Source organism: Aquarana catesbeiana, linkage group LG02 (assembly GCF_042186555.1).
Source record: "Aquarana catesbeiana isolate 2022-GZ linkage group LG02, ASM4218655v1, whole genome shotgun sequence".
NCBI classification, from domain to species: Eukaryota; Metazoa; Chordata; class Amphibia; order Anura; family Ranidae; genus Aquarana; species Aquarana catesbeiana.
The window spans coordinates 767322997-767395085 of NC_133325.1; the positions used below are offsets into that span (position 1 = coordinate 767322997).

General features: G+C 42.3%; 1 protein-coding gene across 1 annotated transcript; it reads left to right on the forward strand.

Moving 5' to 3' along the window:
- Positions 1-12237: 12237 nt before the first annotated feature.
- On the forward strand, positions 12238-58209 carry LOC141127724 (uncharacterized). Its single transcript, XM_073614472.1, has 11 exons — positions 12238-24367; positions 25453-25707; positions 36966-37078; positions 39169-39388; positions 43327-43476; positions 46126-46257; positions 48012-48149; positions 50233-50313; positions 52618-52730; positions 55316-55514; positions 57576-58209. Exons 1-11 carry the CDS (start codon positions 12238-12240, stop codon positions 57782-57784), a joined length of 13740 nt encoding a protein of 4579 aa, XP_073470573.1. The 3' UTR covers positions 57785-58209.
- The last annotated feature ends 13880 nt before the right edge of the window (positions 58210-72089 follow it).

The following is a 72089-nucleotide window of genomic DNA, read 5'->3' on the forward strand; positions in this document are numbered from 1 at the left end:
CATTAGGAACCACTCTGGTTAATGCAAAATTTAGCTTTCTCATACTTAAAATATAGTTAGGCAACATCATCATTTCTATAACTAATTCCAAAGCCAATATTTATTCGTAGGAGATTTAAACTATTTAAACTATTTTATTGCTTAGAGCTGCCTATAGATGCCTATCCTGTTTGTGTGAGTATAGCACATGAGGTTTTATTTCTCTTGCCTTACTACTTGCATTACTTTTTAATGCTGCATAAAACCAGGGCCAGGACAAGGGGTGGGCAGGAGGGCTCGGTGAACTCACATAAGGGGGGGGGGCTTCTTGTTGAGTTCCCATCCTTGATCCTAGTAGCGTTTTAGGTCTGTAAGTTTCAGGGAGGGAGCATGGGAGGTTGTACTGGGGACTGGATTTGCAGTAGGTGGGAGGATTTGTGCTAGAAGGGGAAATTTGGAGAGGAGAGGATATATGCTAGAAGAGGACATTTGGAGAGGAGAGGATATATGCTAGAAGAGGACATTTGGAGGGGAGAGGATATATGCTAAAAGAGGACATTTGGAGGGGAGAGGATATATGCTAGAAGAGGACATTTGGAGGGGAGAGGCTATATCCTAGAAGGGGACATTTGGAGGGGAGATTGTGCTAGAAGAGGACATTTGGAGGGGAGAGGATATATGCTAGGAGTGGACATTTGGAGGGGAGAGGATATATGTTAGAAGAGGACATTTGGAGGGGAGAGGATATATCCTAGAAGGGGACATTTGGAGGGGAGAGGATATATGCTAGAAGAGGACATTTGGATGGGAGAGGATATATGCTAGAAGAGGACATTTGGAGGGGAGAGGTTATATGCTAGAAGGGGACATTTGGAGGGGAGAGGCTATATGCTAGAAGAGGACATTTGGAGGGGAGAGGTTATATGCTAGAAGGGGACATTTGGAGGGGAGAGGATATATGCTAGAAGAAGACATTTGGAGGGGAGAGGATATATGCTAGAAGAGGACACTTAGAGAGGAGAGGATATATGCTAGAAGGGGACATTTGGAGGGGAGAGGATATATGCTAGAAGAGGACATTTGGAGAGGAGAGGATATATGCTAGAAGAGGACATTTGGAGAGGAGAGGATATATGCTAGAAGAGGACATTTGGAGAGGAGAGGATATATGCTAGAAGAGGACATTTGGAGAGGAGAGGATATATGCTAGAAGAGGACATTTGGAGGGGAGAGGATATATGCTAGAAGAGGACATTTGAAGGGGAGAGGATATATGCTAGAAGAGAACATTTGGAGGGGAGAGGATATATGCTAGAAGAGGACATTTGGAGAGGAGAGAATATATGCTAGAAGAGGACATTTGGAGGGGAGAGGATATATGCTAGAAAAGGACATTTGGAGGGGAGAGGATATATGCTAGAAGAGGACATTTGGAGAGGAGAGAATATATGCTAGAAAAGGACATTTGGAGAGGAGAGGATATATGCTAGAAGAGGACATTTGAAGGGGAGAGGATATAATCTAGAAGGGAAAATTTTGAGGGGAGACTGTCTGGGGAGAATATTGACTTGAAAAGGGAAAGTATGCTTGATGGTGGGTTGGGGGGTTCAGATTTTTTTTTTGGGGGGGGGGGGGGATTTTTGCTGGGACATCATGCTCACACATTGCATGGGTGGTCTCACTTTGTCATCTTTGCACTGGGCATTAGTTGACCTTGTCCCCGACTTCATGATTTTTGTTAGCGATGCTTGTGAAACAGCATAAGGTTAGTGGGTAAGTTAGATACAGGACACAATGAAGCTGAAAATCAGTTTTCTGTCAGTGGCCTCATACTATTGATGGATTGATTATGATATTGATAGATTCGATTGATACTAATATGCTATGTTGCCACTGTAAACAATCTGACTTCTAACTGGCCAGTCTATGTACAATGGCACCAACCTACGACAATCAGATGCCTTTGCCTGAGCTATTTTTAGAAATACTACTGTACCTGTCATTTAGAATCCTCACTTTGTACAGAACGAGTTTGTCTACGAAAGTCAGGTCAATAGAATATAAAGAGCCTCGCCCACCTCCAGAGGCTTTAAAATCTCTCACAGCGGAGCTGAGACTCAGTTCAGGACCTGAGATAACACCTACTACTGCCAACTATGGGGCTCAGGATCCACTTATTGCTTATTGTAGCCAATTGCTTTATGCGTAAGTAAAAATTATATTAGTATTTACTCTGCTTTATGATAGTTTTTATCTTTTTAAAATTATTTACTTATTATTTTTTTTTTTTTTACAATCTACTTAAACATTTCAGGCTGATAATTTTTTCACCTGTCTCCATCCTAATTACAAGCTTAATGGAAATAAATTTAAAGATTAACACATGTTTTATTTAAACTGAACATGTGGCTCATAAAAAAGAATAAATTAAGATTCATGCTATGATAAATAAGAGAGAAGCTCTATGCTATTCTACAAGTCTTTAAGGATACACTTTAGTGAAAAATATTGGGTTTTTTTGGGTAACTGTGGTTGAAACATGTAATGGTAGTATTCAATTTAACATTCAATTTTATATATTTCACATGCCTTTATTTTTCATTTTTCTCTGCATTTACATTCATACTAAGCTGTCCAGCAGAAGTGAGGGTTGCCAGGGATGCGACTAACCATATACGCTGCTGGGTCAGCTTTTATACATATACGATAATAAGGGCAGACATAGTCAGGAAATGGCACGACATCCCATATATTAAAAATTTTATAAAATTTTTTTTTAATTTCTTTTTTTTTTTTTTTTACTTCTACTGTCTGCTCACTACTAGTTGTGGATATTGAGATACACATATTGTTTTAAGAAAAACTGTGTTATGTAATAATAAAACATTTTTAATTGTAGTTAACAATAAAAACTATTTTTCATGGATAAGTTGTACATGTTTCCCTACTCTACTTATCTTGAAATATAAGCACCTTTAAAGTCCCAGGGTTGTTCTCAACCCTTTTTTCCCTCCCTCCTCTTAAAAAAACTTTTATACTTATGGTTTAAAAAAAAATTCTACAAAAACAAAAACAGTTTTTTAAAAAAATTATTTAAAAAAAATAAATGCAAAAAAAAATATTTAAAAATAAATGCTGTAAATGCTTAACACGTGTTAGCAGGAGATTGGCTTTAATTTAATTGCTGCTTAGCTAAAGTACATTTAAAATGACTAAGACTACTCTGTCCACGTAGTGATAACGCTGCTGTGAGATTTTACTGCAGATAAGAGAAATGGAAAACAAGCAGATCTACCAGCAGAATCATTTAAAATGATTAAAACGATCTCATTAGGGGACTTTGTGTTAAATGCTCCTGGCACACAACATCATATATGTCATTTTTTATTTTTGCCCATAGTTGGTTGCCCATTAATGATTATTTTTTATGACCCGTATTTGAACTATTTTATAATTGCTTTACTCTAATATACTTGTATTCCCTAATGAACTTAATTGCCTTATAATTACCTAGTAATTGTAAGTCACATTCAGACATTAACAAGTCTAGTGGAAAGTGCTATTTGCTGGTATTTCACAACCTGAATATAGGAAAAGCTTCACCGGTGTATGAAAAGAGATGTCAGGTGTTGCTAGTACTACTAATAATAACTATTATTTTTCTTTTAGTAGTAGAACAAGTGTTACCTGACTTTATACTACATTAGGATCCAGTCTTATCAATATAGATTTCAGCTTTCTCATATACTTTCAGCCTATTAAAATAAAGTTAGGCAACACAATTTCTTTAGTTCATTTCAAGGCCTATATTTTATTACCAGGAGCTATGTAAACTGTTTAAACATTTTTTTATTGCTCAAAGTTTCCTATAGATACCCTTTATGGTTGAATGAGTAAAGCACAGGAGGTGACACGTTTTATTTATTTTGCATTGCTACACTTTTTTATTGCTGCTTAGGACATTCTTTCTGACTTTTCTTAACGGTTCTTGTGCAACAGCAGAAGGACGGTGAGAAGGTGAGATCCAGGACAGAATGTCAATGAAGCTCGAAAATCAGTTAATCTTTCTGTTAGTGGACGTAATATGTTTAAGCATCATCTTTGTTTGAACAGTCAAATGTTTATTGAGCCTGAGTCAAAGTATTGGAGCTGGAGCATCCTTCTTCATTGAAGTAGCAGTTTTAATGCAAACATGTTCACAGTATGCAAATACCGCATGTTGGTGTACGCAGAAACAAATGTGTCACCTGCGGGTCATTCTAAGCCCGAGTAATTTGCTTAGATTTAATGTAACTGGGTGCAGCCGCCTCCTCTTTGGTTTTATGTTATGTTTTCTAGCCAAGCACAATGCAATGTACAGTATATGGCCAAGAATTTGTGGGTCCCCGGGCCATCACACCTTTATGAGCTGACTGGATATCCTACTGCAAAGCCATTGCCCATTAATCCGTTAATACGGAGTTGGTTCCCCCTAGGCAGCTATAACAGAGCCCAGTTGGCGTTCCACAAGATTTTAGAGTATCTTTGTGAATTTGTGCCTGTTTAGCCAAAAGAGCATTTGTGGTGGCAGGTATTGATGTTGGAAGACTTGGTTTGCAGTAGACATTCAAATTCCTCAAAGGTGTTCAGTAGGGTTGAGGTCGGGGCTTTGTACAGGACACTCTAGTTCCTCCACACCCAACTCATCAAACCATGTCCTTATAGAGCTGACTTTGCACACAGGGGTACAGTCATGTTGGAATAGAAAAGTAACAAAAATGTAACTATAATGTTGGAAGTGTATCATTGTCTTATATGTCCTTGTATGCTGTAGCATTAACAGTATCCTGAACTTAATCCCTTGGAGGAGTGCTAACATACCTTTGACCATATAGTGTAGGTGTGACGGTCAGGCATTCACAGACTTTTGGCCATGCACTGTATTTTCAGAATTAAAAGAGAAGGAAACCTATTGTAAGAAATATGTGAAGACTGAATTCCTGTGTTTCCTTCTGAAAATGTTAGTTGATGGTTGTCATGCTGATCCTCTTGTTTTATTAACCCGATTCACTAACCCAGAATGAATCTTGCTGATCCTTTTGCTTTAATACCCTGAGTCATTGACCTAAAATGGCTGCCATGTTAATCCCCTTGTGTCAAGGTCAGGGAGTTAAACTAATAACGCCAGTGGATCCCTACAAAGGCCAGGAAATTATCGTTATGAAAATTTGATCAGTAATGGCTATCCCATGTGTTTGTCTTAAATCAAGGTTTACATTAAAAACAAATCTAAACTTTACCTGTAGTATGCAAAGTAACAGATTTGCTTATTAAGATGGCTGCTGGGAGGCAGATTGCACCTTCCCCGGAATCCTTTGAAAATAACTTTTGATTGTGAAATTTATGATACCATTGTTGAGTAATCACCAGTTGAATGTAGTATTTTAGCATTCCTTAAATCTTTGACTCAGGGGCAAACTACTGGATGGAGCCACTATTTTGTGACACTAGGTAGTTGATTTACTAAAACTGAAGAGTGCAAAATTGGGTGCAGCTCTGTATAGAAACCAATCAGCTTTCAATTATTTTGTCAAAGCCTAATTGAGCAAGTTGAAGTTAGAAGCTAATTGGGTATCACGCCCAGCTGCACCAGATTTTGCACTCTCCATTTTTAGTGAATCAACCCCTATGGATGATAAAAGTTAATGTCTAAAGTAAAATGATTTATGATATTGTACATTAATCTGTAGCCTGACATGCGTGTTACATACCAAGAACATGTTGCTTTATTAATTTGATGATTTTTTTATGTCTTGGTTAGCGATGATCCTTCTGAAAAACCCTATTCACACCTGTCTGTTTTGTAGCTTGAAGCTCAGAGTTCCAAAACGCTCAACAAGCCAAATCCCATGCACTTTAATTGTCCATGTTCAAATTTAAGAGGTCAAGGCCTGTAACTCAAAGCCTGAAGCTAAACAAATTACATGAGCTACATTTACTGTAGAATTTGGCATTGTTAGCCCCATTGACTTCATTGGAAGTTGAAAATTGTGCAAAAATTAGTGTTATGTTAAAATTAGTATTAGTGTTATGTGTGTTATGTGTGTTTTCCACATACTCACAAAAAAAAAAAGTGATTTTGCTCCAAAGTAGCTCTTCTATGGAACCTCGCTCTTTATAATGTGTGAAAAAACACCAAAAAAAGCCTCAAAATTGCCTATATATGCTCTGCTCAAATGTGAACGGGGAATAGATGTTACATTTTCTGGTTCATAATTTAAATCCGTAACTGTAGACTTATTAAACTTTCAACTTTGCGGCTTAAATTGCTTTCCATCTTTGGTTTGTTGTCTAAATTGGTTTTGGAATTGTTGGCCTTTAGAGCTAAAGTACAAGTGTAGGCTTGTAGAAAAAAGGTACTTTACAAAAGATGGCATACAATGATTTGTAAGGTCTCACTGGGGCTCAGCAGGTGTAGCTAACCACAGAGCACCTGCTGAGTGTGTAGACGGCCATTCATGCATTCCAATCTCTTCATGGCTATGGGCTTCATTATGTTGCAAAATGATTTTGCTTTGTTCTATTAGTTCTTCTTAGCTGAATGTTACTTTAAAAAGAATGAGGAAATGTACATTTTAATCAGGTGTCTTGCTTTTCTGCTTATCAAAAAAGATTAAAATTAAGAGATGTGTATGTAGGCAGTCATGCAATAGATTTGATAAATTAGATAAATAGCTAGATGCAGGTATAGTAAAGGAGATTGTGCAAATCTTTTAATTTATGAATATTTAAGACCATAAATTGCGCTTGATATTTTTGAGCAGATAAAAAGCTGTTGCTCTTTGGACCATGTATGTGGAATTGGCTGGCGGTGCACATGTGTTGATGTCAAAGGGGCCTTACCAGATCTCAAATTTTGTGCGACGGAAATTCCGATGGAAACTGTCCGACACACGGTCGGACTTTCCGACATAAAATGTTCGATGGGAGCTTGTCGTCGGAAATTCCGACCGTGTGTAGGCTCCATCGGACAGTTTCCATCGGAATTTCCGTCGCACAAAATTTGAGATCTGGTTCTCAAATTTTCCGACAACAAAATCCGTTCGCGTAAATTCCAATCGTGTGTACACAATTCCGACGCACAGAGTTCCACGCATGCTCGGAATCAAGCAGAAGAGCCGCACTGGCTAGTGAACTTCACTTTTCTTGGCTCGTCATACGCGTTGTACGTCACCGCGTTCTTGACGTTCGGAATTACCAACCAACTTTGTGTGACCGTGTGTATGCAAGACAAGTTTGAGCCAACATCCGTCGGAAAAAATCCTAGGATTTTGTTGTCGGAATGTCCAATCAATGTCCGATCATGTGTTCGGGGCATTAGAGTTTTTCTTTCAGGACATTTAGGTGTTTTTAAATGCACCTTTATATATGTGTGTGTTATTCTTTTTTTATATAGATTTATATCATAAAAGAGTTTTGTCTATGATTTAATTAGTTAAGTTGTGTATGTGGGATCCGTACAGGAAAAAAAAAAAAAAAACACTTTATGAGGCATTCCTGATTATAGATCTCTTTCAGAACGCATCCAATTGCAGCTCAAAGGTGTGAGCCACGCAGGAAAGAACAATACATGCTTGAAATACTTTATGCATTAAAATGCACAAGTTTTGTTGCATGAAGATAGACAAATAGATAGATAGATAGATAGATAGATAGATAGATAGATAGATAGATAGATAGATAGATAGATAGATAGATAGATAGATAGATAGATAGGCACCATACAGATAACGCTTTGCATTCTCTAAATGGGTGCAATACGTTTTCTGGTTGGACAAGATGGAGATTGTACCATCACTGCCCCGCTTTGCATTTTTTGAGAAAATGCATAGTGCTCCCTGAGTAGCACCCGTGCCAAGAGAGCGTTCTCCTGTGTTCGAATGCAGCAGAGCAGCCGCTTGGCTTGGCACCTCGAAGATAGCGGCAATAACTGTAGTATTGCCCACCAAGCATGACATGAGGTCAAATTTTACTGTGGCTGCAAAGCAAAGTATCGAGGCCGTGCCATGTGTACAACCTCAGCCAGCCACCCTTGCAGCTTTAGGAAGGTGATACAAATAGGTATTTGAGCCACCCATGTGAATGAGCCCAAAAAGAATCAAGCCATTTTTTTTAATGTTTGTGTATGATTTTAAAAATACTATTGCAATTTTGTTGTAATCATTGTAGCATCTGAAAAGTCTCTTTTTTAAGAGTCCTTTTAGAGCCAATTAAAGTTTTTGATAACAAAAGTTACTAACAGGGTAGATTTATGAACTTACTAGTGTAAGTAGTATTACGGTGAGTTGGTGATACCTTATCTATGATTTATTGTCAATCCCCGAAACCTTATGAACTGGATGATGACATAAAGAGAGATTCATCGGTAAAGACAATGTATGCTCTATCTGTATTTTCCCAGCATTTATGTCGTTTTTATGACATTTCGGTATAAGTTATCTCTTACTGATCAAACACAAAACAAACACATAGGGCAGGTAGTTCCACAAGTGTAGATGAAGATTGCAATAAAATGGGAGTGTACTACAACGGTATCTAAAAAACAGGCTTTTATCTTTTGTCTCTAAGGCAGTTCGGGTGCAAAAATAGAAATAAATATTTTTACTGCGTAGTTTATCTGGAATTCCTCTGTGTGCTACCTAGAGGGAAGATACAGAGGAGAGCGATTACTTATGTCACCATGTCAGATATTACAGCCGGTCATGAACCTACCTCAGCACTGGCCAGATCTGGCCCAGCAATGCCGGCTTTTTTGCTTCCCTTGCTGGCTTGTGATGTAAACATGAACAGAGTGTCACTAATCGACAGTTGGCAGCAGGAGTGGCAAGGTCATTCTATGCCTGTCCCATCCCTTCAGCCTAGTGTTGGGTAGCGGTGGCGAAGACTCAGATTGATTTTGGCCTTCAGCCATTCACCACTTCCTAATGAATAACTCATTCAGGGCCAAAGGAGAGACACAAACAAAAACATAGTCACTAGGCAGCAGTGGCCGCACATATGGAACTTTTAGAGGTACTGGAGGACGATATCGTGGGGGGGGGGGGTTGGGGGTTTGGAGGGTTATTTGGGGACCTGCTGATTTCCGGCTCAGCTATTTCAAAAGTTCCCAGGTATGATCATTAATCATGTGTCTGTGGAACTAAATTCACTAAACAATGTCGTCCAACACTTAGGTCCCTGCTCCCCGCTTAATCAACCATTTCTCCCAATGTGGCCCTTCGCTGGTTACATTTTATGCTCTTTCTGTTTTAATACATACCTTTCTCAAAGTCATCAGGTTGGTAATGTAACACCACAGGGTTCTCTTCATCTTTGCTGCTTCTCTGGGTTAAGTGGTCCTTGCTGATGCAGAAAGCCAGATTAACGTGATGACGTCAGCACCACACTCTCTGCGCTGTTACATTGTAAATGAAGGGCAATGCAGTCTTGCCCTTCAGGGGTGGGGCCTGCCTGAAATGACAGTAACAAGAAACCCTCAATGTTCCAGGTCGGGAGTCATTTAATTTTAGGTCATCATATGGCTAAGAAGAGGGCCTGCAGGGGACATCACAAGATACATCATATGTATGTGAAACTAGTTTCAGAGAAGCACATAGAGGAGACTATTCTGATTACCAAAAGCAGTATGTGTGCTGTCAGATCTTAAAGTGGTACTAAGCATTTGTTTTTTTTTACTTCCTTGCATGCTAAGCAGAGGGGTATGTGTGCAATGAATAATCTAAACCTATTTAGCACCGAAGTATTATAACAATCAGGATTATATGATTGTGCCTGCAGGGTAACTCTGAAGTAGAACTTCAATCCACCTCCAGGGTGACCCTGGGTGGCTCTGCATGTGTGGGAAATCCTGCACACGTGCAGAAGGTCAGGGTCCAGGACACCAGCTTATGCACAGATCTGCCGCAGGGCTCGCTCAAGACCCAAGCCCTGCTGCACATCTGCGCCCACGCAGGGGGCAGGGAGAAAGTCTCACCTAGACGATAAATGCATAAGTTCTGTTTTGCAGCACAAAGAAAGTACTTTGTTCTTCCCTGGGCCCCCTTTCCTCCAGGCCCCATTGCAGACACATGCTTTGAAACTGCTATAATCTCCCCTTTTGTGTAGTCACAAAAAAAAAAATGTTTGACAAGGATGTTGTGGGACTAATTCTATGCTATTTGTACTTGATTCTTTTTTTCACCGCAGTTCAAAGCCTGTCTGCGTACCTTCCTGAGTAATAAATGCTTTGTTACTATTAGAGGATACATGCAATTCTACCGAGTGTCTTGTGCAAGAAACCGTCATTCAGAAATGCCAGAGAATAAGAAGGAAATAAATAACTGCTTCTTTTTGATAATTCTGTTAAGAATTCTCTAAACCCAAAAACAACATTGTAATATAGTGCAGTGCAGAGTATTTTTTATTTTTTTTTACCTGCCAGTAAACACTTTCTGTCCTAGGGTGACAATGCCCAATGGAGGGGCAGTGTTGACGCCCTAGGCTTCCTTGTAAACTTTTGCAGTCTGTTAATTTTCTTTGTTAGCACTTAACACATGTCACATCTAGATTAGATATTAATTCTTATATAAAGTAGATGAAGTGATAATCTATATTGGTCTTTTCTAAATACTGGGCCTATTCTGGCACTTCTCTCCTACATGTCAAAATCATCATTTTTTTATTAGAAAATTACTCAGAACCCCCAAACATTATATATGTTTGTTTTTTAGCAGAGACCCTAGGGAATAAAATGGCAGTCATTGCAATTTTTTATGTCACATAGTATTTGCGCAGTATTTTTTGGAAAATGATTAAAAAAAACAAAAAAACACTAAAGTTAGCCCAATTTTTTAATATAATGTGAAAGATGATGTTACGCTGAGTAAATAGATACCTAACATATTACGCTTTAAAATTGCGCACACTCGTGGAATGGTGCCAAACAATGATACTTAAAAATCTCCATAGGCTTTAAACTTTTTTTATAGGTTACCAGTTTAGAGTCACAGAGGAGGTCTAGAATTATTGCTCCCACTCTAATGTTCGTGGTGATACCTCACATGTGTGGGTTGAATGACATTTACATATGTGGGCACGATGTACGTATGCGTTCGCTTCTGCATGCAAGCACACGGGGACGGGGACGCTTTCATATTATTTCGTTTTTTTTATTCTTTATTTTATTTTTATTTTATTTTTTTTACACTTTCGGTTAATTTTTTTTTTTATCACTTTTATTCCTATTACAAGGCATGTAAACATCCCTTGTAATAGGAATATGGCATGACAGAAAAGAAAAAAAAAGCGATCTCAGCCTTTCTAGGCAAGTATACGGCAGCGGTTACATCTGCCGGGCTTGACATGACGTCATAAAGTCGCGTTTGGCCTCCGAAGGTCATAGAGACACCAGGGGATCATCTGGTCCACGGTATTTTCTATGGTATACTTCCGCCGCTGGCAGATTCCTTCTCTGGCTCGGTAGAAGCACCGGAGGGTGGCAGGAGGGGTTGTCCCCCTCCCCTGTAAAAACAATCAAGCAGCTGAAAAGCCCAGGGCCCGCTTAGTGTTGACTCTCGCAGCATTCTTCCAGCATACTATATATTCCACTTTTGCAGCCAAATTGGAAGAACACCTATATTAGATTTGTTACATGTTACCAATAACATAGCATAACTGAATTTTTTTTTTTTTAAATTACTAGTTACCTTTTTACTTCACTTGTTAAAATCGTTATTTGCTCTCCCTGCTTTGTAACATGTAAGAGGCGGCTGAATTGAGAACTGTTTAATGTTATTAACCCTATCTGTACAGTGTTGGCAGTTCTTCATTATCAGCAGTAAACCAAATCTGAACAAAGTCTGTCCTAAGTAAGGGTTACTAATTAATAAACCACCCACTGTACAGTACGTTAATGAGCCATAGCTTAATCTGTGTGGGGAAAAAGACACTGCGAGCCAGTCCAAAAATTCCAGAATCAGGCATGATACCTTCTCTTTACAAACATCTAAAAAGGTAAGAAATGTTTTTACATTTTTTTTGTGCTTTGGGAACAAATTACAAACATAATGTGAGGTTTTCTTCAACATAAAATATAAATTTGCAGCGTTATAACGTTACTAAAAATATTGTTGTACATGAATGTATTTTGGATCTAAAATGCATCTTCTGTTATAAACTTTATTGATTTGCATTCTAGATGTTTCAGTGCAAGCAGACAGCACTACCTTAAGTGACGACACCATGAATACAAGTCTGACTTCAAACAGTAGTACAAATAATACAGGAGAGACAAGCACTTCATTAGACAGCACTTTAGAATCATCATCCACTACACTGGGATCAACCACAGATACTGTGACTAACACCCAAAGCACTTCCCCAGAAAAGTCCACTACTGGTGCAAGTGCATCTACGGAAAATACATCATCCAGTACTGACAGCACTACCAGCCAGCCTGGTACAGCAGAAACTATTAGTACACAACCAACTAATTCACAATCTAGCACAGAAATTGCTAGTTTGTCGCAATCTTCTACCCCTTTCTCTGCGACAGTCCAAGAAACCCTTACAAGTGCAGATATTTTAACATCTTCAAATGTAGATACTTCAGCTACCACTGGAAGTTTGTCAACAGCCTCCTCTACAGAGTCATCTACCGTAGCTTCATCAACGGAGAGTATCTCTACTTCTCAGACTCAAAGCTCTTCAGTAACTTCAGCTTCTGCAGAATCCACATCATATTCAACATCTGTAAGCCTTACTGACACATCCATTACAACAGCAGAAAGTACCACTCTACTGGTGACAACCTTAACAGCTGTTTCTACAGGATCTGTCTCAGAATCACTCACCACAAGTGCGGCTACGACATTGTCACTTGCCGATACTTCAATAACAACAGCCAATTTGACAACATCACAGTCAGCCATTTCAGAAACTCTGTCTACAGGAATAACAGACACAACCACAAGTGCTTTCCTAAGCTCTTTAATGACCTCAACTATAGCTGAATCTACATCATTGTTGTCATCTGTAAATCCTACAGACACATCCACGGTACCAGTGGAGAGCTCGACCCCAGGTGTGACAACATTGTCTTCAGTTTCCACTTGGACAGTTCCAGAATCCCTAACAACAAGTGCTGACACTTTAACATCTTCAAATTCAGATACTTCAGCTACTACTGGTAGTTTGTCAACAGCCTTCTCTACAGAGTCATCTACTATATCTTCATCGACAGAGGCTATCTCCACTTCTCAACCTCAAAGTTCTTCAGGAACCTCAGCTGCTGTAGAATCCACATCATTTTCATCATCTGTCAGCCTTCCTGATACATCCATCACAACAGCAGAAAGTACAACTCCACTGGTGACAACATCATCTGTTGTTTCTTCAGGATCTGTCTCAGAATCATTGACCACAAGTGCGGCTACAACATTCTCACTTGCCGATACTTCAGTAACAACAGGTAGTTTATCAACATCACAGTCAACCTTTTCAGAAACTCTATCTACAGGTACAACAGACACAACCACAAGTGCTTTCCTAAGCTCTTTCATGACCTCAACTATAGCTGAATCTACATCATTGTTGTCATCTGTAAATCCTACAGACATATCCACGGTATCATTGGAGAGCTCGACCCCAGGTGCGACAACATTGTCTTCAGTTTCCACTGGGACAGTTCCAGAATCCCTAACAACAAGTGCTGATACTTTAACATCTTCAAATGCAGATACTTCAGCTACTACTGGTAGTTTATCAACAGCCTTCTCTACAGAGTCATCTACTGTATCCTCATCAACAGAGGCTATCTCCACTTCTCAACCTCAAAGTTCTTCAGGAACTTCAGCTGCTGTAGAACCCACATCATTTTCATCATCTGTCAGCCTTACTGATACATCCACCTCAACAGCAGAAAGTACTACTCCACTGGTGACACCATCATCTGTTGTTTCTTCAGGATCCGTCTCAGAATCATTGACCACAAGTGCGGCTACAACATTCTCACTTGCCGATACTTCAGTGACAACAGGTAGTTTGTCAACATCACAGTCAACCTTTTCAGAAACTCTATCTACGGGAACAACCGACACAACCACAAGTGCTTTCCTAAGCTCTTTAATGACCTCAACTATAGCTGAATCTACATCATTGTTGTCGTCTGTAAATCCTACAGACACATCCACGGTACCAGTGGAGAGCTCAACCCCAGGTGCGACAACATTGTCTTCAGTTTCCACTGGGACAGTTCCAGAATCCCTAACAACAAGTGCTGATACTTTAACATCTTCAAATGCAGATACTTCAGCTACTACTGGTAGTTTGTCAACAGCCTTATCTACAGAGTCATCTACTGTATCCTCATCAACAGAGGCTATCTCTACTTCTCAACCTCAAAGTTCTTCAGGAACTTCAGCTGCTGTAGAATCCACATCATTTTCATCATCTGTCAGCCTTACTGATACATCCATCTCAACAGCAGAAAGTACTACTCCACTGGTGACAACATCATCTGTTGTTTCTTCAGGATCTGTCTCAGAATCATTGACCACAAGTGCGGCTACAACATTCTCACTTGCCGATACTTCAGTGACAACAGGTAGTTTGTCAACATCACAATCAACCTTTTCAGAAACTCTATCTACGGGAACAACCGACACAACCACAAGTGCTTTCCTAAGCTCTTTAATGACCTCAACTATAGCTGAATCTACATCATTGTTGTCATCTGTAAATCCTACAGACACATCCACGGTACCAGTGGAGAGCTCGACCCCAGGTGCGACAACATTGTCTTCAGTTTCCACTGGGACAGTTCCAGAATCCCTAACAACAAGTGCTGATACTTTAACATCTTCAAATGCAGATACTTCAGCTACTACTGGTAGTTTGTCAACAGCCTTATCTACAGAGTCATCTACTGTATCCTCATCAACAGAGGCTATCTCCACTTCTCAACCTCAAAGTTCTTCAGGAACTTCAGCTGCTGTAGAATCCACATCATTTTCATCATCTGTCAGCCTTACTGATACATCCATCTCAACAGCAGAAAGTACTACTCCACTGGTGACAACATCATCTGTTGTTTCTTCAGGATCTGTCTCAGAATCATTGACCACAAGTGCGGCTACAACATTCTCACTTGCCGATACTTCAGTGACAACAGGTAGTTTGTCAACATCACAGTCAACCTTTTCAGAAACTCTATCTACGGGAACAACCGACACAACCACAAGTGCTTTCCTAAGCTCTTTAATGACCTCAACTATAGCTGAATCTACATCATTGTTGTCATCTGTAAATCCTACAGACACATCCACGGTACCAGTGGAGAGCTCGACCCCAGGTGCGACAACATTGTCTTCAGTTTCCACTGGGACAGTTCCAGAATCCCTAACAACAAGTGCTGATACTTTAACATCTTCAAATGCAGATACTTCAGCTACTACTGGTAGTTTGTCAACAGCCTTATCTACAGAGTCATCTACTATATCCTCATCAACAGAGGCTATCTCCACTTCTCAACCTCAAAGTTCTTCAGGAACTTCAGCTGCTGTAGAATCTACATCATTTTCATCATCTGTAAGCCTTACTGATACATCCATCTCAACAGCAGAAAGTACTACTCCACTGGTGACAACATCATCTGTTGTTTCTTCAGGATCTGTCTCAGAATCATTGACCACAAGTGCGGCTACAACATTCTCACTTGCCGATACTTCAGTGACAACAGGTAGTTTGTCAACATCACAGTCAACCTTTTCAGAAACTCTATCTACGGGAACAACCGACACAACCACAAGTGCTTTCCTAAGCTCTTTAATGACCTCAACTATAGCTGAATCTACATCATTGTTGTCATCTGTAAATCCTACAGACACATCCACGGTACCAGTGGAGAGCTCGACCCCAGGTGCGACAACATTGTCTTCAGTTTCCACTGGGACAGTTCCAGAATCCCTAACAACAAGTGCTGATACTTTAACATCTTCAAATGCAGATACTTCAGCTACTACTGGTAGTTTGTCAACAGCCTTATCTACAGAGTCATCTACTGTATCCTCATCAACAGAGGCTATCTCCACTTCTCAACCTCAAAGTTCTTCAGGAACTTCAGCTGCTGTAGAATCTACATCATTTTCATCATCTGTCAGCCTTACTGATACATCCATCTCAACAGCAGAAAGTACTACTCCACTGGTGACAACATCATCTGTTGTTTCTTCAGGATCTGTCTCAGAATCATTGACCACAAGTGCGGCTACAACATTCTCACTTGCCGATACTTCAGTGACAACAGGTAGTTTGTCAACATCACAGTCAACCTTTTCAGAAACTCTATCTACGGGAACAACCGACACAACCACAAGTGCTTTCCTAAGCTCTTTAATGACCTCAACTATAGCTGAATCTACATCATTGTTGTCATCTGTAAATCCTACAGACACATCCACGGTACCAGTGGAGAGCTCGACCCCAGGTGCGACAACATTGTCTTCAGTTTCCACTGGGACAGTTCCAGAATCCCTAACAACAAGTGCTGATACTTTAACATCTTCAAATGCAGATACTTCAGCTACTACTGGTAGTTTGTCAACAGCCTTATCTACAGAATCTTCTACTGTATCCTCATCAACAGAGGCTATCTCCACTTCTCAACCTCAAAGTTCTTCAGGAACTTCAGCTGCTGTAGAATCCACATCATTTTCATCATCTGTCAGCCTTACTGATACATCCATCTCAACAGCAGAAAGTACTACTCCACTGGTGACAACATCATCTGTTGTTTCTTCAGGATCTGTCTCAGAATCATTGACCACAAGTGCGGCTACAACATTCTCACTTGCCGATACTTCAGTGACAACAGGTAGTTTGTCAACATCACAGTCAACCTTTTCAGAAACTCTATCTACGGGAACAACCGAAACAACCACAAGTGCTTTCCTAAGCTCTTTAATGACCTCAACTATAGCTGAATCTACATCATTGTTGTCATCTGTAAATCCTACAGACACATCCACGGTACCAGTGGAGAGCTCGACCCCAGGTGCGACAACATTGTCTTCAGTTTCCACTGGGACAGTTCCAGAATCCCTAACAACAAGTGCTGATACTTTAACATCTTCAAATGCAGATACTTCAGCTACTACTGGTAGTTTGTCAACAGCCTTCTCTACAGAGTCATCTACTGTATCCTCATCAACAGAGGCTATCTCCACTTCTCAACCTCAAAGTTCTTCAGGAACTTCAGCTGCTGTAGAATCCACATCATTTTCATCATCTGTCAGCCTTACTGATACATCCATCTCAACAGCAGAAAGTACTACTCCACTGGTGACAACATCATCTGTTGTTTCTTCAGGATCTGTCTCAGAATCATTGACCACAAGTGCGGCTACAACATTCTCACTTGCCGATACTTCAGTGACAACAGGTAGTTTGTCAACATCACAGTCAACCTTTTCAGAAACTCTATCTACGGGAACAACCGAAACAACCACAAGTGCTTTCCTAAGCTCTTTAATGACCTCAAATATAGCTGAATCTACATCATTGTTGTCATCTGTAAATCCTACAGACACATCCACGGTACCAGTGGAGAGCTCGACCCCAGGTGCGACAACATTGTCTTCAGTTTCCACTGGGACAGTTCCAGAATCCCTAACAACAAGTGCTGATACTTTAACATCTTCAAATGCAGATACTTCAGCTACTACTGGTAGTTTGTCAACAGCCTTATCTACAGAGTCATCTACTGTATCTTCATCAACAGAGGCTATCTCCAGTTCTCAACCTCAAAGTTCTTCAGGAACTTCAGCTGCTGTAGAATCCACATCATTTTCATCATCTGTCAGCCTTACTGATACATCCATCTCAACAGCAGAAAGTACAACTCCACTGGTGACAACATCATCTGTTGTTTCTTCAGGATCTGTCTCAGAATCATTGACCACAAGTGCGGCTACAACATTCTCACTTGCCGATACTTCAGTAACAACAGGTAGTTTGTCAACATCACAGTCAACCTTTTCAGAAACTCTATCTACAGGAACAACAGACACAACCACAAGTGCTTTCCTAAGCTCTTTCATGACCTCAACTATAGCTGAATCTACATCATTGTTGTCATCTGTAAATCCTACAGACACATCCACTGTACCAGTGGAGAGCTCGACCCCAGGTGCGACAACATTGTCTTCAGTTTCCACTGGGACAGTTCCAGAATCCCTAACAACAAGTGCTGATACTTTAACATCTTCAATTGCAGATACTTCATCTACCACTGGTAGTTTGTCAACAGCCTTATCTACAGAGTCATCTACTATATCTTCATCAACAGAGGCTATCTCCACTTCTCAACCTCAAAGTTCTTCAGGAACTTCAGCTGCTGTAGAATCCACATCATTTTCATCATCTGTAAGCCTTACTGATACATCTATCTCAACAGCAGAAAGTACTACTCCACTGGTGACAACATCATCTGTTGTTTCTTCAGGATCTGTCTCAGAATCATTGACCACAAGTGCGGCTACAACATTCTCACTTGCCGATAATTCAGTAACAACAGGTAGTTTGTCAACATCACAGTCAACCTTTTCAGAAACTCTATCCACAGGAACAACAGACACAACCACAAGTGCTTTCCTAAGCTCTTTCATGACCTCAACTATAGCTGAATCTACATCATGGTTGTCATCTGTAAATCCTACAGACACATCCACTGTACCAGTGGAGAGCTCGACCCCAGGTGCGACAACATTGTCTTCAGTTTCCACTGGGACAGTTCCAGAATCCCTAACAACAAGTGCTGATACTTTAACATCTTCAAATGCAGATACTTCAGCTACCACTGGTAGTTTGTCAACAGCCTTCTCTACAGAGTCATCTACTGTATCTTCATCAACAGAGGCTATCTCCAGTTCTCAACCTCAAAGTTCTTCAGGAACTTCAGCTGCTGTAGAATCCACATCATTTTCATCATCTGTCAGCCTTACTGATACATCCATCTCAACAGCAGAAAGTACAACTCCACTGGTGACAACATCATCTGTTGTTTCTTCAGGATCTGTCTCAGAATCATTGACCACAAGTGCGGCTACAACATTCTCACTTGCTGATACTTCAGTAACAACAGGTAGTTTGTCAACATCACAGTCAACCTTTTCAGAAACTCTATCTACAGGAACAACAGACACAACAACAAGTGCTTTCCTAACCTCTTTCTTGACATCAACTATAGCTGAATCTACATTATGGTTGTCATCTGTAAATCCTACAGACACATCCACTGTACCAGTGGAGAGCTCGACCCCAGGTGCAACAACATTTTCTTCAGTTTCCACTGGGACAGTTCCAGAATCCCTAACGACAACTGCCGATACTTTAACATCTTCAAATGCAGATACTTCAGCTACCACTGGTAGTTTGTCAACAGCCTTCTCTACAGAGTCATCTACTGTATCTTCAACAACAGAGGCTATCTCCACTTCTCAACCTCAAAGTTCTTCAGGAACCTCAGCTGCTGTAGAATCCACATCATTTTCATCATCTGTCAGCCTTACTGATACATCCATCTCAACAGCAGAAAGTACAACTCCACTGGTGACAACATCATCTGTTGTTTCTTCAGGATCTGTCTCAGAATCATTGACCACAAGTGCGGCTACAACATTCTCACTTGCCGATACTTCAGTAATAACAGGTAGTTTGTCAACATCACAGTCAACCTTTTCAGAAACTCTATCTACAGGAACAACAGACACAACCACAAGTGCTTTCCTAAGCTCTTTAATGACCTCAACTATAGCTGAATCTACATCATTGTTGTCATCTGTAAATCCTACAGACACATCCACTGTACCAGTGGAGAGCTCGACCCCAGGTGCGACAACATTGTCTTCAGTTTCCACTGGGACAGTTCCAGAATCCCTAACAACAACTGCTGATACTTTAACATCTTCAAATTCAGATACTTCAGCTACCACTGGCAGTTTGTCAACAGCCTTCTCTACAGAGTCATCTACTGTATTTTCATCAACAGAGCCTATCTCCACTTCTCAACCTCAAAGTTCTTCAGGAACTTCAGCTGCTGTAGAATCCACATCATTTTCATCAACTATCAGCCTTACTGATACATCCATCTCAACAGCAGAAAGTACAACTCCACTGGTGACAACATCATCTGTTGTTTCTTCAGGATCTGTCTCAGAATCATTGACCACAAGTGTGGCTACAACATTCTCACTTGCCGATACTTCAGTAACAACAGGTAGTTTGTCAACATCACAGTCAACCTTTTCAGAAACTCTGTCTACAGGAACAACAGACACAACCACAAGCGCTTTCCTAAGCTCTTTAATGACCTCAACTATAGCTGAATCTACATCATTGTTGTCATCTGTAAATCCTACAGACACATCCACTGTACCAGTGGAGAGCTCGACCCCAGGTACGACAACATTGTCTTCAGTTTCCACTGGGACAGTTCCAGAATCCCTAACAACAAGTGCTGATACTTTAACATCTTCAAGTGCAGATACTTCAGCTACCACTGACAGTTTGTCAACAGCCTTCTCTACAGAGTCATCTACTGTATTTTCATCAACAGAGGCTATCTCCACTTCTCAACCTCAAAGTTCTTCAGGAACTTCAGCTGCTGTAGAATCCACATCATTTTCATCAACTGTCAGCCTTACTGATACATCCATCTCAACAGCAGAAAGTACAACTCCACTGGTGACAACATCATCTGTTGTTTCTTCAGGATCTGTCTCAGAATCATTGACCACAAGTGTGGCTACAACATTCTCACTTGCCGATACTTCAGTAACAACAGGTAGTTTGTCAACATCACAGTCAACCTTTTCAGAAACTCTATCTACAGGAACAACAGACACAACCACAAGTGCTTTCCTAAGCTCTTTCATGACCTCAACTATAGCTGAATCTACATCATTGTTGTCATCTGTAAATCCTACAGACACATCCACTGTACCAGTGGAGAGCTCGACCCCAGGTGCGACAACATTGTCTTCAGTTTCCACTGGGACAGTTCCAGAATCCCTAACAACAAGTGCTAATACTTTTACATCTTCAAATGCTAATTTCTCAGCTATCACTGGTAGTTTGTCAACAGCCTTCTCTACACAGTCATCTACATTACCTTTATCAACAGAGGCTACCTTCACATCTCAAACGCAAAGCTCTTCAGTAACCTCATCATCTGTAATAGTAGAAAGTACCACACCACTGGTGACAACATCCTCTTCTACTAGATCTGTCCCAGAATCATTGACCACAAGTGCAGCAACAACATTGTCACTTGCTAAGACTTCAATACCTACAGAGATTTTGTCAACACCATTGTCAACCCTGTCAGATACTCTCTCTACAGGTACAACCTTCACAACAAGTGTTCTTCTAAGTTCTTCAACTAAAGCGGAATCTACATCATTATTGTCATCAGTAAATCCTAGTACAGCTAGCTCAAGCTCTGCTGATCAATTGTCTTCAAGCATAGCTACCACAGCATTCATAGAAACAGGGTCTACTGGAAGCAGCAGTACAATAAGACCTGCTGTTGAAACAACTGCAAATACAATAACAACATTTGCTCAAACAGAGTCTACTGCAACCAGTACAACAAACGGTTCTGAGGAATCGACTTCAACCACAACTGCATCGACACCAACAGGGTCTTCGACAATAAGTTCGAATACCACTCCTGAACAAACAACATTGACCACAACAACAGCATCAACACATACAGGGCCTGCAACAATCCCTTCTGAGCAGTCAACCTTAGCCACAACAGCATCCTCCCAAACAGGTCTTATTGTGACCAGCACGACAATCACTTCTGAGCAATCAGCCTCAACCACAACAATATTATCTGAGCAATCAACGCAAACCATAAAAACTGCATATGCACAAACAGGCTCAGCTACAACTACCACATCTCCCCTTGGATTGACCAGTACAGCTAATCCAAACACTGCTGATCAGTTAGGTTCAAGCATAGGTACAACAACATCCATACAGACAGGTTTTACCACAAGCAGCACTACAACAAGACCTGGGGTAGAAACAACCTTAAACACAACAACATTTGCACAAACAGGGTCTACAACAATCAGTACAACAACACCTTCTGTGCAGTCAATGTCAACCATAATTACAGCATCCATATCAACAGGGTCCATGGAAACCAGTACAGCAAACCCTTCTGAGCAGTTAACGTTGACCACAACAACAGCTGCCACACAAACTGGGTCTGCCACTAACAGTGCAACAACCACTTCCAAACAATCAACCTTGACCACAGCAGCATCCACACCAACAGGGTCTATGGCAGACAGTACAGCAAACACTTCTGAGCAGTCAACATTGACTACAACAGCAACATCCTCACATGCAGGGTCTGCCGCAACCAGTACAACAACCACTTCCAGTCAATCAACCTCGGACACAACAACAGCATCTACACAAACTGGGTCTACCACTAACAGTGCAACAACCGCTTCCAAACAATCAACCTCGTCCACAGCGACCACATCCACACCAACAGGGTCTACAGCAACCAGTACAGCAAACCCTTCTGAACAGTCAACGTTGACCACAACAACAGCATCCACACCAACAGGGTCCACGGCAACAAGTACAGCAAATCCTTCTGAGCAGTCTTCGTTGACCACAACAGCATCCACACATACAGGGTCTACCGCAACCAGTACACCAATCACTACCAATCAACCAACCTCGACCACAACAAAAGCATTCACACAAGCTGGGTCTGCAACTAACAGTACAACAACCACTTCCAAACAATCAACCTCGTCTACAGGGACCACATCCACACCAACAGCAACCAGTACAGCAAACCCTTCTGAACAGTCAACATTGACCACAACAACAGCATCCACACCAACAGGGTCCAGGGCAACAAGTACAGCAAATCCTTCTGAGCAGTCTTCGTTGACCACAACAACAGCATCCACACATACAGGGTCTGCCGCAACCAGTACAACAACCACTTCCAGTCAATCAACCTCGGACACAACAACAGCATCTACACAAACTGGGTCTTCAACTAACAGTGCAACAACCACTTCCAAACAATCAACCTCGTCCACAGCGACCACATCCACACCAACAGGGTCTACAGCAACCAGTACAGCAAACCCTTCTGAACAGTCAACGTTGACCACAACAACAGCATCCACACCAACAGGGTCCACGGCAACGAGTACAGCAAATCCTTCTGAGCAGTCTTCATTGACCACAACAACAGCATCCACACATACAGGGTCTACCGCAACCAGTACACCAACCACTACCAATCAACCAACCTCGACCACAACAACAGCATCCACACAAGCTGGGTCTGCCACTAACAGTACAACAACCACTTCCAAACAATCAACCTTGTCTACAGCGACCACATCTACACCAACAGCAACCAGTACAGCAAACCCTTCTGAACAGTCAACATTGACCACAACAACAGCATCCACACCAACAGGGTCCACGCCAACAAGTACAGCAAATCCTTCTGAGCAGTCTTCATTGACTACAACAACAGCATCCACACATACAGGGTCTACCGCAGCCAGTACACCAACCACTACCAATCAACCAACCTCGACCACAACAACAGCATCCACACAAGCTGGGTCTGCCACTAACAGTGCAACAACCACTTCCAAACAATTAACCTCGTCCACAGCGACCACATCCACACCAACAGGGTCCACAGCAACCAGTACAGCAAACCCTTCTGAACGGTCAACTTTGAACACAACAACAGAATCCACACCAACAGGGTCCACGGCAACAAGTACAGCAAATCCTTCTGAGCAGTCTTCGTTGACCACAACAACAGCATCCACACATACAGGGTCTACCGCAACCAGTACACCAACCATTACCAATCAATCAACATCAACCACAACAACAGCATCCACACATACAGGGCCTACCGCAACCAGTACAACAACCACTTCCAATCAATCAACATCAACCACAACAACAGCATCCACACAAACAGGCTCTAGCACAACCAGTTCAACTACCCCTTCTGAGCAATCAGTGTCAACCTCAGCCAGTACAACATCCACTTCTGGAGGGTCTTCAACAACAAGCTCAATGCGTGCCACCACACCAAATACTATCCCTGTAACTACTAATACCTCTACAGCAACTACCAGCACTACTACAACACCAACTATTCCTACTTCTACTACAACCACCACCACTACTACAACACCAACTACTACTAATTCTACTACAACCACTACCACTACTACAACACCAACTACTACTACTTCTACTACAACCACCACCACTACTACAACATCTTCAGCTTGCGGTAAGTTATCAAGGTATTATAGATGGTAGAGATAATATAGTAATAGAAAGAGGCAAGTGCTTTATTTGTATTATTTAAAATTGTTTGCTGCCTACAAATTTTATTCATATGCTGATCTGAACTTTCAGAATAAATCATCCAAATACCTTCTAGGTGCAAAGTGTTACAGTTTGTTTTACACCTTACAGAGAAGGACCCTCAATTTGGATAGATTAGGGGAAGGTTATGGCCCCTAACAGTTTTTGTTTTGCTATCTGTGCTCCATTTAGGGAGATTCCCCTGCTCTTCTTGCACCATTATTACAACAGGAAGTAAGAAAATTCTCTCCAAAAAGAGAACTAGTACACCAAAACTAGTGCCCTCTTTGGAAGACTTCCCATTTATTCTTCTCTGGGGATAACTCAAAATTTGGGATTTCCTCTCACTTTTGCTCTTCGTGACAATGTTTACCAGGACAAAAAGAGAGAGAAAATCTCCCTAATGAGGATACAATCAGCTATAAAAACCTGACAGGTGTCCCTCTCCACTTTATCCAAAATTAACAGAAATACAACAACTTTAGCTTTGCTCTATGAAAGGCAAACAATGTGAGAACCATGCTTACTTGGTGAGCATCTAAGTGACCATGAAGACAGTTCCACCTTGATATAAGCTAGGTTCCATTAAATTTATTTGTGATACATATAGGCAAATAGGCTGTTCACTCTGCACTTTGCAAGGGATTTTTCCCAGAGCTTAATATATGAGGTGAAGCTCTACTGACATCATCCAATCATGTCCAAAACAAATTTTTTTTTTCCTTGCACAAAAAGGGTATTCTTTGAAAAGTGAAAATTTGCTGCATTTACTAAGCTTCGGAGAATATTCCCTTGCACAGTGAAACTTCCCTTGCAAAGTGAACAGCCTGTTTGCCTTTAGTAAATTAACCCCATAGTGTCAGAAGCTTTTGAAGCTACATTTGTAATCAGTTTAGATTCTGAGATTCAGAGATTAGATATGTACTATACTGAAACATCAGTTTATATGTTTCCAAACTGCACAAAAGAGATCAGGGTAAGATTATTATTTTGTGTGTTTTTTTGCAGCAAAAGCATCGGTTTCTATACAATTCACGAGCGTCACCAGTGATACAATTGTAATCAGACTAATTAAAGAAGGGGCATCGGCAGACGCTCAGTACAGTGTAACCTTGTCCACTGAGGGCGTCACTAAGCAAGTAATTAATACGAATGCATCCAGTGTCACCTTCTCAGACCTTCTTCCATCAGTACAGTATGCCATCTATACCCAACAAAATTCCTGTCCACAGAAAGCAAAATTCAACACCACCATCTGGACAAGTAAGTAAATGTGTTTATGGACGAACTAAGCTTGTTTTCCAAGACAGTTTTTAAAAGCTGAGAACGAATCTATTGCATGCATATACAGCATAAAAGTAACTGCTTGAGGCTAAGTGTAGGATACATACGTGGGTCCAAGTGGTTTTATCAATTTCCGTCATGAATTCATTATGTACACGCATTCATCCTGACCCCATTTCCCACCAAAAGACACATGCATTGTGTGACATGGATTTAAACCAGCTACAGGAGCTTTTTTACCATTTTAAAATTTTACCATCATATATGCCAAAACACCCATATAGAACAGTAAATCATTCTGAACAACCAGCTGAAAAAACAACCATGGCCTAATTTCTAATTGTTAAATTAAAAGAGGAGGGGGTCATAGAAGGCAAATGTACATAAACCACAACTTTACCCATCTAGCCAGTCTACACTACTACATGGGCACTTTTTGGGAATAGCACATAACACTGCTCCATGAGATTTAGCCCAAATGGATACCGTCAATGTCAACCACACCATGAGGAATCACAGTAACATCAGATGGGGACCCCAACTTCTGATGTAAAAATTAGTCACTTTCCTTTCAAGACCAATTTCCCACCAATTTACCCTATCAATTTATTCCACCCAGTCATACAAACTAATGGACATGTGGATGAGAAAGCTACTCTATCCAGCTCCCAAGACCGCCTTACAGCTTCTCCCACTCAATCATTTGACCAAACAATCGGTATCTTCCTTCCCAGTAGGGATGAGCCGAACACCCCCCGGTTCGGTTCGCACCAGAACCCGCGAACGGACCGAAAGTTCGCACGAACGTTAGAACCCCATTGACGTCTATGGGACTCGAACGTTCGAAATCAAAAGTGCTCATTTTAAAGGCTAATTTGCATGGTATTGTCCTAAAAAGGGTTTGGGGACCCGGGTCCTACCCCAGGGGACATGTATCAATGCAAAAAAAACTTTTAAAAACGGCCGTTTTTTCGGGAGCAGTGATTTTAATGATGCTTAAAGTAAAAAAAAAAAAGTGAAATATTCCTTTAAATATCGTACCTGGGGGGTGTCTATAGTATGCCTGTAAAGTGACGCGTGTTTCCCATGTTTAGAACAGTCCCTGCACCAAATGTCATTTTTAAAGGAAAAAATCTCATTTAAAACTGCTTGCGGGTTTAATGTCATGTCGGGTCATGGCAATATGGATGAAAATCAGTGAGACAAACGGCATGGGTACCCCCCAGTCCATTACCAGTCCCTTTGGGTCTTGTATGGATATTAAGGGGAACCCCGCACCCAAATTAAAATAAGGAAAGGTGTGGGGCCACCAGGCCCTATATACTCTGAACAGCAGTATACAGGCGGTGCAAACAAGACAGGGACTGTAGGTTTGTTGTTAAGTAGAATCTGTTTGTAATTTTGAACATTTTTAACGTGTTTAGCTCCAGCCAAAAAATCTTTTCTAAGCTTTTTGGAAAACATAGGGAAGGGTTATCACCCCTGTGACATTTGTTTTGCTGTCTTTCCTCCTCTTCAGAAGATTTCACCTCACTTTTTTGTCCCAATGAAAAATGTTTTTTGAAAATTTGGGTTTTTTTGTGGAACAAGGATTGGAAAGCATCAGTGGAAAGGAGAACTTGTTTTCCCATATTAACTCTTACAGGAGAGAATTTCCCTTCCTAGGGGTAGATTTCATCTCACTTCCTGTTGTCTCCTTCCGTTTGCAAGTAGGAGTCGTTTGTAAGTTAGATGTTTGAAAGTAGGGTCCTGCCCTATATACTCAGCAGAAATTTGGGCCTTAGGTGTTGCTGTGGCCACAACACTGTAAGCCCTCACAGGGCCCTGCTGTGAAATATTAGATCAAGAATTGTAATTACATGCCCCTGTTGAACAGCAGCTGAAAAATTAGGCCTTAGGCACTGGTGCTGGTGCCACAACACTGCAACCCCTCACAGACACTCTAGTTGGAACGCAGGAACGAGCCCTGCTGCAAATTATTGCTTCAAAAATTGTAATTACACGCCCCTGTTAGACAGGGGCAGAAAAATTGGGCCTTAGGCACTGGTGCTGGTGCCACAACACTGCAACCCCTCACAGACACTCTAGTTGGAACGCAGGAACGAGCCCTGCTGCAAATGATTGCTTCAAAAATTGTAATTACACGCCCCTGTTAGACAGGGGCAGAAAAATTGGGCCTTAGGCACTGGTGCTGGTGCCACAACACTGCAACCCCTCACAGACACTCTAGTTGGAACGCAGGAACGAGCCCTACTGCAAAGTATTGCATCAAAAATTGTAATTACACGCCCCTGTTAGACAGGGGCAGAAAAATTGGGCCTTAGGCACTGGTGCTGGTGCCACAACACTGCAACCCCTCACAGACACTCTAGTTGGAACGCAGGAACGAGCCCTGCTGCAAAGTATTGCATCAAAAATTGTAATTACACGCCCCTGTTAGACAGGGGCAGAAAAATTGGGCCCTAGGCACTGGTGCTGGTGCCACAACACTGCAACCCCTCACAGACACTCTAGTTGGAATGCAGGAACGAGCCCTGCTGCAAAGTATTACATCAAAAATTGTAATTACACGCCCCTGTTAAACAGGGGCTGAAAAATTGTGCCTTAGGCACTGGTGGTGGCGCCCAGAACCAAAAATGTTCTTACAAGCTATCAGCGTGATGATTGAGGAGGAAGAGGATAATTACTCAGGGATAGTCACTCAGCATCAGCATAGGCAGTCTTTGAAGGGATCTGAGATTTCAAAAAAAATTATTCGGTTACATCAGCATCAGGTGCTTGGTAGCTGGTTGTGATCCAAGACTCATTCATTTTTATGAAGGTCAGCCGATCGACCGAGTCGGTGGACAGACGCACCCTGTGATCGGTTACCACGCCTCCAGCAGCACTGAATGTGCGTTCCGAAAGAACGCTGGATGCAGGACAGGCCAGTAGCTCAATTGCATACTGTGCAAGCTCTGGCCAGTGATCCATCCTCAAGACCCAGTAACCCAGAGGATTTTCGGTGGGAAAGGTGTCCAAGTCTGATCTTGCCCCTAGGTATTCCTGCACCATGTAAAACAGACGCTGGCGATGGTTGCTGGAACCGATCATACCTTGGGGCTGCGGACCAAAAAATTGTCTGAACGCATCGGTCAGACGGCCACCTTCTCCACCGCTCCTTCTTTGACTGACCGAAGCCTCAGCAACACGTTGTCCAGAAACAGGAGTTTGTAACCTCCCAGTCTCTGGGAACGCGTTGCACAGACCTTTCTGCAAGGCCTCCCGAAGATGTTTCATCCTCTGCTCCCTCTGCGATGGCAAGATAAGGTCCGCAACCTTACCCTTGTAACGTGGATCAAGGAGGGTTGCCAGCCAGTATTGGTCCTTCTCCTTGATACCACGAATACGAGGATCCTTACGCAGGCTTTGCAGGATCAGGGAGGCCATGCAGCGTAGGTTTGCTGAGGCATTCGGTCCGGAGTCCTCTGGGTCACTAAGAACGACATGGTCCGCAGCCACCTCCTCCCAGCCACGTACAAGTCCATGTGTTTCTTGGGACTGATCCCTTAAAGACTGCTGCTGATGCTGAGTGCCAGGCTCCACCTCCATACTGACACAATCTTCCTCCTCCTCCTCTTCCTCCTCGTCCTCTTCCTGTGTGATCGGCGGGCACGCAGGAACACTGTCTGGATAAAGGGGGCCTTGAGAGCTAAGGAAGTCCTCCTCTTCCTGCCTCTGTTCTGCCTCAAGTGCCCTGTCCATTATTCCACGCAGCGTGTGCTCCAACAGGTGGACAAGGGGGACAGTGTCACTGATGCATGCACTGTCACTGCTCACCATCCTCGTGGCCTCCTCGAATGGTGACAGGACAGTGCATGCATCCCTGATCATGGCCCACTGGCGTGGGGAAAAAAAACCAAGCTCCCCTGACCCTGTCCTGGTGCCATAGTCGCACAGGTACTCATTGATGGCCCTCTGCTGCGTGTGCAGCCGCTGCAGCATGGCCAACGTTGAGTTCCACCTGGTGGGCATGTCACAGATTAGGCGGTTCTTGGGCAGGTTAAACTCCTTTTGGAGGTCCGTCAGCCGAGCACTGGCATTATATGACCGGCGGAAATGCACACAGACTTTCCTGGCCTGCCTCAGGACATCCTGTAAGCCCGGGTACCTGCCCAAGAACCGCTGCACCACCAAGTTAAGGACGTGAGCCAAACAGGGCACATGGGTCATTTGTCCCTGTCGGAGGGCAGAGAGGAGGTTGGTGCCATTGTCGCAAACCACCATTCCTGCCTTAAGTTGGCGTGGCGTCAACCACCTCTGAACCTGCCCCTGCAGAGCTGACAGAACCTCTGCCCCAGTGTGGCTCCTGTCCCCCAAGCACACCAGCTCAAGCACCGCATGGCATCTTTTGGCCTGCGTACTTGCGTAGCCCCTTGAACGCCTACGGAGCACCGCTGGTTCCGAGGAAGAGGCCATGGAGGAAGAAGAAGAGGAGGGGGTGGAGGAGAGAGGTGTGTCACAATCAGCATTTTGGAGGCGTGGTGGCGGAACAACCTCCAACACTACTGCACCTTGTCCTGCATCCTTCCCAGCTGCCAGCAGAGTCACCCAATGCGCCGTGAAACTTAGGTAACGTCCCTGTCCATGCCTGCTGGACCATGAGTCAGCGGTAATATGCACCTTACCGCTGACCGCCCTGTCCAGCGAGGCATGGACATTGCCTTCCACATGCCGGTAGAGAGCCGGAATCGCCTTCCGTGAGAAAAAGTGGCGTTTGGGTACCTGCCACTGAGGAACCGCACATTCCACAAACTCACGGAAGGGGGCAGAGTCTACCAACTGAAAAGGCAGCAGTTGAAGTGCTAGCAATTTTGCCAAGCTAGCATTCAACCGCTGGGCATGTGGATGGCTGGGAGCAAACTTCTTTCGGCGGTGCAGCAGCTGGGGCAGGGAAATTTGCCTGGTACAATCTGACGTCGGTGTACCAAAAGCAGATTGCCCACAAGTACTTGGCTGTGACACACCTAATTCTACACCTTCATTCCTCTCACTGTAGGTCTCAGAGAGGACTGAAGGTCTAGTGGGGTTGGAAATCTCAGCTGATGAGGAGCAAGGAGAGATCCTCTTTGTTCTTTGGTGTGGGTCTTTTAGATACGCTTGCCAACGAACTGCATGGCAGGTCAACATATGTCTGGTCAAGCATGTGGTACCCAAGCGGGAGATATTTTGGCCACGCGAGATACGCTTGAGACATATGTTGCAAATAGCAGCGGTGCGATCTGATGCACTCGTCTCAAAAAAGGCCCACACCAAAGAACTTTTTGAATAACGCGCAGAGACTGCAGCGCCCTGCACATGTGGAGCTTTGGGGTGTGATGCAGTCAATGTGCTGCCCTTAGGCTGGCCCCTGGAGGGCATCCTGCCTCGTTGGTGATGTGCTGCCGCCTCCTCCTCCTCCTCCTCCTCCTCCTCCTCCTCCTCCTCCTCCTCCTCTCTCCTATCAGGCACCCACGTTGAGTCAGTGACCTCATCATCCCCTCCCTCCTCATCACTGGAGCAAACCTGGCAGTATGCTGCAGCAGGGGGAGCATGACTGCCAGATTGCTGTCCTTCTTGGGCACCCCCTCTGTCCGCGCTCATGTTACTGCCTTCATCGAGCTCAGTATCGTCATCAGAGCCTTCCAAACGCTGGGCATCCTCCTGGAGCATGTACCCAACACTGTGGTCAAACAGTTCGAGGGAATCCTCATGAGGACATGGTGGAGCTAGGGAAGGAGTCACTGATGACATTGAGCTGAGGGAAGAGGCCGCTGCTTTGCCAGACAAAGCACCCTGGGCATGGGTGAGAGAGGATGAGGAGGATGAGGACGGCTTGGTCATCCACTCGACCAAGTCTTCCGCATGTTGCGGCTCAACATGGCCAGCTGCCGAAAAAAAGGCCAAGCGTGTCCCATGGCCACGTGCTGATGAGGATGCACCGTCTCCACGACCAGCACTAGACACAGAGCCTGCTTGCCCTCTCTTATTGGCTTGTGACTGTCTGCCTCTCCTTCTTGGCCTTCCAGACATACTAATGGCCTGTAGCTGCACTAAGCTGGGATAGAACACCTGTAATTTTCTTCAAGTAGCTTTATATACTGTAACCAGACAAGCCTGCCTGTCAGTAGGAAGATAACAGGAACGGATCTAGCTGAACACTGTGAGCAGGACGCACTGTACTAAATGTAAATAGTCTAGCTGCCTGACCGTGGTACTAATAGGATCAAATAGAACACCTGTAATTTTCTTCAGGTAGCTTTATATACTGTAACCAGACAAGCCTGCCTGTCAGTAGGAAGATAACAGGAACGGATCTAGCTGTACACTGTGAGCAGGACGCACTGTACTAAATGTAAATAGTCTAGCTGCCTGACCGTGGTACTAATAGGATCAAATAGAACACCTGTAATTTTCTTCAGGTAGCTTTATATACTGTAACCAGACAAGCCTGCCTGTCAGTAGGAAGATAACAGGAACGGATCTAGCTGAACACTGTGAGCAGGACACACTGTACTAAATGTAAATAGTCTAGCTGCCTGACCGTGGTACTAATAGGATCAAATAGAACACCTGTAATTTTCTTCAGGTAGCTTTATATACTGTAACCAGACAAGCCTGCCGGTCAGTAGGAATTTAACAGGAACGGATCTAGCTGAACACTGTGAGCAGGACGCACTGCACTAAATGTAAATAGCAGGAACGGATCTAGCTGAACACTGTGAGCAGGACGCACTGCACTAAATGTAAATAGTCTAGAAGATAACAGGAACGGATCTAGCTGAACACTGTGAGCAGGACGCACTGCATTAAATGTAAATAGTCTAGATAGAAGATAACAGGAACGGATCTAGCTAAACTGAATACAGTGTATATATATATATGCAACACCTGGGATGCATATATATACACAATACACTGTAAGTGCAGCTAACTGACTGACTGTTCTGCCTAATCTATCTAACTCAAATCAAATGACACTGTCTCTCTCTCTCTCTATCTCTCAGCACACCGGAACACACACTACACAGGGCCGCCGTGCAGGCGGCCTTATATAGTGTGGGGTGTGTACTAAATGCCCTGAGCCGTAATTGGCCAAAGCCACCCTGGCTTTGGCCAATTACAGCTCTCTCTACTGACAGCGCTGTGATTGGCCAAGCATGCGGGTCATAGTGCATGCTTGGCCAATCATCAGCCAGCAATGCACTGCGATGCCGCAGTGAATTATGGGCCGTGACGCGCCACACGAATTTAGCGCGAACGGCCCATAACGTTCGCAATTCGGCGAACGATCGAACAGCCGATGTTCGAGTCGAACATGGGTTCGACTCGAACACGAAGCTCATCCCTACTTCCCAGACTTCTTTCTTGGCATTGTAGGCAGGAACCAGATAACACATCTAGACATCTGTTTTTTCGCTGGTAATTTTTTAATTGAACAATTCAGATTAAACAAGTTTTAAGAAAGTTGGGCTGCTAATGGAAAGAGAAATGTGATGGGTAGTTCTGGGTTGTGTACTTTACTTAGCATCCTTATCCTTCTTTAATTCCCTTTCAGCACTTTCGTGACTCAGTATTTGTTGAGCACCTAATCCGCTTGAACAGGGCTCAATATATTCACTGTTTTGTTTAGAAAGTACGTACGGAAATATCATTAATCAAATCAGCAAAGCTACAGTACAGGCTATGCATGTGCACTTCCTTCATTTTATGAAGTTTAATCCTCCAGCTAGGAGCACAAAGAGTTTTAGTTAAAACAAAAAAGCCATGTTCTAAGAACATATCAATGCTGTTATATTGTATTAAGGGCATTTAGGACGTCTTGTCCCTTTGGCCTTTTTTAAACTACCTTTCAAAAGCATGGCACAAATTTAATGCCCCCTTGCAACCATGAAACTGGATATTATTTTCATGACCTGTGCAGATGATGCTTTCTTATGCAATCAGGAAAATTATTAGCAAAGTAAGCACAAGTATGCAGTTCCAATCATAGAGTTCAAGGAGCCTTAAGAGCAAAGGGTCCACTGCTTTTGGGGCAGCTGGAACTCAGGCAGGCAATCTCTTGCCACCCAAGGCCTCCTACCCTAAGCCCCATAATGCATTTCTTTAGTAACTGTGTAGAACTCATGGTCAATGGCAGTCACAAGACCAACCTTATGTAGCGTCAGTGATAACAGACGAAATGTAGTCTGTGCTTCTATCAAATCACTCAATAAATAAATAAATCAAATATACAGAAAATGGATAATAATATATGTAAAAAAAAGAAATTTACACTCTTGACCCTTCGCTCAATCTCAAGCTGCTGTATGACTACCCACCAAGGTAAATAAAAATCATAAACATATGTATAAATAATAAAAATAATAATAATAGTAATATAATAATATATGCAAATAACATATACATATTCGTTTTTTGCATGTATCAATATTATTATTATTTAAATTTTGTATTGATATACTGTATTTTTTACAAAACCAACCTTGTTATATCCGTCTAAAGAAGGAAAAGAGAGGTCAGAGAGAAATGGTCACCTGTTTTTAGGAACATGGACAGACATTGCATAAAAGACAGACTCAAAATAACTAAATATGTTTTTGTTCTTGTCGTCTGTGTTTCTATTAAAGAGATTTGTCATAATTTTCTGTCCTGATGGGAAATTAGGATAAATCTCCCAAAAAAGGAACAGGGACTGCAATCAAAATCTGATAAAGAAATCAGTCCAAAATTAAATAAAAAGCTTTCATTGGGTTGTGGGCTTTAGAATACAATTTTGAACAATTTAGTAATGCTACTTGCGTATAAGTAAAGTACAGCTTCCTGACAGTTTACATAGATCTAATTTGCAGAAGGTGCCATAGGCACTTAATGATTGTTTCCTCAATACACATTGAGTCACATCAGTGAGGACAATGGCAAAATTATGACGCCTACAGCTAGGAGTCGCAGTCAGACTGCTGTCATGTCACAGTAGCTGACCTTTCATGATATATCCTGATTGATGACAATCGCTCACTTTACCACTTGTACCTGCGGTAGCTCCCCTGGCTCTCCTCACACACTCTATTTACATTTCCCACTGACAATTCATGAACTCCCTCACTTCTAACGATCCCACGCACCTCAGGACGGAAACTTCGGCTGGGGTGTGAGACACAGTGTCAATTTTTGCTACAATGTTTGAAAATAAAATGTTATTATTGATACATGGCTGGGAGAAGAAAGTTCCGGGGAACTGGATTAGCATCTGTAAAAGAAAAAGCCCAAACTAAAAGTAGATTTAAATCCTATTTGGGTGGCATCCATAGTTTGCTAAAGCACTTTGTATCATAAAACAATTTTCATGATTTTCTCTCGATAAAATAGTTTAACATTTGCCCATCCTTTTTTCTTTATCCTTTTCTCAGTGATGCTGATCCGCTTTAGCCTCATTCAGCTACCTGTCTACATGAGTTTGCTCCAGCATCTACTGCACATCTGTGCACTGGACCTGTGTTTGATAGTGACAATGGTCAACGATGGGGACCATTGATGGATAGTGTTGGTGATCATTGATGGTCATTGATGGTGAGCATTGATGGTCAATGATTGTGACCATTTGTGGTCATTGATGGTGACCATTGATCGTGATTGATGGTGACCATTGATTGTCAATGATGGTGACCATTGATGGTCAATGATGGTGCCATTGGTGGTCAAGGATGGTAACCATTGATGGTCAATGATGGTGACAAATGATGGTCAATGATGGTGACCATTTGTGGTCATTGATGGTGACCATTGATCGTGATTGATGGTGACCATTGATGGTCAATGATGGTGATCGTTTGTGGTCAATGATGGTGACCATTGATGGTCAATAATGGTGCCATTGGTGGTCAATGATGGTGCCATTGGTGGTTAATGATAGTGACCATTGATGGTCAGTGATGGTGACCATTGATCGTCATTGATGGTAACCATTGATGGTCAATGATGGTGACCATTTGTGGTCATTGATGGTGTCATTGGTGGTCAAGGATGGTGACCATTGATGGTCATAAAGGCCATTGATGGTCAATAATAGTGGCCATTGGTGGTCAATGATGATGGCCATTGGTGGTCAATGATAGTGACCATTGATAGTCAATGCTGGTGGCTATTGTTGGTCAATGACTATGCAGTCAGTGACAATGGTTAACGATGGTGACCATTGATGATCAATGATGGTGGCCACTGGTGGTCAATGATGGTGACCATTGGTGGCCAATTATGGTGACCATTGATGCTCGATGATAGTGCCTTTGATAGCCAATAATGGTGCCATTGATGGTATTTGAGGCCATTGATGGTCAATGTTTGTGATCATTGATGGTCACAGTAGCCGCTGATAGTCAATGATGGTGGCTATTGGTGATCAATGATGGTGACCATTGATAGTCAGCTGGTGGCTATCGGTGGTCATTGATAGTGACCATTGATGGTCAATGACTAAGCAGGTACAATGTGTGTCGGCATGACCACTTCATGTCCACCAAGGTAAACATGTGACAGGGTGACAATGCAAGAGCACATTTGGGAGGCAGCTTTCACCCTATGATGGGAAATGCTGAACAAGAATCTTTATAGAGGGATCACCAGATATTCTTTGATCGAAGGCTGAAGATTTGAAATACATTAACATGTTAAAGCTTATGTGAGAAAAAAAAAGAAAAAAAGGAGTTGTTGAAAAGCCTCAACATACTGTATTTAGTTAAAAATTAAACGCAAGTAAGGTAATGATCATAGATTTAAAACCCTATAAACCATAGACAACTGCCATTTTTTGCGTTATCTATAAAATACAGTTTTCATCTTTTTTTTTTTTTTTAATCCTTTGTTGCATCTGAGTGCTGCAGATCTCCTGCAGCCTCTTTGCAGCTACTGTCTGTCTACATGCACTTCAGTGATGACTGCTTGTCATTTTTTTATGATGGTGACAACAGTAGACCATGCCTGTGCAATGTCGGTAACCGCGGCTGATTGTACAGGGTGACAGGGTGACAACGCAGGATAAAATTGACACACAGGAATTGCCACCCTAGAACAGGAAGTGCCTGAACAAGGACCTTTGTAGCGGGATCGCCAGATTTTTAGTGATTGGGTTCACATATTCTTCATGGCTTGGTTTTAATTTGCTGCAATTGCTAATATTAGGCTTGGTTCTAATTTGATCTGTTTTCAAATCTCTCCCACAGCTGCAAGAGTTTATGCTTCACAAATAAGAGTGACTGGTCAGGACTACAAGGATGCTTACAACGATTCAAACAATAGCGCATTCAAAGAATTTGAGAAAAGTTTTATAGATGAGGTGAGAAGAGTCTGTCACTACTTTCTGGTTTGGGGGAAGTTCATTTGAGGCATTGGTGCTGATGTACTGATAATTTTACCCTCTGGTTAAATCCATGACCCACCATTAACCTACCGCTTTTCTGTTGCCTGAAACCCTTGGTGCCCATGAGATTCTGGACCTTTGGTTTGAATTCTGACCTTTTCCTAGCACTCAATAGCTGATACGTGGGGTCTATTTATAACAGAATTCACAAAGCTACTTGTCACATGAATGTTATTGGGCTGTCTTCTTCCCAAGTTGAACGTTCTTCATACAAAATAGACCGAATCAGGAAAATAGCACATCATGGCCGCTAGATGGAGCTGAGGCAATAAATACCTAATTACTGTGATCGTCAGCTCCATCTAGTGGCCATGGTTCAATATTTTCATTCTGTTTTGTATGAAAAAAGTCAAGTAACATTTGATTTGCCCACAACGAATTTATACAGAACGAATGTGCATGCAGCTTCACAGGGCAAATAGCTCTATGATTTTTTTTTTCTTTTTATGAATACACCCCTTGGTATTGGTTATATACTGTATATCTGTATTACTTCTACTGACTGCCATGCCAAAAGTTTTTGTGTCTGAGTTGTAATAAAAGTTGCATTTTTCCCACCGACCCCCAATGTAAGGAGCATTCTTCCTACTGATCATTAACATAAGGAGCATTCCTCATATTAACCACCAATGTAAGGAGCATTCCTCCAAATGACCACCCTTGTAAGGAACATTCTTCCCACTGACCACCAATGTAAGGTCCATTCTTCCCACTGACCCCAATGTAAGGAACATTTTTTAGACTGACCATCAATGTAATGGTCATTCTTTCTACTGACCAACAATATAATGGACATTTTCCCTACTGGCCACCAGTGTAAGAGACATTCTCCCCAATGGCCACCACTGTAAGGAGCATTCTTCCCACTGGCCATCAATATAAGGAGCATTCTTCCCACTGACCGCCAATGTAAAGAGCATTCTTCCCACTGACCACCAATGTAAGGAAAACATTTTTGACTGATCGTCAATGTAAGGGACATTCTTTCTATTGATCACCAATTTAATGGGCATTTTCCCTACTGATCACCAATTTAATGGGCCCACTGACCACCAGTGTAAGGAGCATTCTTTCCACTGACCATCAATGTAAGGGTATTCTTCCCACTGATCACCAATGTAAGGAGCATTTTTTCTACTGATCACCAATGTAAGGAACATTCTTCCCACTGACCAACATTGTGAGAAGCATTCTTCTCAATGATCACCAATGGAAGGAACATTCTTCCCACTGACCACCACAATGTAAGGGACATTCTTCCCACTGATCACCAATGTAAGGAGCATTCTTCCCACCGACCACCAATGTAAGGATCATTCTTCCCACCGACCACCAATGTAAGGATCATTCTTCCCACCGACCACCAATGTAAGGAGCATTCTTCTCATTGATCATCATGCTGGTGTACCATGAGCTGTGGATATAGTAATGCATTAGCAGGTGTTCCTTCAGAATGGAAAGTTATGAAGGGTCCTTTGGTGTTAAAAAGGTTGAAAAAGGCAGCTGAGATTTAATTGTTTTTTAGAAATATCAAATAATTATTGAAACCATAGAAATAGATATGCAGTCAGATAGACATTGTAGTAACTACCTTTATTTTCCCAGTCTCACCTCCACTTTACTGTTACAGCAGTTGTGTGGAATGTCTAAATATGACTGTGCAGTTTAATAGGCGCCAGCGTTGCACTTAGTACAGTACAACAGAGCTTATCCAGCACGCCCTCCCCCCGTCTCTGCAATACAAGTCTTGGGTTGGGGGGTGTGGCTGTTACTCAGCTCTGCCAGGACAGAGCTCTGTAATGTGTGTCAGGGCTGAAAGAAGCATTTTCATGTAAGAATTATTCAAAAATCATAAGCTGCTGGGAGTGAGAGCTGAATTGGGCTTTACCTCCAAGTTGAATATTTAATTAATGGAAGTTATTTTTTTTAATTTTGATATAATGGCCCATAGGGAGTAATTGTTTTAGGACACACATTCTCATCTATTCTTTTTGTCTTTCCTCCAGCTGCTAAAGTATCTGACCGCCGTGATACGAGATTATATCAATTCCGGCAAAATGCGCGTTGTGTTGAAGGCTCTGAAAGCCGGTAGCGTTATCGTGGAGTATGACATCATCACAAACGTTGCCGTTAACATCACAATGGTGAACATTAGCCAAGATTTCTACGAAGCGCTGAACCAGAGCTCGGTTCTGCTAATCGATCCAAGATCATACAACTTCAGTGGTAAATCAGACACTCTCTTTGTTGTTCTATTACAAGAACCTGTCTGTCTTTCTAATGTCTTTATGTCTGTAACAATCCTTTACCATAGCATAGATAAACTCTAGGTAGATACAAAAAAAAAAAAATCAGTGAATACAGTTATAAGGTCAGGTGTTCTGCAATGTACATGTATTAACCAGAAACATGCTGACAGCAGAAGAGAACAGAGTGAGCAGAAGGATGAACACAACACAGTGTGCTGCTGCTCATTCACCGTCCAATCATGGGCTGAGGGAGGGGAGGTGACCAAGATGTATCTTTTTAACTGCAGTAAAAAAAAAAGGTTAGGTCGACAACCAGGACTGATTGGACGGGTAAAACAACTTTTATACCATATGTGTGCATTAGCTGTGTATATAGCATGTTCCCTGAAATCCGGGTAACGTTGGGTATACATTATCTCTATCCTACACAAAGAAGCAAAAACACCAGATCGTCACACACTGGAAGTGTGTCCTCCTAGAAGCCAGCTGCTGTAGTGACTCAACCAATAAAATGCAAGGTGGTTTTAATGACCTTTTTATCAGAGGGCCAGAAACGATAGATCAATATTTACTGACATGGGGGGTTATTTAAGAAAAGGCAAATCCACTTTGCACTACAAGTGCACTTGGAAGTGCAGTCGCTGTAAATCTGAGGGGAAGCTCTGAAATGAGCGGAAGCTCTGCTGATTTTCTCATCCAATCATGTGCAAGATAAAATGCTGTTTTTTATTTTCCTTGTATGTCCCCCTCGGATCTACAGCGACTTTACTTCCAAGTGGACTTGCAGTGCAAAGTGGATTTGCCTCTAGTAAATAACACCCATGATGTCACATTGTGATAAAGCTATCTATCTATCTATCTATCTATCTATCTATCTATCTATCTATCTATCTATCTATCTATCTATCTATCTATCTCTATTTATCTATCTATCTATCTATCTATCTATCTATCTATCTATCTATCTATCTATCTATCTATCTATCTCTATTTATCTATCTATCTATCTATCTATCTATCTATCTATCTATCTATCTATCTATCTATCTATCTATCTATCTATCTATCTATCTATTCTCTGTCTCTAATTTTACTACTAATTTCACCTTTTATAGCTCTTACTCTTTATTTGTAAAAATGTTCAGGAGACATTTTCCAAGCTTTAAATTTAAATTATTTCAAAATACAAATAAAATTGTTTTTAAGGAATATTCTACTTTAACACTTAGCTGCCCACAGTCTATAGAATAACTTTCCTCAGAAAGGTGATGCTGGGCCAAATGGATGTTCATTCCTACAAAAATTCTCAGTACATTCAATGACTTGACAAATGTTGGAAAGTACTTAAAAGAGAATAATCAGCTATACAAAAAGAATAATTATAGGTGGATGCATCATCAATCTGATGCTGCATCTGTTCCCCCGCCGGCTCTGCACTGAGAACTTAGCGATCAAACACGGCCGATCACTCAGTTCTCCCCTTCGCTCTGAGCAGAGAGCCAGGACTGTCAGCCAGCGTCTCTCTGCTCTGCCCCTCCAGTGCTCACTGGAGTGCTGGGCTGTGGATCGGCTGGCTCAGGCTGTCAGCTGATCACTGAGAGGTTGAGCCGGCTGGCAGTCTATTCAAAGCTTTGTGATGCCAGCCAACAGCGGGCTTTGGCCCGCTGGCAGCTGAAAATGGGTGACCGGAGTGCAGAACGAATCGTACTCCTGTGATCCATAGAAGTATGGGCAATGAAAAGCTTTGGCTATACTTCTCCTTTACAAACCTTGTTTGTTTTTAACATTCGATTTTGAAATAAATGGACAATATCAAATGAAAATCACATTCACTGTTGGAATTTTGTTTGAGAAAAATCTTCCATCCTGCTCCGTCGAATTATCCCATCACTGTGGTTGAAAACAAAAGTGGATCTGTTAGAATATTGATCAACATTTTTAAAATCAACATTTTTGAAAAACATTTTACGAGTATATAGCCAGCTTTCCTTGTGCAGAGAAAGAGTGTTAATCTGTGAAACTAAGACAGCCAATAGCAGCAGACTTAAGATGGTCATGCACTAGTAGAATTTTATTTCTTTTTAATATGTGACCTACCTGCCTGTCTGTTATGATACAAGGGTTCCCATAGAGGACCATTATATCTGAATGAATGAACAGTAATGCTTAGCACTGATGACCCTTCAGGTTGTCCAAGCCACTTCTCCAGTCCTAATGAGTGATAGGAACATACCCCTCATGGATAACTCAGTGACTCTAATCCAGTCACCATGGAATATATTTATTGTCCAAGTACACTGAGACAGAAGCTTGTAGATCCAAAAAAAAAAAAATCTCAACAAATGAATGGCCCAACACAGGAGAGCAAATTCTACAAGCCAACATAAAGCACATTTTCTAAACTTTAAAGTAAAGGGACATTTTTTCAAGGACGGAGAGTACAACTGGATCACAAGAGGCCATCTACATTAAAGAAGAATTCCAGTTATGGATGTTTTTACATAGCTACATTGGTCCAGCTTGGACCAGTATAACTATGCATATACCATACCTGTGGGGTCCTTCTAGAAGCTGGAAATCCTCATAGTAGACACTGCCACTCCAGGGATCTCCACTAGCTTTTGGGTTCCATGCCGAGTGGTTGCCCTGATGTATCCTGAACACAGAAGGTTGGCTGCTCAGCATGTGGGCCGTTCAGAGATTACTTTGAGTTGTTTTCAATGAATCCAAAGCATTATCTGATTGGAGAGGCGGCATGGTGATGTCATGCTCTTTACCTTCCGGCAGCTAGTGGACATCACTGTAGTAGAGGTGCCTATTACAGTGATCTCCAGCTTCTAAAGGGATCCCACATGTATGGTATATACAGTACATAGTTATGTTGGTCCAAGCTGCACCAATGAGTGATAGGAACATACCCCTTATGGGTAACTCAGTGACTCCAATCCAGTCACCATGGAATGTGTCAAGGTATATATTGATTGTCCAAGTACACTGAGACAGAATTATGTACATTCAAAAAAAAAAAAATTTCTCAACAAATGAATGACCCAACACAGGAGGGCAAATTCTACAAGCCAACACTAAGCACCTTTCCTGAACTTTAAAGTAAAGGGACATTCTTTCAAAGACAGAGAGTACAAATGGATCACAAGAGGCCATCTACATTAAAGAAAAATTCCAGTTATGGATGTTTTTACATAGTTACATTGGTCCAGCTTGGACCAGTATAACTATGCATATACCATACCTGCGGGATCCTTCTAGAAGCTGGAAATCCTCATAGTAGACACTGCCAGTCCAGTGATCTCCACTAGCTTTTGGGCCCCCAGCCGAGCAGTTGCCCTGATGTATCCTGAACACAGAAGGTTGGCTGCTCAGCATGTGGGCCGTTCAGAGATTACTTTGAGTTTTTTTCAATGAATCCAAAGCATTATCTGATTGGAGAAGCGGCATGGTGATGTCATGCTCTTTACCTTCCGGCAGCTAGTAGGGGTGCCTATTACAGTGATCTCCAGCTTCTAAAGGGATCCCACATGTATGGTATATACATAGTTATGTTGGTCCAAGCTGCACCAATGTAAACATTGCCATAACTGGAATTCTTCTTTAAACTGAAAAGACTATCTCTGAACAGAGGTGGGGGGCTTCAGACACCATCTGTCTTCCACATATACTGTCATTTTAACATCTCTAACCTTGGCGATTTGACAACGATTCACACATAGAATTCCACAACTTACACACAACTCATTTTGATCTTGGAAAATCAACATCTGAATATGGCTTATGATTACTAGCTATATCATGGCTCTAAGGTAATAGGGGCATCATGCAGTCTTACTTATTTGTTGCTGGATAGAAAATAGATTTCACAATGATATTAATGCAATACTGATGTTTTTGTGTTTACAGCCCAAAACAGTTGTGCCGTGGGTTTTAACAAATGCTCTCAATATGCCACCTGCAATTTCAATGAATCCAATGTGGAGACATTTACGTGCCAGTGCAATACTGGCTATTATGATTTAAGCCCAGATGTTCCTGGCAGACAGTGTGAATTTGGTAAATATATATATATATATTTTTTTTTTTTTTCTTATGCAGTCATCAGAGAAAAAGGAAATTGAGGTAAACAATATAAGGTCAACTGCTCTTAAGGTATAGTTTTAAAAAGTTGTTGGAGCTGATGTGGCCTGCCAGGCCATCCAGCTTCATTTATTAGTTTAGGTAACATTCCAATAAAGCAATTAATGATTTGGTTTAGGTCCGTGAGCTCTGAAGAGAGTACTGAGGCAGAGGCTTACCAATTAACTCTCCTCTCACACAGTGTAACCTATGGAAGCCCGCAGTTTAAGGGTTTCCATTGGAGAAGGCTTCTTTAACAGGAATGGCTTCCTCCTATGACATTATCTACCTAACAAGAAACTAACATAATGACTCAACCTAACTGCTTAAAGTGGAGTTCCACCCAAAAGTGGAACCTCCGCTTAATTGCTTCCTCCCCCCTCCGGTGTCACATTTGGTACCTTTCGGGGGAGGGGGGAACAGGTACCCATATTTTACAGGTCCCCTTCCCCACTTCCGGGAGACCGGGCTGTGGCCTGATCTCCCGGAAGTTCGGCCCCCTCCTCCTTCCTCTGCCGCCGGGCCAATGGTACACTTCGCACATGTGCAGTGGGGACCTGGCTGTGAAGCCGAATGGCTTCACTGCCGGGTTTCCTTATCTGGAATGGCGGCGGCTGCACCCGACAGACGATCCGAAGATCTGCTGCGGTGCCGACATTGCGGGCTCCCTGGACAGGTAAGTGTCCTTATAGTAAAAGTCAGCAGCTACAGTATTTGTAGCTACTGTCTTTAATTTTTTCCCCAAGACGGAACTCCGCTTTAAAGTGTATGTAAACCCTAACAATGAACTTATTTTATTTGTTCCCTTTTGAATTGTTAAATATACCATTAAAAGTGTACATTCACATTTGTTCTATAAGTGCATACAATACCTGCTGATCCTGCCAGAAATCTTGTTAGCTAATAACTTCCTGTGCTCTCTGCCTGTGCACTAGGAGGGGATATGGAGATGAGGTGGGGTTATGCAAATGAGGAAGAAGGTAAGCGATGAGGAGAGATTATGGGGATGAGGAAGAGGGGGGAGATGAGCAAGACAAGAAAAGATGAGGATGGGCTATGGAGATGAGGAAGAGGGGAGAAGATAAGGTGGGGCTATGGAAATGAGTAAAAGGTGGAAGGGGTTAAGCTGAGGTTATGGTGATGAGTGGGGGGAAAAGGTGAGTTAGGGGTTTTGAAGATGAGGAAGAGAGGAAGTGATTAAGAGAGGTTGTGGTGAGGAGGAGATGAGTTGGGGTTACGGAGATGAGGAAGAGAGTAAGAGATGAGGAGGGGTTATGGAAATGAGGAAGAGGGGAGAAGATGAGTAAGAAGGGAAGAGAGGAGTAGGGGTTATAGAGATGAGGGAGAAGGGAGGAGATGAGTAGGGGTTATGGAGATGAGGGAAAAGGGAGAAGATGAGTAGGGGTTATGGAGGTGAGGGAGAAGGGAGGAGATAAATAGGGGTTATGAAGGTGAGGGAGAAGGGAGGAGATGAGTAGGTCTTATGGAGATGAGGGAGAAGGGAGGAGATGAGTAGGGGTTATGGAGAGGAGGGAGAAGGGAGGAAATGAGTAGGGGTTATGGAGGTGAGGGAGAAGGGAGGAGATGAGTAGGGGTTATGGAGGTGAGGGAGAAGGGGGGAGATAAATAGGGGTTATGAAGGTGAGGGAGAAGGGAGGAGATGAGTCGGGCTTATGGAGATGAGGGAGAAGGGAGGAGATGAGTAGGGGTTATGGAGAGGAGGGAGAAGGGAGGAGATGAGTAGGGCTTATGGAGGTGAGGGAGAAGGGAGGAGATTAGTAGGGGTTGTGGAGGTGAGGGAGAAGGGAGGAGATAAGTAGAGGTTATGGAGGTGAGGGAGAAGGGAGGAGATGAGTACAAAGAAGTGAGTAAGAGATGAGGAAGAGGAGAAAAGATGAGGAGGAGTTATGGAGACAAGGAAGAGAGTAAGCCTCGGTTCACACTGGGACGACTTGTCAGGCGACCTAGGTCGCCTGACAAGTAGCGTCCCGTTCAGTACAATGGAACCGTTCTAATCGGAGCGACGCAAGTCGCTCCGACTTAGAAAAAGGTTCCTGTACGACTTTGGGGGCGACTTGCATAGACTTGCATAGACTTCTATACAGAAGTCGTTTTGCAAGTCGCCCCGGCAGTCATGTGCAGGTCGCCTCTGTGAGGCGACCTGCAAGTCGTGCCGCCTCTGGTGTGAACCGAGGCTAAGAGATGAGGAGGGGGGGAGATGAAGAGGGGGTATGAAGATAAGGGAGAAGATGAGTAGGGGTTATGGAGATGAGGGAGAAGGGAGGAGATGAGTAGGGGTTATGGAGAAGGGAGAAGATGTGTAGGGGTTATGGAGGTGAGGGAGAAGGGAGGGGATGAGTAGGGGTTATGGAGATGAGGGAGAAGGGAGGAGATGATTAGGGGTTATGGAGATGAGGGAAAAGGGAGGAGATGAGTAGGGGTTATGGAGATAAGGGAGAACCATTGAAAAAATAATTGAAAATGTATTATGTTCTATGTAAAGCACCAGAAAACTGTATTTTTTTGGAATGCAGTTTTGTGCATCAAGAGTTTATTGTTCAACCTTGTCCTGTGTTGGTAATACAGATGAGTGTGCCACTGGCAATAACACGTGTTCAAAAAACGCCACCTGTACCAAGATAGCTGGAGGTTACAAATGTCAGTGTTATTCTGGATTTCAAGATCAAAATGCCACCAACCCCGGACGGTTATGTACAGGTAAGCCTTCTCTGAGGTCCCTGGACCAAATATAAATTGTCATTCATTAGCGTAATGGAGATCATCTTTAAAGCAGAACTGTCATACATTCAAAAGTAAAAGTCCACAAGATATATTTATCATGGGTATTTATTTATATAGCATTAACAACTCAAGCAGTGCTTCCTATACTGTACATTCACATCAGTCCCTGCCCTTAAGAAGCTTACAATCAAAGGTCCTTATTTCACATGCCTACACATACTAGGACCAGTTTAGACAGGAATCAATTAACCTACCAGCACATCTTTGGAGTGTGGGAGGAAACCCATGCAAGTACAGGGAGAGCATGCAAACGCTATGCAGCTAGTGTCATGGCAGGTATTTGAACCAAGAACCCCAGTGCTGTAATGAAGGTTGTTGCTATTAAAGCAGAGTTCCATTGAAAAAAAAAGAAATAAAAGTCAGCAGCTACAAAAAGTGTAGCTGCTGACTTTTAACAATCGGACACTCACCTGTTCCATGGTCCAGCGATGCGGGCATACGAAGCCCCGCTCCTCTCCACGGCGCCGGCATCACTACTGTGGGCGCCCTGGCTGTGGCTTCACAGCTGGGCATGCACTGAGCATGCGCGAGCTGCGCTGCACGATGTGATTGGCCGGGCAAACTTCTGGGACCTGTGATGTGTCCCAGAAGATTGCAGGGAGGGGAGGAGAGGTGAATTTCCATCCAGCTCCCCGGGAGGAAGTGGGAGCTGGTGCCTCTAAAAAGAGGGTATCTGCTCCCCCCCCCAAAAAAATGACATGCCAACTGTGGCATGTCAGGGTGTCACCGTCACTTAAAGCAGAAGTTCCATTTTTGGGTGGAACTCCGCTTTAAGTTAATTAGCCAGAATTCTCATTGTGCGCATCTCTGAATTTAGTTTCACTTCGTTACTAGCAACCTGACTACAATGAAAGTGCAATCTCATTCAAAAATTTAACTTTTTGGCTGAGGGAGGGATTAGAACCTCTATTTGGGTTTTTTAAGGCCTGTGCTCCAATTGGGGAGATTTTCGCTCACTTTTCTATTGGTAACTGTCACTAGAAAAGGACATTTTTGATGTCTAGGGTAGGAATAGATGATCTGTTAAGGTGGCACTGGATGGTATATATCCAAAGTTGAGGGAACCGAGAGGGTATGTTGGGTCTGCAAATGGGACCTGGGATGCTCAGTTCATCTTGAGGAACTGCTCAGAGTACAGATTCATAAGCAAAATGGCCTTGGTATGTGGTGGGTGCTGAGCACTTTGTACAAAGGGGCATGAGATGTTTTCATCATGAGATAGATCCAAAATCTTTTTATTGATAGTCAAAAAAAACAGCCAATGTTTTTCAGAGGAACAAGACAATCCCTTCATCAGGGCTTTGAAATATAGCATAAGCCAGAAGACCTCATTGAATCCAGAGATGGTTTCTGGGTAGGCATGGCATGCCAATGAGCTTATATTATCCAGAAGCCTTCGGGAAAGGACATTAGGGGAAATCTTACTCACTAGATGTAAACAGGTGTAAAGTTAAGCTTGAGCTGTAGTGGTCTGTAAACAACAGACATTTTTTTTTTTTTAGCAAAGCTGGTAAGGAAAGTCTTAAAATTATGAAATGAGGTTAGAGCTCCATCTACTGGATGAAAAGGAGAATACAAAATACACAATGTTAGTTTTAAGTCATATATTTTTTATTCCCAAGCACAATAACTAAAGGATATATACAAACCTAAATGTTATGTCTATACAGAGGTGGATGAGTGCACCACTGGAAACAACACATGCTCACAACTCGCTTACTGTACCAATACTGTGGGAAGCTACGAATGTAACTGCTATCCAGGAATTCAAGATCAGAACCCAACCAACCCTGGGCGAGAATGTCTAGGTGAGTGCAGTCCAAAAGCATCATCTTCAAACACCTATACACAATTTAGTATCCTCACTCAACTGGTTCAACTAAACCAACAGGCCCCCTCAAAGGGTGCTAAATACATATGTGAGCCCAGTTATTACTGTAATCATACACTTACTATCCTTTCTGAATTTTTTGCTTTGATGTTATCACTCTCAATTTGAAATTTTTACAAGAAGCACTTATATCCAAACAAATCTAAATCCATCAGTATACTTATGCTAAGCTCCTGCAAAAGATCTCTCTATGATATCCTTTAGTGTTTCAAAGTTTTCAAATAGCACAAAAGGTTTACTGCAATTCAATGGTTTTCAGTAGTAGACAGATGAAGTCATGACTTACTTCTGCTGCTTATTAGAAAGGCGACTACACTACATTTTTTCTTTTTTATTGAGAGTGGAGTTGGTTTCAGGGTTCCATCCTCCATTAGTTCTATAGGGAAGACCTCCCTCATCTTCCGAAAGGACCAAGCTGAGGACTAAGACAAGCCTAGAGCTCGGCTTTTAAGCCAACCTACTAATATCTACTGCAGGTGTCATCTAGTGGTTCTCCATAGAAGTTCAATTTAGAGCTCACATGCTGGTGACACAAATAAGTGTTCTGAAAAGCCAGGTTCCTAGCCCAACACAGTGAGAATTTCCTTATGAGATAAGAAACCCTGTCCCATGTAAATTAACAAATTCATTACGGAGTGAAAACATTTTAAACTGTTGAAAAGTTTGAGTCAGGTGACTTCCATTACATATTCCATGTCCGTGTAGTTGGTTTCAAGTAACTGCTATTCCTGCGGCAAAATACTACCACTTAGGGCTGATTGGATCACACATAGCATTCAGTTTTGTTCAGCCCTAATTGTAATGCTAATCGTGTGAGTCCTTCTTTATCAAATCAGCCGACCAGTTCTGCCTACTCACTAAGTTTCGATAGGTGTAAAATTCAATTTGAGCTATAGAGGTCTGTAAACAACAGACTTTTTTTTTTTAACAAAGCTGACAGAAGTTGATGAACACATTAAAAGGCTCATGTACACGGCCCTTAAAACGCCACATTTAGATATATTCTGCGTTTTTTGTTTTTTTTATGGATCTGAAAGCAGTTCTATGATAGACACCGAGTCCATTCACACAGCAGCATTTAGCCGCAAATTTTAGTGCTGCGTTCACATCCATAAAAATAAATGCCAGAGTTTCACATTCCAGGGTGCATATTTTGTAATATGTGCATTTCCACACCTTTTATGCCCCGTACACACGGTCGGATTTTCCGACGGAAAATGTGTGATAGGACCTTGTTGTCGGAAATTCCGACCGTGTGTAGGCTCCATCACACATTTTCCATCGGATTTTCCGACACACAAAGTTTGAGAGCAGGATATAAAATTTTCCGACAACAAAATCCGTTGTCGGAAATTCCGATCGTGTGTACACGAATCCGACGGACAAAGTGCCACGCATGCTCAGAATAAATAAAGAGATGAAAGCTATTGGCCACTGCCCCGTTTATAGTCCCGACGTACGTGTTTTACGTCACCGCGTTTAGAACGATCGGATTTTCCGACAACTTTGTGTGACCGTGTGTATGCAAGACAAGTTTGAGCCAACATCCGTTGGAAAAAATCCTAGGATTTTGATGTCGGAATGTCCGAACAAAGTCCGACCGTGTGTACGGGGCATAAGAGTGTGAAAGCGTGTGTGTACATGCATATGCATGTAAATTCATCTAGCTACTAGAATTAATTTATACATAAATGCTGTACGCACAAAATCACGTGTACTATACATGTCATTACACCATTTTCAGTGTTCACTGGGAACAATGGTGCACAGTTAATTTGAACCAATCTGATAGACTAATGAACATCTGTCACTCATATATATTGCATAGTAAATGCTGTTAGTTACAGATGTGACCGGACATACTGGATAGACCTGCTATACAATCAACTATTCTATAGAACTCAGGATGAGAAAAAAACAATCATTTGCCAATCAGAGTTAGCAACCTTACCACCAATATTTTTCATGAAAACAAACCCTCTAATCTTTATGTTTTACAGATCCCGTGCTCTGTTATAGCAATGCAACTATTTGTTCTTCAAGCTCTCGTTGTTTGGATTCTGAAAACTTGATTTGTGCAAGTAAGTGCTTTAAATCTGTTACTACTCAAATACTGCAAAGTTCTTACTGTTACTTACTCCTATTAAAGTATATGTATAGACAAAACCCCTACTTTCAGTTGTGTGCTGGGTTGAAACCCCTATCAGGTTTTTTGGTGCCGTATATGCGAAATCATTATTTTGGGAGGGTGGGAGGAGCAGATTGAGCCCATTCTCCTCTCCTGTCTATGTATTGGGGTGGGGCCCGTGCACACACTTATGTACTTGGTGGTTGTGGTACTCAGTTACTTGGGGAACTGCAGTCAATTCTGAATAATGTGTCCTGGTTTCAGGTGGCCTGAAACCTGGACACGCGATTCAAAACCCGGACTGTCCGGGTCAATCCCAGACAGGTGGCAACCCTACTCCTACCTCCACCGATCCGATCCCCAGAGAAGTCACAGCACACCCCGCATTGCACACCGCCGCCAAGCTTGCCCCTGTCATTCCTGCTCTGCTCGTGGCCGTCCTGGTCTCCCCAGTCTGCTCTAAGACTCCTGGCCAATCGGGTCTCAGGAACTGCTGCCTGATTGGCCGGGAGAAGAAACGGGAAGACAATGGCTAATATTAATTCGCTATTGTCGTAGAACTGGGTGGGCTCTGCGCCCCGAGCCCACCCTTTTTTTTTTCTGCGCTTCAAAAAAAGAAAAACCCCATTGAAATCCATGCGTCCGGCGCCCTGCATGTAGATTAGGGGCCGGTTGCATAGATTAGGGGGGTGGCGCCCCTTATGGACGGGCCACAACTGCGTTTATGTCACCCTCCACTTATTGTCCCACGGATGTAACAGGAAGCAAGAGGAAATCTCCCCAGAATGAGGGAAACTTCTCTCTTATATAGTTGTCACCAGAACATGTGTGTCTATGAGAACATTTTAAAGGTAATAAAACCAAAAGAAAAATGTAATATATTTCAACTTACCAATCTTTAAATGTGGTGGCTGCATTCTTTTTCTTTTTTCCTTTATTTTCACCTGGGGATCCTGCCAGTAAATCTGTTATTTTTCAGCTTCCTTTCACAGGCTAAGCTGTCCAGCAGAAGTGGTAGTTTGAGGGTTGAGGCAAACCATTTACCATTTATAGGGGTGCTTACACTGATCAGCTTTTATGTGCGTAAAACCTATAAAAACTTGACAGATCATCAAACCCTTCCCCACTCTGTCCAAAACTAAAAAGTTGTACCTGATCATACACCTTTTTCAGACCGTGTTCTGAACATCAGCCCACCTACAACTGAAAGAGCTCTACCAACCCATATGTATCAGTGTTGCCAACCGCCAGTAAAAAATGGTCACTTTTCTCCTGCCAGTGAAAGGAAAAGTTTGCCAGTAAAAAATATGGCTGTGACGCTTGGCCGAGACCATCCGAGTGCCTGCTACAGTGTGTTCGGACTGTGCCGGCAGTGTTTCACATGAAGTCATGGTGCAAGGGAACGGAGCAGCCAGAGCCTCATGTGCAGGTCTGCGGAACGGGAGGAAGACAAGCCGGGAGTGGACTGAAGGGACAACCTGGCATGGAGAAAGAGGGTCACTGTGACTCAGGAGGGGACGTGCCATGTTGGTGGGGTGTCATCATCATCTGTGCTGCTGCACACTGCTGTCAGTGTCACTGTGAGAGTCAATTTCATGTGTGTGTGCGCCCATTTTAATTTCTTGCCCTCTCGATTCCTGTCTTTGAGCTACTTATTTACTATATCGAAAATAAAATAAGAGATATGTTTTTGCCTAAATATCTACCTTCGATGACTTTGCTAATTGCATATTGTACTTGTTTTTAGCCTAAAAACTGAAATTTGCACTTAAAACTGTAATTTAGTAACTTTTGGATATGCCAGTAAAAACTTGGCTGTGCCAGTAAATTTTGGGTGTCGTGTCAACAAATTTCAGTCTGGTAGGTTGGCAACACTGATACGAATGTGTGCGCTTCCTTTCTAAACTTCTGAAAAATGAAGAAATCAAGGTGAAAATATTGAAGGATTTGGGTTTTCATGTAACAGCTCAGTTGGTTTTGCCAGCTTCTGGTCTGGAAGCTCTGACAAGCCCCTGGTTAGTCAATGACAGTGACTTTACGAGCCTTGGATGAGGCGTCACAATGGAGGTGGTGAGTCCTCGATGTTACAGTAGAAGGACCCAAGTCAGAAGGTTTCTTGTATCTATCTTCTTCTGGCAGCCAATCCTGACATTGTTTTTCATGATCTTGAGATATATTCAGATTGGCTGCTCTGTTAAGACACATAATATAACTTTTAATCGTTATTAAAGAAAGATATTGTCCTTTCTCTCCATAGGTAACCAAGCTTTTCCAGCCAGTGTACAGATAAGGGATCAGGATTTCAGCTTAGATCTATATAATGCCTCCAGCCAAGCTTACATCAACCTCGCTCAACTTTTCACTGTCAATGTAAGTACTCCTTCAACACACATTTAGAGTTTCTAAACAGTTACACAAATTGTACATTCTATGGTCTTCAAAGAGGAATCATCTGTACTCTAGGATAAGGTCATATCCATTGGATTTATTGTATTACATGTGGTCTTCAGGAATTCCTTTTCCAAACTCACAAAAAGGCATTTAGGTTATTGTGGGTCTAATTGGGATTGTTAGAACTCTAACCACTGGCTCCCAAAGGCACTTTACACTTTAGGGGTTCTTTCTGCCAGAGGCTGCTAGGGAGCTACTGGTCATGTGATTGCTGTGACAGTGGTCACATCAAAGCTCTCAACTGTCCCTGATTTGGAGGAACTGTCCCTGATTTAGAGCAATGTCCCTCTGACCCTCATTGCTCCTCATTTGTCCCTCATTTTGGTTTGATCTATATAGATATATATAAAATGCACTTTTTATCTATCAAAAAGTGTTTTCCAGCACTAAACCTTTCATCTGATTTCTAAAAATTTTTAACCAATCTTGTTCTTTTGTACAATTCTCCTTTAAGGGAGCATGGCAAGGGGTGTGTCCCATGCCGGCATACTTTTACTGATAGGTGTCCCTCATTCCCATCTCAAAAAGTTGGAAGGTATAGTCACATGATTAGCAGCCCATCCTACAACTCCTGATTGTAAACAGTGACCAGAACTGTTGGTGACAGCTCGGTCACTCCCAGCACAGAACAGCAATGCTGGCAGCCCAACGCTATTCTGCCACATTTATGCATATGGCCAGCAGCATCAGGTTAATGTTATTTATGTAAAAGGTCATTTACAAAAAGTAAGTTTGCATGTATGTCATACATGCTTTGCCCATGCATCTACTCTCCCCGCCCCCAGCCTGTAACAGAGCAGTGAGAGGTGAAGCAGCAGACTTTTGTCACTCTACTCTGTCTTCCTATCAGCATGTTTCTTCCGCTACTGATTAACTATGTGATTACTGTATTTATTGGCGTATAACACTCACTTTTTCACCCTAAAAATTGGGTGCAAATAGCATGTGCGTGTTATACGCCAATACTTCAATTTTAGATGCCTCGGGGGGGACAGGGAGGGGGGGGGGGCGTAACGAGCGCTGTCAGATTACATAGAGTGAGAATCTCCTGTTTACTTGGCGGCCTCTGTAAAAGGAAGTCCCGTCTCCTGGGCCGCCCCTCTCCCTGTCTCCTCTAGGCTGCAGATGGGCATCGATCAGGCTGCACTGATGGCAATGGTGAGGCTGCTGCACTGATGGCAATGGTGAGGCTGCTGCATTGATGGCAATGGTGAGGCTGCTGCATTGATGGCAATGGTGAGGCTGCTGCATTGATGGCAATGGTGAGGCTGCATTGATGTGGACTGATGAGGTTGCATTAATGGCACTTGTGAGGCTGCAGATGGGCATTGATGAGGCTGCATTGGTGGCAATGGTGAGGCTGCAGATGGGCACTGACCGTTATTTTGCTTCAAAGTTCCTTATTTAAAATGTAATTTTTTTTCCTGAAACTTCCCTCTTAAAATTAATGTGTGTGTTATACACCTGTGCGTGTTATACGCCGATAAATACGGCACTTATTCCACCCCAGTCTGAACTCTGCTGTTCAGGGCTTGCAAGAGACTAATACCAAGTCAAATTCAAGTACTCACACACTACTAGTATTTAAGTAAATACATATTCAACCTCTTGCCCCAGGCACAGCTTGGCCCCTTCTGACCTGCACTGTGATTGGAAGCAAGACGAGTTTTTCAGCAGGTTACAGCCAATCATTTTGGCTGTATACCTGCTGATCGGCTGTGGCCAATCACAGCACAGAGGTCTGTGTGTTGGTAAACACAACACACAGATCTGGCTGCATTTCTCTCTGCTTTCAGTTACCGTTCAGAACTGAAAGCAAGGACAGACCTAGCCAGATGATCAGTGAGTAAAAGCAGCCACGTACACGTGCATATGCACTTGTAAGGCACAAAGTTAACCCCTCCTAAACATTCCTGTCACCCAGCCATTGTTATTAGTACAGTGTACAGTATCATCACTGATCACTGTGTTACTATCGATGTCAGTGTCAGTTAGACCCCTTTCACACTGGGGCAGTGCGGGTGTTAGCGGTAAAGGTGACTCAGACAGCGTTAAAGCTAAAGTTTCAAAAATACAGCCAGGAAACTAGCATCTCAAAAGTCATCAATGGCAGCCCCCATTATACCTTTGGACAGGTGACTAAACACATTACCTATCTGGGTGGCAGGTGCCAGAAGGAAATAAGAGAGGGAAAACTTAAAAGGGGACATAAATAGTTATAGAAACCTGAACAGGATCCTAGACTTAGCCCACTCTATAAAATATGATTTTGTTACTGTCTGAATTGACATTGGGAAAATTTCCTCTACTTACTTTTTCTGTTCAACCATCAAATGAAGAGGAAGTGAAGGGAAATCTCCCCAAAAGGAATGCAGACAACAATATAAACCAATAGAGATTCTAACCCTTCAATACCCTTCCCAAAAATAAAATGTCTATGTTGGAGTTGGCTTCTCATTTAGTTGACCTTTTTTATTAATTGCCTAATTTTTTCCTATTTTCAGCTCACCAATTACATGAGAAGCACTCTGAATGTCACCAACTTCCAGATCATTGTGATTGGCTTCAGGAAGGGAAGCGTGGTCGCCTACTTCTCATCACTGATAAACTCCTCTAACGCCATTAGTGTCGACGCCTTCAAGAAGGCTCTGAATGGTGGCATGAATATAATTTCCAGCAACGTTTCACTCAATGTCGCGCAGCGTAAGTATTCATTTATTTTACCTTTTCATAATGTACTAACACTTTTTAATCAGACCCTACCCTAGAGGAGGCAGATACTTATGTGTTTGATGGATGCTGGTTCTTAACTCTGTTGGTGTCTAAGTTTGCTTGTCTTTATATCCACTATGGCTATGACAAGGGGCTCCTACTCTTCCTGCTGAACTGTTATTTCATTTTATATTGATTAAAACTTGAGGTACAGTAACACACCTGCTGTACCAGGAGGAATGGAAATCTTAGGTGTGCAGTCCACAAAATATACACAATATGGCCCAAAGTATGGGAACTCCGCTCCAAATTAATGAGGTCAGATGTTTCAAGTGAGGGGTTCTGTTAATACTACAGCATACAAAGACATTTTAGACGATTGCAGTAGCATTTTGGAGAAGGTCCTTTTCTGTTTCAGCTTGACTATGCCCCTTTGTTCAAAGCCTTCTCCATAAAGACATGATTTGATGAGTTAGGTGTGAAGGAACTCAAGTGGCCTGCATAGATCCTTTACCTGACCACAGACCCTCCTCAAAGTCCTCAAGCAACAGTCTTAAGATGGTCGTCTGCTAGTAGAATTTCTATGTCTTTTTTAGTGTGTGACCTACCTGTCTGTTATGATACAAGGGTTCCCATAGAGCAGGGATCTCTAAACTGCTGCCCTGGGGCCCGGATGTGGCCCTTTGCTTGCCTTTATCCGGCCCTTGAGGCATTATTCCTGCCACTGACACCAACAATGGGGCATATTTCCTGCCACTGACACCAACAATGGGGCACTATTCCTTCCACTGACATCAATGATGGGATATAATTCCATCCACTGACAACAAAAATGGGGCACTATTCCTCCCTAATGCCATAGATCGGGCATTGTTTACTCCCACTGGGCACAGTCCTGCCATCCCCCCCCCCCCCCCCCCCCCCGATGTCTGAAGGAGAATAAACTGCCCCTTTCTTTAGAAACTTTGGAGACCCCTGCCATAGAGTGCCATTATATCTGAATGCTTAGAACAGATTATGCTTCAGGTTGCCCAAGCCACTTTAGTTCTAATGAGTGATAGGAACATACCCCTCATGGGTAACTCAGTGACTCTAATCCATTCACCATGGAATGTGTCAAAGTATATATTGATTGTCTAAGTACACTGAGACAGAAGCTTGTACATCCAAAAAAAAAAACCTCTCAACTATTGAATGGCCCAACACAGGAGGGTAAATTCTACATGCCAACACTAAGCACCTTTCCTTAATTTTAAAAAAAGGAAACATTCTTTTGAAGATGACAACTGGATCACAAGAGGCCATCAAACATTAAAGAATTCCAGTTATGGGTATTTTTTCCAGCTTGGACCAATAGAACTATGCATATACCATACCTGTGAGATCCCTCAAGAAGCTGGAAATCCCCATAGTAGATCCTGCTACACCAGTGATCTCCACTAGCTTTTGGGTCCAATGACAAGCAGCAGCTAACCTGCTGCATTCTGAACACAGGAATCAGCCCGCTTGGCATGGGTGTCATTTAAAGATTACTTTGTATTTTTTCAATAAATGCAAAGCATTATCTGATTGGACGAGGTGGAGAGGCAGCGTGGTGATATTACGCTCTCAAGCTGGATCAATGTAACTATGTAAAAATTGTCATAACTGGAATTCTCCAACAACCATCCTTGAACAAGGGACATTGGATATCATCTGTCTTCCACATGTATTGCTGTTTTAACATCTCTACCCTGGCAACTTGACAAAAATTCAATGGATAGAATGATTAACACCTATGTAGACTTCCTGACACCAAGGACGAGATTAAGTAACTAGAACAGGGTGGTTCCACAACTTTCACACCTCTCATTTTGCTTTTGGATAATGACCATCTGAATATAGTTTACCAATACCAGCTATGTCATGACTCTAAGTTATGTTGAAATCAAGGGATAACATCTTATTCCTTTCATAAAATAGGGGCATCATGCAGTCTTATTTATTTGTTGCTGAATGTAAAATGGATTTCACAATGATATTAATGAAATACTGATGTTTCTGTGTTTGCAGCCCAAAGCATTTGTGTCGTGGGTTCTAACAATTGCTCTCAATATGCCACCTGCATACCCAATATGGGGACATATACTTGCAAGTGCAATACTGGCTATTACGATTCTAACCCAGCTAATCCTGGCATACAGTGTGAACTAGGTAAATATATTTTTTTCTATTCTTATGCATCCATCAGAGAAAAATTTAATTTAGGTAAACAATATTAAGAAGTTGTTGGAGCTGATGTGGCCTACCAGACCAACCAGCTTCATGTGTTAGTTTGGGTATCATTTCAAAAGTCCCCTTTTTGTCGGGAAGAGGGGACCAGTAAAGAAATTAATGATTTGGTTTGGGTCAGTGAACTCTGAAGTGAGTACTGAGGCAGAGGCTTACCATTTCAGTCTCATCTCACACAGTGCACCCTATGGAAGCCTGAAGTTTAAGGGCTTCCATTGGAGAAGACTTCTTCAGCAGGAAAAGCCTCTCCCTATGAAATGATCTACCTAACAAGGAACTAGTAAATTTGAGATGAGGAAGAGATGAGGAAGGGTAATGGAGACAAGGAACAGAGTAAAAGATGAGGAGGAATTATGGAGATGAGGAAGTGGGGAGGAGATGAGGAGGGGTTCTGGAGATGAGCAAGTGGGGAAGAGTAGAATAAAGAAATTATTCCCGCGCTAACATTAAAAAGAGTCTATTAAAGTAATAGGGACAAGCTGCATGCACTGGATACAGGTGCAAACCAAACCTTAAAAGGACATAAAAATATTGAGTAGTGCTGCGCTAATCCTAAATGCCCCTGTCAGGGGCCTTAAAGTGGTGATAAATAACTAAAAAGTGGTATAAACAACATTAAAGTGTTGGCAGCCGCCATAAAAAGTCAAATTCATCAATAAGAATTCACAGTGCTAGAACGATTAAAACAAGTCCATGTGGAAAATAAAGTGCTAAAACTTCACTCATCATAAATAATGCCGTAAGGTGAATACTCAGTCCATATCTATAATCATGTGCAAAGAGCAATGGTGTCACTTAACATAGCAAGAAGACATGTGTGACTCAAATAAAGTGGCAATCAAGGTAACAATTAAGGTGACAAAGTGCAAAGTGAAAATAAAAATGTAAACAAGTGTTGACAAAATGTTCAGAACTATAGCAGGTGATGGTGCTAAATAGTGTAACTTGGATAATTTGGCATGCACCAGATGTGACAGTGGGGCAAAGTCCTTTTTAGTTTAAAATAAAGGTGATAGCGTCCTGACATGCAACGGTCGCTCCGTGGTGCTTGACTTTAAATAACACGGTGCTCAACTTCGTGTAACAACACTCCTGTGAGAGATGGCCCCTTACCTTAAGGCAATAGGGCAAAAGCATATAGCCAGGGGTCTTTATACAGGGTCCTCCTTGGAGCAATGGAGCAGGCGTGTATGACCAAGAATCTTTTATGGGGGGGGGTCCTCCTGGGATGTAAATCCCTATCCTCACGGTCCCAGTTCCAGGGGGTGGTTCCCTCGGTAGTAGGGGGGGATAAAAAACACGGGGAGCCCCAATAGTGTAATAATGCTAAAACCAGTAACTTTATTAAAGGTAAACACGATACTCACATAAAAAAACAGCAATTTGTTCCTATCTCCGACGAGCGGCGAGCTCGTATTACTGACACAGCGTGTAGAGCCTGTCCCGTCCTTACGCGTGACGTCACACCGCACGTGACTTCATCAGAGAAGCTCGCCGCTCGTCGGAGATATATTTATTACGGGTATTTATTTATATAGCATCAACAAACTCAAGCAGTGCTTCCTATACTGTACATTCACATCAGTCCCTGCCCTCAAGAAGCTTTCAATCAAAGGTCCTTATTTCACATGCATACACATACTAGGACCAGTTTAGACAGGAATCAATTAACCTACCAGCACATCTTTGGAGTGTGGGAGGAAACCCATGCAAGTACAGGGAGAGCATGCAAACGCTATGCAGCTAGTGTCATGGCAGGTATTTGAACCAAGAACCCCAGTGCTGTAATGAAGGTTATTGCTATCAAAGCAGAGTTCCACCGAAAAAAAAATAAATAAAAGTCAGCAACTACAAAAAGTGTAGCTGCTGACTTTTAACAATCGGACAATCACCTGTTCCACAGTCCAGCGATGCGGGCGTACGAAGCTCCGCTCCTCTCCACGGCGCTGGCATCACTACTGTGGGCGCCCCGGATGTGGCTTCACAGCTGGGAACGCATGGCGCATGCACGAGCCGCGCTGCACGCTGTGATTGGCCGGGCAATCTTCTGGGACCTGTGACGTGTCCCAGAAGATTGCAGGGAGGGGAGGAGAGGTGAATTTCCATCCAGCTCCACAGGAGGTAATGGGAGCTAGATGCCTCTAAAAAGAGGGTATCCGCTCCCCCCAAAAAAATGACATTCCAAATGCGGCATGTCAGGGGGTCACCGTCACCTAAAGCAGAAGTTCCATTTTTGGGTGGAACTCTGCCTTAACTTAGTTAGCCAGAATTCTCATTGTGCGCATCTCTAAATTTAGTTTCACTTTGTTACTAGCAACCTGACTACAATGAAAGTGCAATCTCATTCAAAACTTTAACTTTTTGGCTGAGGGAGGGATTAGAACCTCTATTTGGGTTTTTTAAGGCCTGTGCTCCAATTGGGGAGATTTTCGTTCACTTTTCCATTGGTGACTGTCACTAGAAAAGGATATTTTTGATGTCTAGGGTAGGGATAGATGATCTGTTAAGGTGGCACTGGGTGGTATAAATCCAAAATTGAGGGAACCGAGAGGGTATGTTGGGTCTGCAAATGGGACCTGGGATGCTCAGTTCATCTTGAGGAACTGCTCAGGGTAAAGATTCATATGCAAAATGGCCTTGGTATGTGGTGGGTGCTGAGCAATTTGTACAAAGGGGCATGAGATGTTTTCATCATGAGATAGATCCAAAATCTTTTTATTGATAGTCAAAAGAAACAGCCAATGTTTTTCAGAAGATCAAGACAATCCCTTCATCAGGGCTTTGAAATCTAGCATAAGCTATAAGACCTGAATCCAGAGATGGTTTCTGGGTAATTTAAATTCGTAGGCATGGCATGCCAATGAGCTTAGATTATCCAGAAGCCTTCGGGAAAGGACATTAGGGGAAATCTTACTCACTAGATGTAAACAGGTGTAAATTTAAGCTTGAGCTGTAGTGGTCTGTAAACAACAGACATTTTTTTTTTTTTTTTTAGCAAAGCTGGTAAGGAAAGTCTTAAAAATGATGAAATGAGGTTAGAGCTCCATCTACTGGGTGAAAAGGAGAATACAAAATATGCATTATGTTAGTTTTGAGTCATATATTTTTTATTCCTAAGCACAATAACTAAAGAATATATACAAACCTAAATGTTATGTCTATACAGAGGTGGATGAGTGCACCACTGGAAACAACACATGCTCACAACTCGCTTACTGTACCAATACTGTGGGAAGCTACAAATGTAACTGCTATCCAGGAATTCAAGATCAGAACGCAACCAACCCTGGGCGAGAATGTCTAGGTGAGTGCAGTCCAATATCATCATCTTTCAACGTCTATACACAATTTAGTATCCTCACTCAACTGGTTCAATTAAACCAACAGGCTCCCCGCCAAGGGTTCTAATACATTTGTGAATCCAGTTATTACTGTAATCTTACGCTTGCTAGCTTTTCTGATTTTTTGCTTTGATGTTATCATTCTCAATTTGACATTTTTACAAGAGGCACTTATAGACAAACAAACCTAAATCCATCAGTATACTTATGCTAAGCTCCTGCAATAGATCTCTCCATGATACCATTCAATGTTTCAAATTTTTCAAATAACACAAAAGGCTAACACTTGGTTTTCATAAGGAGACAGTTGCATGACTTACTTCTAATTAAAAAGGAAACTCACTGCAAAACTCAACTACATAGCCCCCTACACACGATCGGACTTTCCAACGGGAAATGCTGGATGTGGGCATGTTGGCAGTTATTGCAAACTAATTTTCAAAGCCTTTTTTTTTCTAGTGATATCAAGAATAATATTATTATGCTTTCTTTTTTTTTTTTAATTTGGGCAACACCATTATCCCGTAGTTTTTAAGATCAAAGATACAACTATGTTGGTGTCCCTTGTCAATTTTACATTGTATTTTTGTTAAATGTAACTACCTACTCCCAAACTGTCATTTGAAGTAAAACACATAGTCAAGTATTATTCTATACAATTTTTTTATTGTGCATTAAAAAAAGAAAACAAATAATATTAGACATGCTATCTGCCAATAGAACGTAACTAAAAAGTGCATTTTATGCATCCAAAAATATAGAAAATATAACAAATCAAATCATTATTCAATCAAAAAAATAATGTCAAAGCAATAACTCCAAGGCCAATAATAAATAACACGTTAACTCCTTCGATTCTGCAACATGGCTGGTTGACGAACGGCCGTTCAGAAACGCACTGAAAAGCGCTAAATGAAAAACACAAAAAGAAAAGCGCGAATGAACACTCACCAAGCTTCTACTAACACGAAATTAGCAGAAGGAGCCCAAAGGGTGGCGCTAAAGAGCTGAAGAACCACGTAGTACATCTAGTACGTCACTACGTTCGTAATTGTTGGCTAACATTTGTGTGACCGTGTGTATGCAAGACAAGTTTGAGCCAACACCCTTCGGACAAAATTCCACGGTTTTGTTGTCGGAAAGTCTGATCGTGTGTACGAGGCATTAGAAAGGCAACTCAAATTAGACAAGTAATGCAGGGCAACCCTCAGCTATTACAAAGGCTACTTAAGGAAACATTCATTTTTTTTTCCATTGTGAGTGGAGTTGGTTCCTGGGTTCCATCCTCCATTAGTTCTATACTCATCTCTGGGCCACTAGGGAAAAGACTTCCTACATCTACCGAAAGGAGCAAGACCAGGTATAAGACAAGCCTAGAGCTCGGCTTTTCAGCCAACCTACTAATACCTACTGCAGGTGTCATCTAGTGGTTCTCCATAGAAGTTCAATTTAGAGTTCACATGCTGGTGACACAAATAAGTCCTCTGAAAAGCCAGGTTCCTAGCTCAACAAAGTGAGAATTCCCTTATGAGATAAGAAACCCTGTCCCACATAAACTAACAAATTCATTATGGAGTGAAAACATTTTTAACTCTGTTGAAAAGTTTGAGTCACGTGACTTCCATTACATCTTCCATGTGCAGGTAGTTGGTTTCAAGCAACTGCTATTCCTTTGGCAAAATACTACCACTTAGGGTCGATTGGATCAGGCATAGCATTCAGTTCTGTTTAGCTAATCATGATAGTTCTTCTTTATCAAATCAGCCAACTGATTCTGCTCACTCATTAGGCTTCAACAGGTGTAAAATCCAACTTGAGCTATAGAGGTCTGTAAACAATAGTTTTTTTTTTTTTTAACAAAGCATGCAGAGGTTAATGAACACATTAACAGGGTCATGTACACAGATGTTAAAACACCACATTTAGATCTATACATTTAGATCTATACAGCGCTTTTGTTTTTCTTTAAGATCTGAAAGCAGTTCTATGATAGACACTGAATCCATTCACACAGCAGCATTTAGCAGCATGGTTTAGTGCTGCTTTCAGATCCATAAAAATAAATGTGTGTCTCGCACGCCAGGATGCATATTTTGAAGACATTTGCATACACCTATAAGTGTGCAAACACGCGCGTGTACATGCGTATGCACGTGAATTCATCTAGCTACTAGAATTAATTTATACGTAAATGCTGTACACACATAATCACGTGTACTATACATGTCATTACACCATTTATAGTGTTCGCTGGGAATAATGGTGCACAGTTAATTTGAACCAATCTGATACACTAAAGAACATTTGTCACTCATATATCTTGTGTAGTAAATGCTGTTGGTGACAGAAGTAACTGGACATACCGGATAGACCTGCTATACAATCAACTATTCTATAGAACTCAGGATGAAAAATACTAACCAATCAGAGCTGACCATCTTACCATCAATATTTCTCATGAAAACCAACCCTTTGGTCTTTATTTGTGTTACAGATCCCATTACCTGCTTTAACAGCGCAACATTTTGTTCCTCGAGCTCCCCCTGCCTGGATTCCAAAAACTTGATTTGTGCAAGTAAGTGCTTACATCTGTTACTACTCAAATACTGCAAAGTTCCTACAGTAGTGTGCAATCTTCCACCCCCTTATTACTGTATAATTAATATTGGGGCCAATCCTATTTAATTTGTTCATAAACGATCTGGAGGATGGAGTTCAATCTCTGTATTTGCGGACGATACTAAGCTTAGCAGGGCAATAACTTCTCCGCAGGATGTGGAAACCTTGCAAAAAGATCTCAACAAATTAATGGGGTGGGCGACTACATGGCAAATGAGGTTCAATGTAGAAAAATGTAAAATAATGCATTTGGGTGGCAAAAATATGAATGCAATCTATACACTGGGGGGAGAACCTCTGGGGGAATCTAGGATGGAAAAGGACCTGGGGGTCCTAGTAGATGATAGGCTCAGCAATGGCATGCAATGCCAAGCTGCTGCTAACAAAGCAAACAGAATATTGGCATGCATTAAAAATGGGATCAACTCCAGAGATAAAACGATAATTCTCCCACTCTACAAGACTCTGGTCCAGCTGCACCTGGAGTATGCTGTCCAGTTCTGGGCACCAGTCCTCAGGAAGGATGTACTGGAAATGGAGCGAGTACAAAGAAGGGCAACAAAGCTAATAAAGGGTCTGGAGGATCTTAGTTATGAGGAAAGGTTGCGAGCACTGAACTTATTATCTCTGGAGAAGAGACGCTTGAGAGGGGATATGATTTCGATATACAAATACTATACTGGTGACCCCACAATAGAAATAAAACTTTTTCGCAGAAGAGAGTTTAACGAGACTCGTGGCCACTCATTAAAATTAGAAGAAAAGAGGTTAAACCTTAAACTACGTAGAGGGTTCTTTACTGTAAGAGCGGCAAGGATGTGGAATTCCCTTCCACAGGCGGTGGTCTCAGCGGGGAGCATCAATAGCTTCAAGAAACTTTCAGATAAGCACCTGAATGACCGCAACATACAGGGATATACAATGTAATACTGACACATAATCACACACATAGGTTGGACTTGATGGACTTGTGTCTTTTTTTAACCTCACCTACTATGTAACTATGTAACTGTACATTGGATGTATAGACAAAGCCTCACCTGGTGCTCCTGCCAGTAAGTCGTAATTTTTCATCTTCCTTTACCAGAAATAGGTGTCCAAAAAAGTGTCAGTTAGAGGATTGGACCAAACCATTTACCACTGTCCTTTATCCCAACAGAAAAAAAAAAACTGATGCTGTAACTGCCCCCCCCCCCCCCCCCCCCCCCCGCAGCGCTGCTGGTTTCTCTCCTCATCTCTCCTGCCAGCTGCTGCAGGGATTATTTCAGGAAGGGGCAGGGGAAGGGGCCGGTAAATATGTCATTCCTTTTCTGAATGAACACTCATTGCGTTCATTCATAACTGAAGCATAGTAAACTGTGTTTACTATGCCTCCGTTTGTAAATAAACAGGAAGACGCTCAACACAGAGAATTCCATTCATTCATTGTCCAGTGCAGCTGAGGCTGCAGAGAAAGGGACTGGGTAATCTCTTTCTCAAAAGTGAGACATAAGGCTTCTGTTTAGACCGCTGATATTTTTACCAAAGCCCCCCTCCCAACAGATCCCCTTAAAAAAATTGTAAAAAAAAGATAAAATATAATTTAAAAAATATATATATTAAAAATAGAAACCTACTGACACCAATCTCTGTCCTGCTGACATTGTGCACTGCTCTATTGACACTGTCCTCAGCTCTACTGACACCGTCCTCTGTCCTACTGACTAAGTCCCCCGCCTTACTGACACCACCCACTGTTCTACTGACTGACACCAACCTCTGCCCTACTGACATTGTCAACTGCCCTACTGACACCATCCACTTATCTACTGACACGTCCACTTCTTAACTGACACTGTCCACTTCTTTACTGGCACTGTCCACTGCCCTACTGACATTGTCCACTGCCCTACTGACATGTCCTCTGCTCTACTGACACTGTCCACTGCTCTACTGACACCATCCACTGCCCTACTGACATTGTTAACTGCCCTACTGACACCACCCACTTATCTACTGACACGTCCACTTCTTTACTGACACTGTCCACTTCTTTACTGACACTGTCCACTTCTTTACTGACACATCCACTGCTCTACTGACACCATCCACTGCCCTGCTGACATTGTCAACTGCCCTACTGACACCACCCACTTATCTACTGACACTGTCCACTTCTTTACTGACACTGTCCACTGCTTTACTCACACGTCCACTTTGCTACTTCTCTACTGACACTGTCCACTTCTCTACTGACACTGTCCACTGCTCTACTGACACCATCCACTTATCTACTGACACGTCCACTTCTTTACTGACACCGTCCACTACCCTACTGACACATCCACTGCTCTACTTACACCATCCATTTATCTGCTGACACATCCACTGCTCTACTGACACCGTCCACTTTCCTACTGACACCATCCACTTCTCTACTGACACCGTCCACTGCCCTACTGACCCTGTCCACTGCTCTACTGACACCATCCACTGCTCTACTGATACCATTCATGTTTTAAAACATTTTTAAATGTTTGTGTACATTTATTTATAAGCGTGTGTGTGTGTGTTTATATGCAGTATACATATTATACTGTATATATATATACATGCATGTATGATTGAGCTTTGGGGTGCAAACCCTAATCCAATAGGCTGTATACACCTATGGTTACTGGCCAGATGAGCTACTGAAAATAAAGGAAAAAAGCCTAAAAAAAACGAATGCAGCCACCACATCGAAGGATTGGTAAGCTGCAATATATTACATTTTTTGTTTTTAGGTTTAACACCGCTTTAACCTCACCTCTTATTCTGGGAGCCATTGTAAAATTTCAGATTTTTTTTTATCACTTTCTGCCCTATTGACAATGGTCACCAGAATAAGTAAAGACGGTGAATCTCTCCAGTGGTGGCACAGAGAGCAATACAAATTTGACAGATCATCAAACCCTTCCCCACTCTGTCCAAAACTAAAAAGTTTTGCTTCACCGTACATCTAAAGACTTCTTCAGACTTTGTTCTGAACTTCAGCCCTTCAAAATGAAGGCTGCCCACCTACAATAGCTGCATACCTTGAAAGGGTTTTACCATCACCATGTAAATGTGTTCACTCCCTTACTGAACAGTGAAGAAATAAAGTTGTAAATATTGAAGGATTTGGGTTTTCATGTTACAGCTCAGTTGGTTTCTGCCAGGTTCTAGTCTGTAAGCTCTCATAGACCTCTTAGTCAATGGGTGTGACTTGGGCGAGGAGTCACAATGGAAGTGGTGAGCTCTCCATGCTTCAATGGAAGGATCTTAAAAAGGTCTTTTTCTTCTATCTTCCACTGGCAGCCAATCCGGACTGTGTTTTTCATGAACTTGATATATCTTCAGATCGGCTGCTCTGTTAAAACACATAACAGAACTTTTCATTGTTATAAAATAAATATATTGTCCTTTCTCTCCATAGGTAACCAAGCTATTCCAGCCAGTGTAAAGATGAGGGATAGGGATTTCAGCTCAGATCTATATAATGCCTCCAGCCAAGCTTACATCAACCTCGCTAACCTTTTCACTGTCAATGTAAGTACTCCCTTAACACACATTTGAAGTTTCTACACAGTTTCAGGAACTGTACATTCTATGGTCTTCCAGGACTCATCTGTACTCTAGGATAAGGTGTCATATCAGCTGGATTTATTGTATTATATGTGGCCTTCAGGAATTCCTTTACCAAACTCACAAGAAGGCATTTAGGTTATTGTGGGTCAAAATTAGGGATGCACCACTTTTTTTAGGACTGAGTACAGGTACCGACACTTTTTTCAAGCACTCGCCGATACGGATTACCAATACTTTTTTTTAATGTCATATGACAGTTTTCAAAGCACAATTTTGTACATAAGTAATTTTTCTCCTTCACTGATGTGCGCTGATGAGGCTGCACTAATGGGCACTGATGAGGCTGCACTGATGAGGTGGTACTGATGGGCACTGATGGGGTGGCACTGATGAGGAGGCACTAATATGCAGCACTGATGAGGAGGCACTAATATGCAGCACTGATGAGCACTGATAGGTGGCACTGATAGGCAGCACATATGGGCACTGATATGTGACACTGATAGGCGGCACTTATGGGAAATGTTAGGTGGCACTGATGGGCGGCACTGATGGGCACTGATTTGGCTGTGTGTAACATAACTTGGCTGTGTGTGACAACTAACAAGCCTTACTGTGGGCGAGTGCTGGGTGTACGGGGTGTACCAAGATGGCCGTCATGGTGTTCTGACGCCTTGCCCATGGGTAACGGACAGACAGAGGCCTTCTTAGCTTAGGAGGCAGATGGCAAGGATCCAGAGTAGGGCTGCTGCTCCTCGCAGCGACTCCTCGCTCCGGGGCCATTGCTACTCCTCCCAGTAAAACAGGAAGTGGGTCCTGAGACCCGATTTGCCGGGAGTCCTAAGACTCCTTGGCCAATCGAGTCTCAGGATCTGCTTCCTGATTGGCCAGGAGGAGAATCAGGAAGACAACAGCAAAAATGTGTTCTATTCTATTGTCACACAACTGGGTGGGCTCAGGGCTCAGTGCTCTGCACCCCGAGCCCACCCTTTTTTGAAGCCAATGAGAGCCTCAGGCTCTAATCACGTGCTAAAAAAAAATCCCAGATGAAATCCATGCGTAGATTAGAGGCTGGGCACATGGATTAGGGGGGGCAGCGCCCCTGAGCCCCCTATGGACGGGCCAGCACTGGATACTAATATCGATATCGGTGCAACCCTAGTCAAAATCGAATCTGGATTGTTAATAGTTCTTATTTAACCATTACCACTGCCTCCCAATGGCCCTTTAAGGCAGTGGTCATCAACCCTGTCCTCAGGGCCCACTAACAGGCCAGGTTTGCAAGAAATATATCACAGGTGAAATCATTTGCTGCTCAGTGATCGCAGTATTCTAGTCTGCATCTCCCCAAGGTAATACATAAAACCTGGCCTGTTAGTGGGCCCTGAGGACAGGGTTGATGACCACTGCTTTAAGGGATCTTTCTGACAGAAGCTGGTAGGGGGCTCCTGACCATGTGACTGGCTGTGACAGTGATCATGTGATTAGCAGCCCTTCCTATAGCTCGTGATTGTAAATAGTGACTGGGAGCTGTTGCTACCTCTTCCTCCCCCAGTTTGAGTTCTTCTTTATTGGAGATTGCAAGTCAAATTCTATTACTCTCATCGCTAGTATTTAAATAAAAAATATATGTTTAAAGATATATTAATAAATTCAGAACTGCATTTATTTTCTATCTGCCTGGGGTTCAGCTTTAAACAGAGGCTGAATGGTAAATTTAAAATAAATCTGTCATAAGAGAAGAACTCTCAATGCTGGTCTCCTTCTGAAAATACTAGTTCCCTGGCTGGGTCTTTCTTAAGTATGTTTGATGGACCCAAAACAAGCATGCTGTAAATATTTCCAAGCTGCATATATCTATACTTGTTGCATGTCAGTGACAGCGGCGAAGCTAAAGCTTCAACATAGTAGCCAAAAAGCTAGCATTCTCAAAAATCAGCATGGGCAGCCCCCCATTATACCTTTGGACAGGTGACTAAACACCTTACCTGTCCAGGTGACAGGTGTCAGAAGGAAGTAAGAGAGGGGAAAACCTCCTAAATGGGACATAAATAGTTATAGAAACCCGAACGGGGTCCTAGCCTTAACCCACTCTGTAAAATATTATTTTGCTACTGTCTGAATTCCCATTGGGAAAATTTCCCCTACCTACTTTTTCTGTCCGACTGTCAAATGAGCAGGAAGTGAAGGGAAATCTCCCCAAAAGGAACACAGACAACAATATAAACCCCATAGAGGTTCTAACCCTTCAATACCAAAAATAAAATGCTAAAGTTGGAGTTGACCTCTCATTTAGTTGACCTTTTAATTAATTGTCTCATGTTTTCTTTTTTTTTTTTCAGCTCACCAATTACATGAAAAGCACTCTGAATGTCACCAACTTCGAGATCATTGTGGTTGGCTTCAGGAAGGGAAGCGTGGTCGCCTACTTCACATCACTGATAAACTCCTCTAACCCCATTAGTGTTGACGCCTTCCAGAAGGCTCTGGACAGTGGCATAAGGATAATTTCCACTGACGCCGTATCCACCGTCATGCAGCGTAAGTATTCATTTATTTTTCCTATACATACCACATTCATGAACCAACACTTTTTCATCAGGCCCCATCCTAGAGGAGCCAGACACTTTGGTAGATGCTGGTTCTTAACTTTGTTAGTGCCTAAGTCTGGTTGTCTTTACATCTGATTTGGCTATGACAAGGCTCTCCTGCTCTTCTAGTTGAAATTTTAATACTTTTTATAATATGATGATTGAAACATGAGGTACGGTAACGCACCTGCTGTACCAAAAGAAATGGAAATCTTAGGTGTGCAGAGAACTCACCAGCAGTCCACAAAAAATAGGCAATATGGCCCAAAGTATGGGAATTTCTTTCCAAATTATTGAGGTCAGATGTTTCCAATGAAGAGTTCTGTTAATACCACAGCATACAGTACAAAGACATTTCAGATGATTGTGGTAATAATTTGGGGAAGGACTTTTTCTGTTTCAACGTGACAAGTCTATGCCTCTGTGTACAAGGCCAGCTGAATAAAGAGATAGTTTGATGAGTTAAGCGTGGATGAACTCAAGTGGCCTGCACAGAGCCTTGACTTAAACACCTTTGGGATGAATTAGAATGCCAATTTTGAGGCACGTCATCCAGGTCCCACAGACCCACTTCAAAATCCTGTGGAAAGCCTTCCCAGAAGAACGGTGCTATTATGGTTGCAAAAGTGGGGGAAACGTAATTTTAATGTCCATGGTTTTGGAATAGAATGCCCAACAAGCTCATATACAGTAGGTGTAATAGTCAGATGTCCAAAAGCTTTTGACCTTATAGTGTATAAGACACTTGAGGGCTTACTGAGCCAAGCAAATTCTACCTATAACCAAAATATCACTTTTGTTGGCACCTCAAGTTAATATCCCTACAACAATCCTACAGTCTTAGGGATAGAGTAGACCAGCCTTTCTCAACCTTTTTACTATGGAGGAACCCTTCAAAAAAGTTTCAGATCTCAGAGAACCCTTGGTAAGATGGAAAAATGCCCCTTACATTGGTGGTGGTAAGTGGGAAGAATCCCACTCTTACAGGGGTGGCTAGAATACAATTTTTGCAGTCATTCTGATGGCTCTGCCAAGTATCATTGCACCTGGAACTATGTAGGTACCATCTGATGGGAGGTCATTTAGCCACAGCTCAAGGAACCCCTAGCCAACCCTAGAGGAACCCAAGAGTTTCATTGAACCCTGATGGAAAATGGCTGACATAGACTGAAGTCATTTAGCTTGGCAACATGTTTTTGAATGTTGGGAGAAATCCTAAACAAAAATTATGGCAATTGAGCCTTAACCCATTATAATACAAGGTACTACTTCATAGCATCAAACAAGCCTGACTAAGTATATGCCTGTGTTAATGAGCTTTGAGTTTTTGTCAATGGGCAAATTCAGTGTGCTTTTAGGTGCCTTAAACTTGCATTTGAAATCCATTGAAACTCTTTTGAGATCATTCAAGAATAATCCAATGGGGTTCATTGGAAACATGTCCCTTACATTGGTGGTGGAAGGTGGAAAGAATGCCACCTTTACAGGTGGCATCCTTGCAGTCATTCTGTTGGCTCTGCCAGGTATCGTTTTACCTGGAACTATGTAAGTATCATCAGATGGAAGGTCAGTTAGCCACAGCTCAAGGAACCCCTAGCCAACCCTGGAGGAACCAAAGGGTTCTATTGAACCCTGGTGGAAAATGGTTGACATAGACTGAAGTAATTTAACTTGGCAACATGCTTTTAGATTTTGGAAGAAATCCTACACAAAAATGATGGAAATGATGGAGCTCTAAACCCTATTAATACAAGGTACTACTTCATAGCATAAAACAAGCCAAATTAATTATAGGCCTGTGTTTACGAGCTTTGAGTTTTCGTCAATGGGTAAATGCAGTGTGCTTTTAGGTGCCTTCAGCTTACATTTGAAATCCATTGAGACTCTTTTCAGAATATTTAAGGTTCATATATAAGTGCATTTGACCTCTTTCCAAGGAGACCTTGAGCTGCCTATGTATCCCAATTGACTTGTATGGAGGTGGAAGCAGTTCTGATATGAACAGAAACCTGTCAACACCCTAAAATGTACAGCTGCCACAATTGATAGACATGTGATTTTAAATGTCCCCTTTAATAATTTTGTTCTTTTTTTTTTTTTGCAGCAATAATCACAAACGGCACAACCACCACCCCTGAAGACAACAACTGGCGGAC

Bases quoted from the DNA above. Each gene is read 5' to 3' on its own strand.
- LOC141127724 (XM_073614472.1), top strand. From the start codon at position 12,238: ATGAATACAAGTCTGACTTCAAACAGTAGTACAAATAATACAGGAGAG. The intron at 37,079-39,168 runs GTGAGAAGAGTC...TCTTTCCTCCAG, and splicing joins AGAAAAGTTTTATAGATGAG to CTGCTAAAGTATCTGACCGC. The intron at 43,477-46,125 runs GTAAATATATAT...TTGGTAATACAG, and splicing joins TGGCAGACAGTGTGAATTTG to ATGAGTGTGCCACTGGCAAT.